General features: G+C 38.3%; 2 protein-coding genes across 4 annotated transcripts in view; both read right to left on the bottom strand.

Moving 5' to 3' along the window:
• The window catches only part of CFAP299 (cilia and flagella associated protein 299), a 601,665-nt gene extending 594,387 nt beyond the window's left edge, over positions 1-7,278 (bottom strand). The window contains exon 1 of one of the 3 annotated variants that reach the window (XM_027087438.1): positions 7,103-7,278. In XM_027087438.1, coding sequence (XP_026943239.1) covers positions 7,103-7,213 — 111 coding nt within the window. In that variant the 5' untranslated portion in view covers positions 7,214-7,278. The remainder of the gene's footprint in view (positions 1-7,102) is intronic. The other 2 variants (XM_027087437.1, XM_027087436.1) reach the window with 2 other exon arrangements.
• Positions 7,279-50,139: 42,861 nt separating this feature from the next.
• FGF5 (fibroblast growth factor 5) lies at positions 50,140-70,231 on the bottom strand. Its single transcript, XM_027087601.1, has 3 exons — positions 69,618-70,231; positions 61,764-61,867; positions 50,140-51,162 (listed from the first exon to the last, which is right to left on the bottom strand). The coding sequence occupies exons 1-3, from the start codon at positions 69,976-69,978 to the stop codon at positions 50,815-50,817; spliced, it is 813 nt and encodes a 270-aa protein (XP_026943402.1). The 5' UTR covers positions 69,979-70,231; the 3' UTR covers positions 50,140-50,814.
• Positions 70,232-72,089: the final 1,858 nt, after the last annotated feature.

Here is a 72,089-nt window from a genome sequence, read left to right as displayed (position 1 = left end):
TACCCTTGGGTTAAACATTGTAGGTATATGCTGGGGATAGGATACACCTCTGGCTTAGCTAATGCAGAATTAACTTCTTTAATCAATTATAGGTTCTCTCTTGCTCTTTGTATTATTGTTACCTCTGACTTTTCTCTAAATCTCCTTTACCTTCCCAACACTGTTCTTATTTATTAATTTTGGGCTATGGTTTCCTCTATCTTGTCAATCTCTAACTTATCAGAAATAAGCACAATTTCTGATCCTGTAGAGTAGCATCCTTTCATGTCTCCTAGTGCTATTATAGATTTATTCTATTTCATATTTACCAGGAAAATGGATAGACAGATGACGGGTAGGAAGGAAAGGAAGGAGGGAGGAAGGGGGGAGGGTGAGAGGGAGGGAAGGAAAGAAGCAAGCAAGGAAGGAAGGAAGCAAGCTTGATTATATCCAGGGCTCTACAATCCACAGTGTCTACTTCAGCCACAACTTCTTCTTTTTTTAATATACCTAAAAAGCTTCAGAAAAACTCTCTTGCCTCTAGTTGTAAAACAATCCAATCCATCCTTCCAATGGAAGACTGAATGATTAAACCAGAAAGTGTCCATTGGATTTAGTGACACATCCCTCACTTGTCACCATGGCAAGAACAATTTCTATTGAATGTGAAGATGTGAGCCAGCTAGCGGTGGGTTGAAAAACGGAAGATGGAGGAAATGAAGATTAAGGATTTTACAATTCATTCAAAAAGGATAACTGTAAAAAAGGAAGAAAAGACAGATATGGAGGGGAGAATGGGAGATACCTCACTGAGCACAGAAGGGACTGTTGGAATTAAAGGTGAGAGGAGCTAATCAATAGAGGTAGTTCCCTAAATATATGAAAGGAAAGGGTAGAGAATGCAAGTGACCATCATCAATCAAGCCTATTAGTTGTAAACAGCAGGGTTTACTGTATAAGCGTAAAAAGGAATTATTAAAATACAATAGCTCAAAAGATTCCTGGGAAAGTGAAATTTGAAGCCTACACAGCCAGAAACAATACTCTAAGCCATACAAACTATTTCAGCAAATATCCCTCACTGCCACCACTGAAAACATATACTGCAACTCATCATGTTGACCTAGGACATTACACGCCTGAATTTCTGCCACTGCATCAACTGAAAGTCGAGAGCCTCAACCACCTCAGTCAATACAAAATGGATTCTACATGGTGCTTTCTTCCTCATGTCACTCTTTTCCTATACAGCAGTCTCATGTAGGTGTATATGATTAGCAGTGCCTAAGTCACACAAGGATACACTAGCAGCAAGGAAAACCGAGAAGATGAATTTCTGCCTCTACCTTAGGGAGGTGGGACTCAGAGTTGGGAAAATTCCCAAAACATTATAATGATAATGGGTGTTCAAATGCCAGATTCAGTATATTCAGATAGGCACCATGCATGGTAGACACCATTAACACAGGTGGGAAGGAAGAGAGGATGGGCAGACATTAAGGTGGTTTTATAAGTTTCATGGTAGAAAACTGAAGAGGGTTCCAGCCTGATTGACTCTTTTTGTTGATTTGGAAGATGAAGTCATCCACTAAGAGCCTGAAGAGAGGAAAGAAAGTTTGAAAAACAAGCTGGAGGTGGGGGGCGGTGGAATCAAGGAAGAGCAATAGGCAATTCGCAAAAGAAATGCAAATGGCCAGGAAAAATTTAAAAGATGGTCAACCTCACTAATAATCAGAGAAATTAAAATTAAAACAACGAGTTTTTTTTCACATATGATTTGACAAAAAATAAAAGGGTCGACAATATCAAGTGCTGGTGACTGTCTGAGAGAAAAGGTGTCTCATACATGCTGGTGGGAGAGTCAATGACTACTCTGGAGGGCACTTTGACCATGTTTATTATGACCCATCAATTCTACTTTTTGATTCATTTACAACTGCACACAAAGAGGATGTACAAAAGACGCTCATTTCACTGTTGTTTGAGGTATTGCAATAAGGAAAATGAAATTCCAAAGGACCAACCTAAGTAAACAGTGGATTCAATGTAGCAACTTATAAAGAATAGGAAGACCTATATAGAGTGACATTAAATGGCCTCCAAGATTTAATGTCGATTTTTTTTGTTACAGAAAGATATAAATATTACTTTTTGTGTGGAAAATATAAATGAAGAATAATATATATATTTACATATAATGAAAATATTTATGTAGTATAATACTGAAGCCCACGTGCCCTGGAGCCTGTGCTCTGCAACAGGAGAAGCCACGGCAATGAGAAGCCCCCGCCCTCCGCAACTAGAGGAAGCCCGTGTGCAGCAACGAAGACCCAACGCAGCCATAAATAAATAAAATTTATTAAAAATATATATATTTTTGAAGACTACTCAGATGTATGCAAGAAGAAGAAAGATACTGGGGTAAACTTCAGCCCTTGTTGCTGCAGCTTGACTCAGAACCACACAAATACCATCTCCTACCTCTGCCACCTAGTCTAGATTCTCCTCACCCTCAGCTAACACCTCTGCTGGTCTTGGTAGCATATCAAGTGGTGTGAGCCAGACCCTCATTCCTGAGGGCTCTGAAGCCCTTTTCAAGTCTGGGTTGCTGCCCTTGTACATTTACCACCACAACTGAGAGAGAGATTACCAAGAGGCGTCCAAGGGAGTCATCAGAATTCCAAACACATTCCTTCATGACTGATTTTATAAGTCCTAACTTTTCCTGACAGTAAAGCTCAATTATGCTTGCCGAGATGGTGACTCTATTCTTGCTTCCTGATTCCTAGACAAGGAGCCTGAAGATTCCAGGCAAGAGTTATAACTTCTAATTCAACTGACTCTCACCAAGTCACCTGAAGGCATGTTCCCCCATTTAGTACCAGGACAATTAACCCGCAGAGCCCCCAGTGAGGAAAGAAAGTCCAGATTCTTTAGGTTAGGTGCTTTAACCTCTTAGTTCCCAGAAAAAGGGAACAAAGCTCAGTGCAAAGATCTTGGATGCTAAGTATATGCTGTATCATGGTGGACGGCACCCATTCTCTGAAACTATCATCTCCAAATTGGCACTTATTTATGCTTTTAGCAACCCATTCCAATGATCTATCTGCTGGCAGCTCTGAATGTTTCTGAATATATCATTAAAAGTGAACCACATGCTCAGGTCCTTATTCCCACAGCTCCTCTGTTGTAGCCTAGGTCCCTAGTCTGACACAGTGGTAAATGGGACCCTGTGCCTGTGGATGAAATAGTTATTCCATAAGACCCCATCTATAGATGCTATGCAATTCCCATCAAGATTTTAATGACAATTTTTTACAGAAGTAGAAAAAAAATCCTAAAATTTATATGGAACTACAAAAGACCCCAAACAGTCAAAGTAATCTTGGAAAAGAACAACAAACTGGGAGGCATCACAATTCCTGATTTCAAGCTATATTAGGAAATTATAGTAATCAAAATAGTATGGTAATGGCATAAAACAGACACATAGACCAATGGAACATAATTGAGAGCCCAGAAATAAACCCATGCATATGGTCAACTAACATTTGACAAGTGAACCAAGAATATTCAATAGAGAAAAGACAGTCTTTTCCATAAGTGATGCCAGGAAAATTTGATAGTCACATGTAAAATAACGAAACTAGACCCAAATCTTACATGACTCACAAAAATTAACTTGAAATGGATTAAAGACTTAAATGTAAAACCTGAAACCGTAAAACTCATAGAAGAAAACAGGAAAAAAGCTCATTGAAGGGTCTAGGCAATGATTTTTTGGATTTGACGCCAAAAGCATAAGCAACAAAATCAAAAGTAAATAAGTGGGACTACATCAAACTAAAAAGTTTCTGCACAGCAAAATGATCAACAAAATGAAAAGGCCACATATGGAATGGAAATCATATATCTGATAAGGAGTTAAAATCCAAAATATAAAAAAAAGAAAAACTCATATAACTGAATAGCAGAAAAATAAACAATCTAATTTAAAAATGGACAAAGAACCTGAATAGACATATTGTCCCAAGAAGATATTCAAATGGCCAACAGGTACATGACAAGGTGCTCAACATCACTAATCAGTAGGGTGAAAATCAAAATCACAATGAGATACTACCACAGCCTGTTAGAATGGCTATCATCAAAAAGACAAGTGATAACAAATGCTAGTGAGGATATGGAGAAAAGGAAATGCTTGCAGCCACTATGGAAAACAATATGAAGTTCCTCAAAAAATTACAAATAGAACTACCACACAAGCCAGCAATTCCACTTCTGGGAATACATCCATAGGAAACAGAAACACTATGTTGAAGAGATATCTGCACCCGCATGTTCATTATAGCATTATTTACAACTGCCAAGACATGGAAACAACAACATAAGAGTCCATCAACAGATCAATGGATAAAGAAAAGTGGTGTACCATTCAGCCATACTGAATACTATTCAGCCATGAAAAAGAAGGAAATTCTGCCATCATCAACGACATGGATGGACCTTGAGGACATTATGCTAAGTGAAATAAGTCAGACTAAGAAAGACAAATACTGTATCTCACTTATATGTGGAATCTAAAAACAAACAAACAAACACACAAAAAAACAAACTCAAAGAGATCAGATATGTGGTTACCAGATGAAGGGATTGGATGCCCGTGGTCAAAAGGTACAAACTTCCAGGTATAAATTAGGCCTGGAGATGTAATGCACAACCTGATGACTATGGCTACCATTGCTGGGTGGTAGAGCTGAACGTTGCCAAGACAGTAAATCCTAAAAGTTCTCATCACAAGGAAAACACCATTTTTTCTTTTTTTCTCTTTCATCTACATGAGATGACAGATGTTAACTAAACTTATTGTGGTAATCATTTTGCAAAATATGTAAGTTAAGTCATTATGCTCTATACCTTAAACTTAGGCAGTGCTATATGTCAATGAGATCTCAATAAAGCCAAGAGAAAAAAATATTCCATTAGGTAGCAGAGCAGTGTTATGACTACAGCCAGAAGAGCAAACCCATTACTACCAAATGTGGCTGTTCCTATCACACTGAATTGCTGACCCTTCCAAAGTTGAAGGGGCCCAATGCTTTTAGTTGCCACCAAGTGGCTAGTTGGTTCCCTTGAAAAATGGTGCTGTATCGGAGGCATTCGACTTGCTTGCTGACAGTCGAATGCCTGTCATCCAAGTTGGACATTCTGAGGTAGCCAGTAGCTACATCAGCCTGGACAAGTGGAAGCCCACCCTACTGGGCCCATGTGTAGCCTCCATCTTCCTTCCTGTGCCCATCATGCCAGCGCTAAGGTGGCCAATGAAAGAGGCTGGTTGACAGCAACTGTCTTAACCAATGCCAAATTTAAAAGTAAATTTCTTTACCTTTCGCCTAAACATGGTCACCATTTCCCATTTTGCAGAACTTTAAAATTCTGATTGATGAAACAAAGTATTAATTTCTCACTCCTAATCAACGTTAATGCTCTTAGTTTCTAATTCACGTGAAAAAAAAAAACACCTCTGCCTTTAAAAAAGTTGAAACCCTTCTTAAGGATATCAAGCTTAAGCTTGGCAATTTTCCACAAGTGCTACAAAGATGATTATAGCCTATTGGGATATTTATTGTCTATATTTCATTCTTCTTTATTTAGATATTCAAAACCTTAGATGCAAACATTGTTTGGCACCACTACTATTTCCCCTTCATTGCAGTGACTTCCATGCAAGGCATAAAACGGAACCTTCATGATTTTAAACACGTTATCTGTATAAAATATTCAAAAGCTTGTTTTTGAAATCAGAAGATATGTTGGAAATACCACCTGGCTTTTTTTAACAGTTGATTCCAGAAAGATCAAATTATCCGTCCAAGGTCACACAACTTGTTCTTAGCAGAGATAGGACTAAAATTAGATGATTCTAGCTCCTTAAAATTATGTTCCTATCTAGAACATGAATGTGTTTTGGAGGATAAGCACTTTTCAGACCTTGGAACCTACACTGAAGTAAAATCTCACTTTGAACACGATCACTGAAGTCCAAAAATTTCAGTCCCCTAAACGGCTGAATCACGTTGTTGCGCATAAGGAGTTTGGGGATTGGCTGCAGGATACAAATCCTTCTCAGACTCAGGTATGGTGTGACCCCAAACAGAGGCCCTTGTTCTTTCTGGCCTAAATAGAGAGGGGCAATTGGCGGCTCTGTGGCATGGGTCCAGGGCAGGAGAATCCAAGTCAGTGCCCATTTAGTCGGCCTAGTCTGGGAATACGCCACGGCTCTAGGGACCACTGTCCACCTCCTGCTTCCCAGGACCCGTAGTCTATTATTTTCCCCGCTCAACTTGGTTCTCCCCAAAGAGCACAAGAACTCCATCCCTCCGCGCCGCCCCCCCCCCCCCGCCCCCTATCAGCTTCCTGCCCATCCCCACACCTTTAAGAGGCAGGTCGGAGGATGGCTGCTGAGAGGAAGACAGTAGCCAATCCCAATTACGTCGAATTTGCTGTGTTGCAGGATTTTTTTTTTTTTTAACTATCAACTATAGTTGTGAACAATCAACTCGATAAAAATGAATCAGCTCATGCCTGCAATGCCAGGGAGCTGTAACGTGTATCCGTAATTAAAGGGCTTTCTGAGTCAACTAGCTTGGCGTGGAAGTTCATGGAACCAAATGCCTAGTATATACTAGATACACCTGGGAGGATACTGTCTTCTGTTCTTTAGTACAAACTGGCAAAGGCGAGAGAAACAGTGTCAGACCTGAATTGCAGACCCCGGAAGGGTCTCAGTGGGCCTCGGAATCCAGCCCGGTTCCTCAAAGGAGCAGGACTTTGGAAAGGGTACGGACCAGGAGCGGGGCGACGGAGGCCACCGTACAGACATTCCAGGCCCCGCAGCGAGTGTACGTGCGTGCGCGCGCGTGCGCGCGGTTCTGTGCCGGTCACGGACGCCAGGGCCCCGAATTCTGTACGGACCCAGGCCCCGCCGTACAGCAGTCGGGAAACTGCGGAGTCGGCCGTTCCCGCGGTCCACCGCCAGGCGGCGAACACCCCACGACGCGGGGGCTCGGGAGGCACCGAGGAACGCGAAGCTGTGGCCACCCTGCGGGGCTGCCGCCCTTACCTCCAGGTAGTACAAGTCCAGTGTAGTAATCTGCGAATCCAGGAAATCTTCATAGGTGTTGAACTGAGTGACTATATTGTCCACGGTGGTCCACCCCTCTTCCTGATCCATTGCGGTTGCCTTGATCGGAGCGTCCCCAGCAACGGAGGCGGCGGGGGGGGGGGGGGGGGCAGGGTCAGAAGGTTCCACCCACTTCGTCCCTTCCAATCAGTTGGGAACCGGTGCGGAGCTGTGGACGTTAATCCCACCCCCGTGTCTTGCTAGCGTTTCAGGCTTCCTTCTAACTCCTAGGAACGCCGTCTCAAATTACCCAGTCCAAGTTCAGGTCTGACACCATCAACTGACCGGACTTCGGCGAAACATGCAGCCACGGGAGAGATGCAAATTGCAATCCAAAATTTAAAAGAATATGTAGACAAAATACTATACATCAACGCTCCTAATCTTGTTCTAAAACAGTGCTGTGAAGGACAAAAATTTCATGGTTAGTTCTCAAGTAACTGAAGATCCACTTTTGCAGGGAGAGTATCTCAAAACAAGTTTCTGGAAATGGTCTTGTGAACAAATCCGATAACAAAATACATTAATGATTGTGTTATTTCAAAAATTTTGGTTACAAGGAAGAATTTGTGAATTTCCTAAAGGAAAGAAACTCAACGAAATGTCTTTGAAGACCTTTTTTGGCCCCAAGTGCTTGGGTTTTCTTTTTGTTTTTTGTTTGTTTGTTTGTTTGTTTGTTTTCCAAGTGCTTGTTTTTAATTTTTTTTTTTCTTTTTACTTTTTAAGTTTCAGTAAGCACACAATGAAAGACCTTGGCTTGTTGAAGCTGTCTTTTTCAAAGGGTACAATATCTGTGGAAACTTAGACAGTAAAGGTTTTTACTAAAGACTTTTCCTTTAGAACAGTTTTGCATTTTTAAAACATGGATTTAAAGTAATCCAACCTGGCAGCTGGCAAAACTTTTCAGAATCCATTTTTGGATTTTAACGTTCTACAAATGGTCCTTAGGAATTAACACATAATACAACACTTGAGCCTGAGGTAGTTGCTCTCTAAGTACTTATTGAATTGATTCTGAAGATTTTCACAGAAGTGCAAAAACATTTTTTAATGAAAACATCTGGTAAGATACTTCACCTTGAGTTAGCTTTCTTAGTTTAAAAAGTCATCTCAAAATTAGGATGTCATGAATGTACAAAGTTTAAGTGATGTAAACAATAATCTCTAGGATATTACTGACTTGTCTTTTAAATAATATATTCTGAAATGTTTTAAAAGGCACTTTGGACATTATTTTTAAATGCAATGTAATCATTTAATTTAGGAGAACAGAAAGAAAGGAGAGAGAAACCCTGGACACATAATAACAACAACATTAATAATAATAATACCATTTATTGAGTGCACCCTGCATACCAGGCACTGTCCTAAGTGTCAACAAAGAATTACATCTTTAACTAGTATTTATGCTAAAATTAACAACCACCAACACTTTGATATCATCTAATCTAAAAAGATTTTCATGTCTAAAAAGACTTGAAAATTCAAACAGCCCAAGGATGAGAAGAAATCCATGTGACTTAAGACATTCTAATTGATAAGGGACACAGGTCTCAGTATTCTCAATTATCCAGAGAGTTCTATAGATGCCTCCTGAAAGAGGCATTATTCTGGATGAACTGAGCATAAGGAAAGGCTTAGAAAAGTTCTAGCCACTTACTATGTATGGAAAATATATATTTGTTTCAGTATGATAATATTTATTAAAACTTTACCATGTGCCAGCCCTGTTCTAAATACATACTTTACATTCATTATCTTGTTTAATCATGACCTCAAATCCACCAGGAAAGTAACACTAGCGTTATCCATAATATAGAGACAGAATGAATTTTAGTGGATTGGCCAAAGTCCTAAAGATAAAAATAGCCACACAACAAATTACTCCTGATTTCCCAGAAAGAGAAAGCAGAGGTGAATAGAGGTTTGAAGGGCCACATGGAATTAACTAGGAAAGTTGGTTTTTTTGTGTTTATTAGAAAAATAAGTCCAATTGTGAGAGGGAATACAGGTCAGTGCAAATAAAGGAGCAAAAGGTGATGGCATATTCCGAGACATGGAGGCAAGGAAGATTGTGTAGGGAAGAGCTGCACATCGATCCGGCAGCTGTGAGGGATCCAGTAAGGAGAGCAGAGGAAAGGAAGCTGACTAAGGAGGAAAACTGGTAGGAAGGTTTTGAGTGCTTGGATGAATCGCTTGCAGAGATAGTAATCGTGGAAGAAGAGAGGGTAAAATGAAAATGACTGTGAGTGATGATCACGTACTACTGAACAAAACGTGTCTTACTCTTAAAGCCTCCAGAGTGCTTATATTTATTATATTAGCTTTGAAGTCCTCCTCCATCACAATCTCATCGCTTTCAAGAAACTGTAAAGCATCTAGGGAATCTTTGGGTTCATTAAACTATGGCAGTTTGATTACAAGGACCTATATGTTAGTAAAATGTGAGGTTATTGTTTGCCTGTATATCATTCTATTATCTATTATCCATTGTGACTATGCATTTTCAATGGAAACCTCATTAAATCAACAGCTCTTTGATGAAGTAATCTCTGAAACATCTAAATTTAAACAATCATGAAAGTATTTTCAGTCAATGAATCTAGTAATGTGTTCCAACTCAAAACACTGAGGATGATTTTCAACAAATTAGTTTTTCTATGAATAGTGAAAGAAAAAATGAAAATGTGTAAACATAGGCTTGGTTCGCACAGAAAGGCTTGCATGATAATAGGCCTAATTCAATTGTATTTTGCTTAACTTTCAATTTAAGTTCAAAAGCAGTTTCAAACCTGTGCCTGAGAAATTGCATGAAAGAAATTGCGTGACATAGCACAGAGAGATCAGCTCGGTGCTTTGTGACCACCTAGAGGGGTGGGATAGGGAGGGTGGGAGGGAGGGAGATGCAAGAGGGAAGAGATATGGGGACATATGTATATATATATAACTGATTCACTTTGTTATAAAGCAGAAACGGACACACCATTGTAAAGCAATTATACTCTAATAAAGATGTTTTTAAAAAAATTGCGTGAAAGAAATTAACAAGCTTCAGCAGGTTTCTATTTCCTATTGCAAAGTCTTTGTTATGATCGGGAAATACTTTATTTTGGATAACATGAATTCTTACATAAAGTTGAGGATTTTTAAAGATTGAAATCTGAATTTAGCACCCAATCCCAGATATTCCATTTTTTTGCAAGAGGACCAGCAAGGATTATATATATTCACAACAAAACTCTAAAAGATAAAAGAAACACGTGCTATGTAAGAGTAACAAAATATATACCATATTTAGCTTAGTTTACTGAGTTTAAAAAACTGACACAATATCAAAATAAAAATCATAGGACTGTAAGCAAAATCTAAGCATCATTATCTCTTTGAAATAAAAAGGCTCTGGTATTGTACTTACTTGGTGAAAGTATATGAAAGAATTTCAAATTAAAGTCTATGCTTTTCTGTGTCCAAATATCTAGCAATATACCATGAAATCTGGGAAAGTGAATAGAAAACATACTTTTGATATTTTGACGTGCTAAGAAGGGGAATGCCCTGCTTATTATGTTAATAAGATGCTAAACACTCTAAGAACTTGAAGCTCTATTAAAATGGACTTAATACATTACCATATTGTAAGAAAGAAAAACATATGCTCACGCTAAAAAGATAAGAGATTTGTGTCTGATGTTACCCAATTGCTTGTAAAGCTTCTGTGGATTACAGATGAGGACTATTGCTTAATCATCAGCTGAAGAGAGCTCTTTTGTGCTTTATAATAATGACGACACTGAATTTAAGATATTTGTTGTGATGAGATCACTGGACTTCCACACCATCTTATTTATCAAAGGTCCTGGAGTTCTGGTTCCACAGCTTCTCGGTCATGGAGACATGATGGGTTCGTGTGTCATAACTCCAGAGTTCTCTCCTTGCCTATATCTGACAGTGTAAAAGGAAGGATCCAGAAGAGAGAAAGACAAGTATAAGAGGGAACTGCTCCCAGGAGTGGAGATGACAGGTGTCAGAAGCTAATAAAAGTTTGAAAGTTACAGTGCTGTGGGATAGATGATGGATATGGTAGCCTCAACCATCTCCTTGGAACAGAATAAAACTTGGGCTCTCAGTGACTCTATAGGATTTTCCTAACAATTTCACTGAAAATTCCCTCACCCTCCTTGCCTATATGGAAATCAGGCTCTACCCTGAAACACCACTTCCCTTGAGTGACCAAACACTCTCAAAAGACACCACCCGTGAATAGACTGTCACCACAATCAATGCAGAGCTGCCAGTTTCAAATGGCTGCTCAGCACTGCCCCCGATCTTTACTATGTTTTTTCCCTTCAATTCTCTCTTATTTCCTACAATGACTTTTCCTACTCTCTCTTCTCTCTTTACTCCTATATCCTCCGGTCTCAAAGCAGACAATCTTAACTCCTACATCACAAGGGAAGAAAAGGTCTTCAGATTAGATATCCTGTAGTCAAATATACAAGCTAACTCACATCTCAATCCTTTACTTCTTCCCTTTTGTTTCAAAGGAAGATATTCATGTTCTCTTAGACCTTCATTCTACATTGGTTCTCTCCTTCTGCCTTCTCGGGATTTCTTACTTTCATTATCCCTTCTCACTACTGTATCACTATCTCTCTCGTACTTCCTTTCCCATTTTTAAAACAAGAAAATGAACCCCAAAACAACCCCCCATCAACCCCACAGCCTGCTTCAGCTATAGGCTCTCTCATCTTTCACAGCAAGGCTTCTTGAAAGAGTTAGCAACAATCCCTATCCCCATTTTCTTACCTTCCACTTTTGGCCCAGCACATTCCAATCTAGTGTTACACACTGTTCCATGAAACTATCTTCACCAATATGATCTCCTACGCATTTTTTCTGTCCTCATAGTACTTGACTCTCAGGGGCATTTGCGTCTGTGACCACTCCCTTCTCTTCAAAACTCTCCCATAGCTTCCATCACATTACTTTGCCCTAAGCCTAGTTGGTTGGTTGACTGGTTGGTTGGTTTTCCATTAGCTGGGTTTTTTTCTGTCTCCTTTGTTGGCTCCTCTTCCCCTTAACTAACTTTTAAAAACTGGAGAGTCTCAGGGTTCTCTCAGGCCTGTTTCTGCTTCTATACTCTCTGACTTTGAGATTAAATCCACATCCATAACTTATAACCTACATGTGTACAGTTCCGAGATTTATACAACTAGCCCAGTCACTCTCCTGAGCTCCAGCCCAAATAACCAACTGACTACAATACATCACCAGATGATAACATGTATAAAATTGAATTTTTTTCTCTTCCCATGCTTCCTAAACTTGCTGCTCCCCATGTGTTCCCTCCTTCAGTATACATCTTTCTTTCTCCTCTCTGTGGTTCATGGAAGAAACCTGGAAGACAGCTGTGATCCTTGCCTCTCCTTTACCCTTGAAATATATGACCTGTTATTTCAGTCTCCCAAATACATCACTTGAAGGCTTCAATTTCTGTCCAATCTCATTGCCTTTGCTTTCTTGCCTAAGCCAGAGACTGACATCTAGACTCCAAAGATAGCCCCTTTTCTGGTTTCCTTAGATCCCATAGGCACCCTTTCCATTCCACTCTTCGCAACGGAGTCGAAGTGTTTATTTAAAAACACTGATCTGATTTCAGCACACTCCTCTGAAAACCTCCACGGGTTTCCCATTGTCCTCAAGAGTAAATTTTCTTTCCTTTTTTTAAACATGGCTGACAAGGCCATCCACATTCTTTCATCTGACAATCTCTATCCTCCGTCTCACACATTACACCTAGGAGAGATGGATTCTAGAAACCTTTGGGGAAGAAACTGTATAGAGGAACAACTGATTTCAAGTTCAACACATACTTTTACCCTCAAATAAGATTCAGAAAATTTTCATTTCAGATCAAACTTTTGCCTGCTCAAAATAAGAAATACAGTGATGTGGTTGGTTTTTAATGAAAGCTTGCAACTACTTAATAAACTCAAATAATGAAGCACTGATGTGAATGTAAAAAGAAAATTCAGATGAAATTTCTGGAGGAAAAAGAAAGTGACACTTTTAAAACTCCAGAGACAAGGTGGAAACAAGCTGCTTCCCTGAGGAGTATATTTAGCACCTCTAAAATACGCACTGACCTCTATAGAATTCATCAGAGGAGAAGCTTAATCTATTTTAAACCAACATCTTCTTTCTAGCCTCTGAGTACAGTGTCAGGGCTCATCAGGTACTAAAGTGTTTTTGCAGCCATGGTAATAATACAACTCCAGTCACAACTAAGCCAATACAAAACAGGGAGAAAGATCACTAGACTTCTTTAATCGCTCTAGAAGAAGCATTAAAGGAAGGGACGCCAATTCCATTAAGAGGAAATTCACTCATTGAACTTGGCTCTAATTCTCCAGGATATCAAACATTCTCTGACTACAAAAAAATTAATCACAGTAATTATAATAAAAGATGTTTTGTCCCATCTTTCCCACTGACGCTTACTTATCACAGCAATAAACTTAATCACTCGGCAAAATTTAACATAACCAGATCAGGCACTGTGCTAGGCCCTGAAAGTGCAACAAAAAATAAAACCTGGTCCTTTATAGCTTCAAGGATATTATAATTTAGGCATGAGAGATAGCCTGAACTGGTAGTTGGTTGAGTAAAGGAAAAGAAGAAGATGAACTAAGCAGAATTGGGAAACACATTTTAAATTTATAGGAGTTATGATAAAAATATTTACAATGTACAGAGTGGGATATAGGTGAGAAAAATTGCTTCTATGTGTGAAGGACATACTTAATAGAAAGAATGCAAGAATGTTGTATTTTAAGAAGTCAGAAAATAATTTTGTCTTCTCTAAGAGAACTAGATGATCTGTGAGATCACATCTAGCTTCAAAATTCTGTGATACTCTAACGTAACATAATGTTTATTAAGTGTTTGGATTTAACCTAAAGAAAGTCTCTGAAAAGAGGGGGAAATAGTAGAATTGCTCCCCTATAATGGGTTTTGCCTTAAGAAAAACATATATTGTACTAAATTATTTTATGACCAAAAATCCCAGCACGCTTGGCAAGACTATCATATTGTCTTAGTGTGTCCAAAAAATGTGAATTTACAATCTTCTCTCTTATTCAAAATTGTCTCTTTCCTTCTCCCTCCCTCCACCACTACTACCCACCCAATACTGACATCTACACAGCAATTTAATTTTTGAATGTTAAAACAGATCAGATGAATATTATTTTTAGGAAAATTCAGACTGATAAAGCTAACCCTAGCCAAATAATCTGAACACAAAATATATTAATATCTTAGAATGTATTTATGAAAAAAATGAAAAGCTTATATAAATAGATACTGTTACCACTTGCCAAAATGATGTGGTTAACTTTAGCTAAGGCACACAAAAATATTAATTTCAATAACCAAGAGTGAATATTTCTAGCAACTACAGTGTTTCAGCAATACGCACATTAAATGTGAAGTTATTTTAATGAACATAACACAAATGTGTTATTGTGTGACCGTGTTAAAAGATCCCCAACTGCCACCTTTTCTATCTGGACCTCATTAACACTTTTATTTCTCAGTCCTTTTACCTTTCTCCTCAGACTTCTCCTTTTCCATGTCCATTCAGAATATCTACTGTCATATATAATGCCCACATTTTCTTTTTCAAAATTGTTGCTATTCTCAGAATTTCAAATTTCTTTAAAACTTGTTTGCTTCCAGGACACATTAGTGTTAGTATCTCTGATTTGCATTATAGAACATTGAGACAGATGAGGTGATGGCAACAACACAACTGAAATGGCTGTGAGTGAGTCTGTGGTAAAGTTTTATCACATAAAGTGTAGCTCTATATGCATACCTATCAATAACCAAATGCATTAATAATGATAACTTAGGCGTCTGTTTACGATACCATGTGTAATGCACTATGCTTCTAATTTTTTCCCTTTCCATTTACTATTTAGTTTACGAGTCAGTTACTGGATTTTGAGGGATTTTGTAAAGGGGCTGATAATAAAAATTGATTGCAAAGTACTCTGAGAGCCTTTCATGGTAACCACTCCAGGGAGCAGAACACTGTTTTTACTTTGTGTTCTTTCATAATGTTTCCCAGTAGATTACATATTCCAGAAAGAGTGTACATGTAGTATAAATTCCTGAATTTTAAAAAAATGTAGTTTAAGAATATTGTCCCTTACTTTAATTAAAAATCTAGTTATTTGCCTTAAAGTATTACTGCAATGGCAGCTATCAAGAACATGTGACTCTACAAAGCTATAGTAATCAAGATAGTATGGTACTGGCAGAAAAACAGAAATATAGACCAGTGGAACAGGATAGAAAGCCCAGAGATAAACCCATGCACCTATGGTCACCTAATCTCTGACAAAGGAGGCTAAAAAAAATACACAATGAAGAAAAGACAGCCTCTTGAATAAGTTGTGCTGGGAAAACTGGACAGCTACATGTAAAAGAATAAAATTAGAACCCTCCCTAACACCATACACAAAAATAGATTCAAAATGGATTAAAGACCTAAACGTAAGGCCAGACACTATAAAACTCTTAGAGGAAAACATAGGAAGAACACTCTATGACATAAATCACAGCAAGATCTTTTTTGACCGACCCACCTCCTAGAGTAATGAAAGTAAAAACAAAAATAAACAAATGGGACCTAATGAAACTTAAAAACTTTTGCACAACAAAGGAAACCATAAAAAAAGATGAAAAGACAACCCTCAGAATGGGAGAAAATAATTGCAAACAAAGCAACTGACAAAGGATTAATCTCCAAAATATACAAGCAGCACATGCAGCTCAATAGCAAAAAAACAAACAACCCAATCCAAAAATGGTCAGAAGACCTAAACAGACATTTCTCCAAAGAAGACATACAGATTGCCAGCAAACACATGAAAAGATGCTCAACATCACTAATCATTAGAGAAATGCAAATCAAAACTACAATGAGGTATCACCTCACACCAGTCAGAATGGCCATCTTCAAAAAACCTAGAAACAATAAATGCTGGAGAGGGTGTGGAGAAAAGGGAACCCTCATGCACTGTTGGTGAGAATGTAAATCTATACAGCCACTATGGAGAACAGTATGGCGGTTCCTTAGAAAGCTAAAAATAGAACCACCATATGACCCAGCCATCCCACTACTGGGCATGTACCCAGAGAAAACCATAATTCAAAAAGACACATGGGGCTTCCCTGGTGGCGCAGTGGTTGAGAATCTGCCTGCTGGTGCAGGGGACACGGGTTCGAGCCCTGGTCTGGGAAGATCCCACATGCTGCAGAGCAGCTAGGCCCATGAGCCACAACTACTGAGCCTGCGCGTCTGGAGCCTGTGCTCCGCAACAAGAAAGGCCACGACAGTGAGAGGCCCACGCACTGCGATGAAGAGTGGCCCCCGCTTGCCACAACTAGAGAAAGCCCTCCCACAGAAACAAAGACCCAACACAGCCAAAAATAAATAAATTAAAAAAAAAAAAAAAAAAAGACACATGTACCCCAATGTTCATTGCCACACAGTTTTCAATAGCCAGGACATGGAAGCAACCTAAATGTCCGTCAACAGAGGAATGGATAAAGAAGATGTGGCACATATATACAATGGAACATTACTCAGCCATAAAAAGGACCGAAGTTGGGTTACTTGTAGAGACATGGATAGACCTAGAGAGTGTCATACAGAGTGAAGTAAGAAAGAGAAAAACAAAATATCATATATTAATGGATATATGTGGAATCTAGAAAAATGGTATAGATGATCTTATCTGCAAAGCAGAAATAGAGACACAGACATAGAGAACAAAGGTATGGATACCAAGGGGAGAAGTGGGCAGGAGGAACTGGGAGATTGAGATTGACACATATACACTATTGATGCTATGTATAAAACAGACAACAAATGAGAGCATACTGTATAACACAGGGAACTCTATTTAATGCACTGTGGTGACCTAAATGGGAAGGAAATCCAAAAAGGGAGGATATATGTATACGTATAGCTGATTCATTTTTCTGTACAGTAGAAACTAACACAACATTGTAAAGCAACTATACTCCAATAAAAATTAATTTTAAAAAAGAAAAAAGATGTCTTTTGCCAATCATTCTGATTAAACTAAGTCACTCAATGTTTCCAAATAATTATTAATACAAAGGAGGAAATCTAATTTTTAAGTTAAAACAAACTAAAAATATGCTAAGTAATTTTAAAATGGAATTAACGCTTCTACTGATTTCTGAAAGTTTGGCCTGCATAATTATTCAAGAGTAAAGAATGATATTATTTTTATGAAATACTTGCACACTTTCTATTATAGGTCTATATAATTTATTGACCAATATACATGATTACATAACGAATTTGTTCCTCCACATGCTAATCAATCTTAATCAATAGCTTTCTTAGGCTAATGTAATTTTTATGTAGGTCTTTGGATACTAACAGAAAAAAAGTAATTAAACGTTGTGTTGGGTCAAGAAAAAACTATTTAAGACAGTTTTCCTGAGAAGCCAGCATTTAACATATCGTGTTGGTTTAGGTTCGAAAAAAATCAAGGCCCAATTATGTTTATTTAGCTGGGAACCATAGTCAAATCCTATAAATCCTTTATATCTTACTTTATTGAGAGACAGTGATAATTACAGCTTCAAGTCATAGTTAAACAGTGAAGTTAATTAAGAGAAATGAGCTACATAAAACAGAGACCATGTTTTCTTCCTTTTTTTTGAAGTCATGAGCTCTTCAATCCATAAACTCTGAACCCAAGACATTAGATGACAGCTGGCTTCTAATCACTATTCAAAGTCTTTGGTCCAGAACCAATTGCCCTAATTTATACACTGTGCTCCAACTAGTTTCTGACCTCTCTATTACTGATTAAGTTTGTTACTCTTCCATTTACAATCCGACTTTGCCTTTCCACCCCATATTTTACCCTACTTCCCCAGTTATGACCTTGGCCATTGCTTCTGGCCTGGAGATGGATTTTTCTTCCACGTTGCTTCCTCTTTCCCTGAGTAATGCATTTATCCCAACTTCCTGTGGGTGACGCTCCTGCCTGAGTCTCCCCAATCTGAAAGCATGATCCAATGGTTACTTCTGTGTCTGCCAATGGTGCCCTTCAGGAACAGCTTTACCTACAGGTGAAAGCTGTAATACGGGGTGGTTTGAAGGGCATCGGGCCTGTCAGCCAAAAACTCCGCGGGAAGCCTACCTGAAATTCCAGCCGAGGATCATTAGTGTTGCTCCTTAAAATAACTTCGTTGTTTTGACTCTGAATCCTTCTTGCACCCCTCCTACCTTTTCCTCTTTGAAATAATTGTTTCCCTACATGATTATTGAGAACTCAAGGTTTCCTGAGATTTCAACAATTGCGCTTTAGCAGGACGGATGGTGCTTGGCAAGCAAGATTTTTACGTTTCTTGTAATCCTTTTATTCTACTTTAGTATTTAGAAAGGAAAAAAAAAAAGTGTTAAAAATAAGTTTGCCTAAAGACAAGAGATTGTATGCACATAAGAAGAGAGTGGCCCAGGGGTGATGGTAACAGAAGTAATGGAAACTGTAACCAGAATGAGAAAAATCCAAGCAAACACAGGTACTCAGGGAACATTCCTCACCAGATGATTCTACTTCCTAAAACACAAGATGTTCTGAGTTTTCCTTTCCCTGTGGATGTTATTTTCCTTATAAATGCCTTCTGAGGGCTTCCCTGGTGGCGCAGTGGTTGAGAGTCCGCCTGCCGATGTAGGGGACACGGGTTCGTGCCCGGTCCGGGAAGATCCCACATGCCGCGGAGCGGCTGGGCCCGTGAGCTATGGCCGCTGAGCCTGCGCGTCCGGAGCCTGTGCTCCGCGGCGGGAGAAGCCACAACAGTGAGGCCCGCGTACCGCAAAAAAAAAAAAAAAAAAAAAGAACACGTTAATTAGTAAATGGATCATTAAAGATACATTTAATTAATTAATTAAGCTGCTTACAACAGCACAGTACTTCCTGGAACAAATGGAGACCTAGCCATGTTGATTTGGGGTAGGGAGGGATGAGGAATCAAAGGAGTGAGCTTGGTCCAGGTGAGGTAACCTGTTTGGTAGAGATTTAAGAGCAGCCAGTGATAAACGTGTGGGAATACAAGGTGATGGGGTGTTGGGAAGGAATCACCAACATGACTGAGAGATGCATAAAGGAGGGGCAGAGGAAACCGAAGGATCTTTTTAATCTAAAGCTTTAAAAAATATTTCTTTATTGAAAATTGTAACACACCAAGAGAAAAATACCCAGAATGATTTATATCAAAGTGATTACCCATATGAATTCCCCCAAGCACAAGAAGTATTTCCAGTACCCTCCCAAATCCTTTTTTCTCCTTCTACTTGCTATTTTCTCTCTCCCCTACCAAAATGTTACAGTTATACTGATTTTTGCACCAATCTCTCCTCCCTCAAAGGGAGATCTTAACCAAGTTTACCATTCTGCCCAGGGTTTAGAGTTAAATTGCTCTGAAAATGTGTGCTCCTTGCAGAAAAGAGGAGTGACCATGGAAACATACACATAGGAGGATGTCTTAGAAAGAGTAGTTAATATCTACTCTCAGGCCCAGCCCCAGTATTTACATGGCCTGGAGCCCAATTCTCCCCTCTCCTCTCATCCCTGATGCACATGCAAAGGTTTATTCTGGGTCCATGCCTAGCCTGACCACCCTTCAGGCAGGGTCCATACACCTGCAATGTGGAGGCCCTGTTAACAGAGAATTCTGGAATCCCAGTACCAAAAGCCCAGTCTAAAAGGAAAGGATCCAGATGTGAGTGGAGTTGTTCTTTTCACCACTTAACTCTTCAAATTGGGAGAGGCATGGCAGGAAAAGGAGGGTACACTTAAAAATACAGAGCCCAGGTCTTCCCTGGTGGCGCAGTGGTTGAGAGTCCGCCTGCCGATGCAGGGGACGCGGATTCGTGCCCCGGCCCGGGAAGATTCCACATGCCGCGGAGCGGCTGGACCCGTGAGCCATGGTCGCTGAGCCTGTGCGTCCGGAGCCTGTGCTCCACAACAGGAGAGGCCACAACAGTGAGAGGCCCGTGTACCGCAAATAAAAAATAAAAAAAAAAAAAAACAAATACAGAGCCCAGGCTTCAGTGTCCTCCTCCCCATCCCCCATCATGAGGAAGCAGATTGATTGTGAGCAGGGCTGAAGGACCAAAGGGCAGTTTATAAAGTGGCCCGTATCCCATAATGTGACTGCGACTAAGAACACGTGCTAGCCCCTACTGGGCTACAGCTACACTGGTCCTCATTGCATTTGGTCATTTTTTTTTTTTCTTGAAAAGGGGGAGAAGAATAAAGGAGCAAGTGGACTAGAATCCAGCAGTTTTTTAAGACTAACAAAATATCTTGTCATTCCTCCCTGTTCAGACTGGAGGGAATCTCAAGTCATTTAAAATTGTGACGCCATACCATAAGTTGCCCAATGTCACATTTCCACTGCTGACTTTCCTGTCAGGTTGTATGCACACACACAATTTTCATTTAAAGTGACTTTCAAAATTTAGTTTAAGGCATGTACAAGACTTTATTAACATCACTTAGAATAGAGGGTGCTTCCCTATGAGTGAGAAATCATGGTGTACAATATGGGTAAAATTTCTGATTTCTCTAGAATAAAGGTCAAATGTGTTAACCTCTGCTCTCTGGGTCATAGGAGACTAATCTACTTTACAGCTTAAAAATCATGTTTCATTTTACAGATGAGGAAACCGAAATCCTATGAGTTTAGACATCTAGACCGTACTTTGCGCATTCACACTATGTGCTTATAAATATCTGTTGGATGATGGAAATATTACCCAAAGGCAGAGTTAGTGACAGAGCCAGTGTTAGAAGCCAGAAGGACTCCTAGTTCCTGGTCAGTCGTTCTGGCACTATTCATCCTCACATTTTCCCTAGCCATAGTCAGCAATGCAATAAGACATAATTGTAGTCACGTAGGTCTGAAATCCAGTAAGGAAAAGAATGCACTCCCAATCACAGAAATGCATCTTTGTACACTTCTAGTTAAATGAAACATAATGCCTATCCTTTTAAAGGGCAGAACAAAATGTCTTTGCCTGATGCTCCATGGGCACAAGACCCTGGCAAAAAGGAAGCTATTCTAACCTTCTGCTCAAATGAGGTTTGAAGAAGTGTTTTAACTTCTTTAGCCCAGATGCACCAAAAAAAAAAAAAAAAAAAAAGTTTTGAAGTATATCCAAATGTACCTAAAACTCTTTCTTCTGAAGAATTACTAGACAAAAATCTGGCCTACAATAACTTCCTAGGTACCTTAGCAAAGGGCCAGTGCTGATTTTATTTTACAGTATTAAATATTTTAACACAATAGTTACTTGAGACAGAGAACCGGATTCAGTGAGTCCTTTATTAATAGTCTATTGTTTTTTAAAATACTACTACTACAGGGGACTTTCCTGGCGGTCCAGTGGTTAAGACTCCATGCTTCCACTGCAGAGGGCATGGGTTTGATCCCTGGTCAGGGAACTAAAATCCCCACATGCCACAGCGAGGCTAAAAAAATAAATAAGTAAAAATACTACAATTACAGATCTGCTGAAAGCATGGAGTCATTCCCTACTAAACCCATGTTCCAAATGTAATTCCATCTGCTTGATACTTTGACATTTTAGGAAAGGAAAAGCACAGAGTGAAAGATGGCAAAGAGCGGGGAAATTTTAATTCAGAAGCGCAACAACTCACTTAGAAGAGAGCTTTAGGAAAGCAGAATCCAAAACCACTGTGACTAATACATTTTTCAGATTTATTAAGTAGAAAGGCTCAGAGGCAAAAGAGAGACAAGAGGCAAACAGAATTGGCTCTTGCGCCAGCTCTTCAGGATTCTGGTGCGATGCCCTAAGATTATTTTTGTAGCTGGGCAAGAATGACAGGTTGTAAACGTATAACTCGTTGGCAAGACAATACTTTCTGAAAATAGTCTTTTCTACTGAGATATCAACAAAAAAGATGGATATAGGGGTTACACCAACTGTTTCTCTGGATATGGTGCACCTGTTAAAAAAGAAAAAAGTCTAAAGAATTTGTTCTCCTATTTCACATCCCTTGACCTTTTCAACTATAACTTCACAATGCTAGTAAGCATTGTGACATACCAAAGCTTAAATGAATCTGTATTTTCGAAGTATAGTGGATGTTTCTTCATCCAGAACAAATAAAGTTCTCTTCAGAAATGTTTCCTTATTTTGCACAGGTATAACTGGAAAACCCATGTTGAAAGGACTGGATACTTAAAAGTGTGTGTTTGTTGCCTCAGAAATAATGCTTTCCTTGGCCACAGCTGTATTTAAATATAATTCACATACCATATAATTCACAAATTTAGAGTGTATAACTCAATGGTTTTTAGTCTATTCAAAGAGTTGTGCAACCATTAACACAATTAGTTTTACAACATTCTATCACTCCCCAAAGAAACCCTGTACACTTTAGTTATTCCCAGCCAGCCAGACTCCCACCCCCAGTCCTAGGCAATCACTAGTTTACTTTCTGTCTCTGTAGATTTGCTTATCCTGAATAATTTATGTAAATGAAATCTCAAAATACATGGTATTTTGTGTTTGACTTCTTTCTCTTAGCATCTGGTTCATCTATGTTATAGCATGTATACACACTTCATACCTATTTTTAGCCAAATAATATTCCATTTCATGGATATACCACATTTTGTTTATCCATTCATTAGTTGATGGACATTTGGGTTGTTTCTACCCTTTGACTATTATGAATAATGCTGCTATGAAAATTAATGTACATGTCTTTGTATGTATATGTTTTCATATCTGTTGAATATATACCTGGAATTTGAATTCTTGGGCCATGTAGTAACTCCATGTGTGACTTTTTGAGGAACTGCCACACTGCTTTGCAAAGTGGCTGTACCGTTTTACATTCCCACCAGCAGTGTATAAGGATTCCAATTTCTTCACATTCTCATCAACCCTTGTTATCTGACTTTTTGATTATAGCCACCCTAGTGGATGGAAATATGGTATCTCATTGTGGCTTTGATTTGCACTTCTCTGATTAAAAAAACCTTTTCATGAACCTATTGACCATTTGTATATCTTCTTGAGAGAAATGTCTGTACATATCCTTTGCCCATTTTTTAACTGGGTTACTTGTCCTTTCAGTATTGAATCATAGGAATCCTTTCTATATTCTAGATACAATCCCCTTATCAGACATATGATTTGCAAATAATTTCTCTCATTCTGACAGTTATCTTTTTTTTTAACATCTTTATTGGAGAATAATTGCTTTACAATAGTGTGTTAGTTTCTGCTTTATAACAAAGTGAATCAGTTATACATATACATATGTTCCCATATCTCTTCCTCTTGTGTCTCCCTCCCTCCCACTCTCTCTATCCCACCCCTCTAGGTGGTCACAAAGCACCTAGCTGATCTCCCTGTGCTATGCGGCTGCTTCCCACTAGGTATCTATTTTACGTTTGGTAGTGCATATATGTCCACGCCACTTTCTCACTTTGTTATAGCTTACACTTCCCCCTCCCCATATCCTCAAGTCCATTCTCTAGTAGGGCTGTGTCTTTATTCCCGTCTTACTCCTAGGTTCTTCATGACCTTTTCTTTTTATTCTTTCTTAGATTTCATACATATGTGTTAGCATACGGTATTTGTTTTTCTCTTTCTGACTTACTTCACTCTGTATGACAGACCCTAGTTCTATCCACCTCACTACAAATAACTCAATTTCGTTTCTTTTTATGGCTGAGTAATATTCCATTGTATATATGTGCCACATCTTCTTTATCCATTCATTTGTTGATGGACACTTAGGTTGCTTCTGTGTCCTGGCTATTGTAAATAGAGCTGCAATGAACATTTTGATACATAACTCTTTTTGAATTATGGTTTTCTCAGGGTATATGCCCAGTAGTGGGATTGCTGGGTCATATGGTAGTTCTAGTTTTAGTTTTTTAAGGAACCTCCATACTGTTCTCCATAGTGACTGTATAGATTTACATTCCCACCAACAATGCAAGAGTGTTCCCTTTTCTCCACACCCTCTCCAGCACTTATTATTTCTAGAATTTTTCATGATGGCCATTCTGACCGGTGTGAGATGGTATCTCATTGTAGTTTTGATTTGCATTTCTCTAATGATTAATGATGTTGAGCATTCTTTCATGTGTTTGTAGGCAATCTGTATATCTTCTTTGGAAAAATGTTTATTTAGGTCTTCTGCCCATTTTTGGATTGGGTTGTTTGTATTTTTGTTATTGAGCTGCATGAGCTGCTCGTACATTTTGGAGATTAATCCTTTGTCAGTTGCTTTGTTTGCAAATATTTTCTCCCATTCTGAGGGTTGTCTTTAGGTCTTGTTTACGGTTTCCTTTGCTGTGCAAAAGATTTTAATTTTCATTAGGTCCCATTTGTTTATTTTTGTTCTTATTTCCATTTCTCTAGGAGGTGGGTCAAAAAGGATCTTGCTGTGATTTATGTCATAGAGTGTTCTGTTATGTTTTCCTCTAAGAGTTTTATAGTGTCTGGCCTTACATTTAGGTCTCTGATCCATTTTTAGTTTATTTTTGTGTATGGTGTTAGGGAGTGTTCTAATTTCATACTTTTACATGTATCTGTCCAGTTTTCCCAGCACCACTTATTGAAGAGGCTGTCTCTTCTCCACTGTATATTCTTGCTTCCTTTATCAAAGATAAGGTGACCATATGTGAGTGGGTTTATCTCTGGGCTTTGTATCCTGTTCCATTGATCTATATTTCTGTTTTTGTGCCAGTACCATACTGTCTTGATTACTGTAGCTTTGTAGTATAGTCTAAAGTCACGAAGCCTGATTCCTCCAGCCCCATTTTTCGTTCTCAAGATTGCTTTGGCTATTCGAGATGACAGTTGTCTTTTCACTCTTTTGGTAGTGTCCTTGGAAGCACAAAAGTTGTAAATTTTTATAAAGTCCATTTAATCTTTTTCTTTTGTTGCTCATGTCTTTGGTATTGTATCTAAGAAATCATTGCTAAATCCAAGGTCATGATGATTTATCCCTATGTTTTCTTTTAAGAATTTTATAGTTTTAGAGATTCCATTTAACAAATTTCAAGTTAATTTTCACATGGAGTATGCAGTAGTAGTCCAACTTTTTTTTTCAAGGTGAATATTCAGTTATCCTATTGACATTTGTTGAAAAGACTCTACTTTCCTCATTGAATGGTCTTGGCACCCTTATTGAAAATCAACTGACGATAGAGATGTTGATTCTTTTCTATAGATCTATATGTCTATCCTTATGCCAATACTATGCTGTCTTAATTACTGTTGCTTTGTAGTAGTGAGCTTTGAAATTGGGAAATTCGATTTCTCCAACTTTGTTCTTTTTCAGAATTGCTTTGGTTATTTTGGGTGTTCTGAATTTCTATATACATTTTAGGATCAGCATGTCAGTTTCTACAAAGAAGCCAGTTGGGATTCTGATAGGGATTTCTAATCCATGAGCACAGGATGTCTTTCTATTTATTTAGATGATTGGTTTCTTTCAACAATATTTTGTAGTTTTCAGAGTATTCGTTTCACACTCTTTTGTTAAATTTACTCCTAAGTGTTTTATTCTTTTTGATGCTATTATATGAATTAAATTGTTTTAGGTTTCATTTTTGGATTGTTCACTGCAAGAGTATACAATATATACTCATATATATATATATATATATATATATATACACAATATAGATTTTTTAAAATTTTATTTTATTTTATTTATTTTTTGCGGTACGCGCGCCTCTCACTGTTGTGGCCTCTCCCGTTGAGGAGCACAGGCTCCGGATGCACAGGCTCAGTGGCCATGGCTCACGGGCCCAGCTGCTCCGTGGCATGTGGGATCTTCCCGGACCAGGGCACGAACCCACGTCCCCTGCATCGGCAGGCGGACTCTCAACAACTGTGCCACCAGGGAAGCCCCTACAATATAGATTTTTATATATTTATCTTACATGCTGCAACCTGGCTGAATTTGTCCATTACTTCTAATGGTTTTTTAGTTGATTCCTTAGTTTCTTCTATATACAAGTTCATGTCATCTCAAATAGAGATAGTTTTACTTCTTAGTAATGTCTTTAAAATAATAATTTACCACATTTTAGCCTTAAATGAAATCATTGAGTATACTAAGTCCAAATGTAAGAATTTATACATGGATTTTTCATTTTTGTCAAATCTACTTTTCACTAATATATGATTCTCTGATAAATATTCCTTTTCTTCCCTTTTTTTTCTTTTCTTAAATATATGCTTGGACCATTGTTTCCTCTGACCACTTTACTTCCCCAGAGTAAAACTGTTACCTTTCTGCCAAAAAATAAAGATGTTATTACCATTTATTTTGAAAGGATTATGTTATCTAACCAATTGCAGGGTCAGTAGTATCTGATTCAACAAAATAAGACAAATTTCTTTAGAATAGAGTTTTACACAGCAATCAAAAGTACAGAAGAGCAATGTCACATCACTATGGCAGTGAATTTGTAGTAATATAAATAAGACAATAGAACATCTGCCCACAAGAGGTCAATTAAAATTTTGATGTATGTGTCCCCCACATCACAAAACATAAATACCTGCCACTTATGGCTAATTTCTCCTCTACAGAAGAAAAATGCCCCTGTAGTCACTTTGTAACATATTGAATTAAAAAACAAATCTACCAGCATTTGGCACAAGACTAATAGCAAAGCAATAAAAATTAGTCAAGAATTATATAATTGATTCTGGGAACACTGTGAAGCTTTCAACATGTCTCTCTGTCTCTGTCCAAACTCCATCTATCAGCCACATATGGCTGTCTTCATTAGAATTATGTTTCTGAGGCACTCATTAAGGAGCTCAGCTGATGGGTTACTGTGTTACCAAAGAGGGTACCGAGTTCAGGAGCAACCTCCTGACCCCAGGTTGTGGAGTGATCCCAGAACCAATGTATATTATAAGGAATATGTCCATGAAATTTCTGAGAAAATATCTCTTTTAAGGAGTTTTATCTAGAAGTTAGGAGAGTGACACACAGAAAAAGATGCTGCATTTAGAATGAGGTTAAAATCCTTAATCAGAAGGAAATAGATTAATCTGTGATAGAACTTCAGCTCTGTTCTGGGATATTTTGTATTACATGCTTCTAGAAGTGAAATATATATAATCACAGGAAAGGTTTAAGTAATTAGTCTTCTAGTCTGGCTGGTTATATTTCATATTTTTAACCACTGCCACTCATACATTTTTTTAAGACCAAGGTTTAACTGTTATAAAAACAGTTATTGAACATATATTAAAATTTGGCAGAGTTGATAGCCTCCGTTATCATTAATTCATAACAAAACAAACCGCGAGAATGCTTACTTACAAGTGACTTATCCGAACATGCCTCCACAAACTGTACTTAAATGCTGTTGATTTCAATCTCAGTGAAAACACTGGAGCATCCCTATTAGTAAAGAGGTAGGAAAGTCAGTCTAGAATTGACTCCAGAGCCTTAGCTGTTAACCAGAATAATCTGAATTGTAGTCTTGGATGTACCCTTTTGTGGCTGTGTCATATTGGGTAAATCACAAAATCTCTCCTAAGCCTGCTCTCTTCTTTGTAAACTGAAAGTAATGGAACTACTTAGCTTAAGAGTTATCTTAAAAGATGAAATGAGAATATGTACATTGAAAAATTTAGCACAATGCTTGGCACATGGTAAGTTCTCATATAGACTTTGAATTCTATTCCTTTCTTTGCCTACTAATCTGAAAATCTTAACTAATAATTTGTCTTACACTCATGTTTATTTTAATTATAATTGAGAGCTAATAAGAATACACTATAATTTCCTCTTATAACATATATATTGATACTGTCTACTATTAGTATTACTGAAACACTTTAAATTTAAAAGATAAATATATAACATATCATATATATACCATATATGCTGTATATAAAGCATATATATTTATGTATAAAGTATATATATGCTATATATATTATATATATAATTTTCCAACTTTTGTACCTTAGCATTCACTTTATTATCTCCTTTACTTCCAGGAAGGCAGTACTACCTGTATGGAGGACTAGCAGATAACAAACCACAGCCTGCATTGAACCATATGCCCTCATTAATTCAACAGCTGCTATGATGTCTAGGGTGTATATGTTTCAGAGGCACTAGGCACACAATAGATGAGATATGACAACCCTATTTCCTCTATGTATCACCTAGAGGTCTTAGTATTGTACCTAGGAAATAGTAGGAGTTCAAAAAGTGTTCAATGAACAAAAACTACATCCTGTACCTGGTGAAAGATAGGGGGGAGATGATAAGGTAGATTAAAAACTCAATAATACAAAAAAAGTCCCCTTGGATATGCTATAAAGCAATATAAAAATATTTACTCTGTTTTGATACATATTACTGATAATTATATATTGGTACAATAGAACTTTATGCAATTTATAAATAAAGATATAAAATTTGGGGTTTGGGTTCAAATAATCTTTTATTAATAGGGTTAATTTTAAAAGGTATGGAGACTTTGGTGGGGGGTGCTGAAATAGCTTTCACTCATCTACCTATACATCTATCTACCTATTGATTCATCCATTTTTTTTTTTCAGCTTGAAATTTCTCTCACCTGAAATCCTTGTTTAAATCCAGATATGATGGAAGAGAAAACAGGAGGTACAATTGATCACCAGTGGTTATAAAATGGATTGTGAAAAGTCTCTTAACATCTAATTCCCCAAGCCTCACACACATCATAGCATCCAAGAAACTCTACTTGTCAAACTCTTAATATGTATTAGAAATATTTCACAACTCATAGTTGGAGAACTTGTCTTGATATACAGCTTGCATCTCTCTTGCTGAATTAAAACAATCACCTTCTTATAAGTCCTCAATAAGATTTGTAGGAGTTTTGGATTGTTATTTTTGGTTTGTCTGTTTATTTTCATAAAAGAACTATAATTGCCTTTGTTTGTGGATGAACCCAATACTCTAATTCACCCACTTAGTGGTCTTTTTTCTTACAATTTTCTGTTATAGATTGTCCCCTATATAGGTGACCTTCCCTTATAAACATGAAAAATGTAATACATATTTATATCATGTTTGTGTTATAAATATATATGAAATTGAAAAGGATGAGATAAAATGTAATTCATAAAGTTTTAAATAATTTTTGTTATTTACCAATAGTTCAAATAATTTTTGTCTCACTAATATTAATATTTTAATTAAGAGCAAAATGATTGAGTGTCTTGTAATGTTTTTAACTTGATTTAACCCTTTGTGGTACAGCAATTCAAAGCTATGGATCTAAATTCAGTATGTTTCGATACACGATTTTAAATAGCTGTTGTAACTGAAAAATATTCTTCCTAAGCTTCATAGACCCATATGGGAGAGGTGCAACATAGGCGCTGCTTGTTGAATCACAATAGCATTTTTCAATCTCATCTGCCAATTAGGTAAAAGAGTTTTGTTGAAATCCAGCAAATATATCTCTGTCTTCCCTGATAACAATCTTTCATGCTAGTTAGAAAGTACTGTGCATCTTTAACTAGAAGAGGTCTCATTTCCTCCAGTTCAGTACTTCCTGGTTCAACCTCTAGTCCTGGCCCATGTGACTGCCTCCAAGACCATGTTTTGGTTAAAGAGAAGGGAATAGTTTTGCTATTAAGGCTGCAAATGTGTGTGTGTGTGTGTGTGTGTGTGTGTGCGTGCGCGCATGCGCACACACGCATGCGGATGTGCACGCACTCACACATGCACACACGTGTATCCATAGGCACATACGTATTTTGAGATTTGTTAAAAGCATGTAAATGAAAACTGGCATTTATCAATTGACCTATGCCTCAACAAAAATGAAAGTTTATATGAACCTCTTAAGTGAACTTTTCTGACTTAATAATACTTGGAGATACGTTAGAGTAAGAGGGCAAAAGGGAAGGTAGGGAGAGAGAGAGAGATGGGAAAAGAGTCCTTTTATGCTACAGCAGAACGAATATTTACAATATTAATATGTAAGAAGGATAGAGTGCAGGAGCAATAAAGCCAGAGGCCATATCTGTCTCCTTCCTAAGTACTCCATTTAGAATCTGATCTTTGCACGGTTTCCAAATCCAGTGGTTGAAACCAACCATGATGAATGGACCGTAATAATTATATGATACGCTTCATATGGTACCTGTCAGAATCACATACTATCTGGAACATACTATCTGGACCATCATTTATGAGAGGACGGGAATGTGCTTCTCAGCTTATAAGTTGACTTGATAATAAAAAGGAATCATGAAATCAAATTTAAGCACATCTAATCGCAGCTTGTTAAAAAAGGCAGCCAGAGAAACTTATTTTCTATAGCCAATTCCATTCCTTTCATGAAAACTTGATTTTACAGGTACCTGAATGGATTGCTTTCAACTGATTTTACAGTTGAAAGAGGTAAAGTGGACACTCTCAGTTCATAGTGTGAACTCAATTTCAGGAATTTCTGTGTTTGCCTTAGAGCATCAATCTTATTTATCAAAAGGGGAAAGGTTAACTCTAACAAATGAAAGAGCCAAAGGAATAAGACTCAAGGATTGAGATCTGTGATGCATCAGACCATGTTGTCTCTTAATAAGTAAATGTACAAATATCTGCTTTGCATGAAACTAAAGAAGGTGGAGGAAGGGTATTGAGTAGCACAGACAAGGAAACAGGTGCAGGGTACTTAAGTTATTTGACCTCATTGTAGAGCTTGTTAGTGGTGAGGCAGGTGCTCCAGTGTAGATTTTCTCCCTCTGAGACCAAGTTCTTTCCATGAGCCTCCCTACTTTCCCCTCACACAGAGCACAGTTGCAAAAGGGGCAGTGGGCTCTGTTCAAGGGTATACAACTCTACTTGTGCATGTGTCCAGCAGCCTGCAAAGGCTGTTGACAGGTCAGACTAGGAACAATGGCAGTGGCCTTGCAATCTAGACAGTCTCCTAATTGTGACAGGAGCTCTGATAACTCAGCTAACTGATGGCTGTTATCATCCCGTACTTAAATTGTGTTTTTAAGGAAATATCACTAACTTTCTCTTATGGTATCTTAAGTTCCAAACTTCAGGTCTCTACAACAGTGATTCTCAACCCAGGCCACCACACTAGTCACCTGAGCGAGCCTTAAAATTATGGAAACCTGGGACCCCACCTCAAGGAAAATGCAATTGCTAGGATGTAGCCCAGAGTGGAGTTTTTTTCATTTGGTTGGTTGTTTTTTTGGTGGTTGGTAGTATTTTTTAAAGTGCCCCCAAGTGATGCTGATGTGCAGCCACGAGTTGAGAATCACCTTTATACTGCTCCACTGTTAAGCTGTCCGTATGAAAGACTCTACGGTGAGTGATAGACCAAAGTCATAGCTAATATCCCAGGTCTTTTGAGCCTTTCTTTAGGAAAATTGTTCTAAGACTGTGTTCTCAAACTTTCCTATTCATGAGGATCCTCTGGAGAGCTTGCTAGAACACAGATTTCCATGCCCTCGCCCAAGGTTTCTACTTCAGTAGGTCTAGGATGAGACCAGAGAATTTGTATTTCACAGGGGATGCTGTTGCTGCTGGTCTAGGGACCACACTTTAAGAACCACTACTCTGAGCAGTTGATAAAAGCCCACCAGGTTTCTTCTTCCTTAATGATCTTTCCCCACAGAAGGCAAGATTCTTTGACAACTAACTGCCAAGTCCCCTTCTGATCAGTACCTAACCTCTCGCAAATGTACATCCCTCTGAGTAGCTTTAGTGAGCGTCTAGCAGATTTTATCAGCTAGACTCTGCCATTTACTTTTAGTTCTTAAAGAACAGCTCTCGTTCCCTCAAAATATTTCTGATGCATTTGAAGAGTAACCTTCTAAAGACATGATCTTTTTCCACAGATGCAGCACAACTGCGATTACACTACACTGTCTCTTGTCCGTGCCAGGTAGATTTTGCTTCTTCGTGCAGTACAAATAAGTGGGTAAAAATGCCCCTGATTTTCCTTCTAAATGCATTAATTCAAGAAACCTGCTGTTGGTTAATAGGAAACTGATATTCAAAGCCTGGGGGACACCAAGGTAAACATAAATCGGGAAGATATGAGGATCATTTAAAATGTAGACTAAAAAAGGAACTAACATTTATTGAGTGCCTACCAGGAGCCAGAGCATTACACATTTTTAATTCACAAGATGGCCATCTGTGTTTTAGCAAGTGCTCCAGGTAATTCTTATGCAGACTAACGTTGGAGAACCATTAATCTAAAGAAATAAATATTTGAATGTTGGTATTTTAGAAAAAAAAAAACACTTTGGCATTTTTAACGGGTCTGGTAAGGTTTCCCCTGAAAGAGAAACATTTAATGAGAAAAAATAGCTGGGAACTTGGGGAGATTACTGGGGGCGGACAGGAGCAATGTATAGAGAAGAAACAGAGCTGTCATCTGTTTCAAGCAATCCATGTGTGTGCCCTACTGCCTTACTATGGGGTACTCGCAGAATATGCTAGGGGACCCCTTTTGGAGAGGTGGAAGAAGGAGCTTTTATTTTATTTTAAACTATAGTTGATTTACAGTGTTGTGTTAATTTCTGCTGTACAGCAAAGTGATTCCAAGATATATATATACACACATATATATATTTTTTTCAGATTCTTTTCCATCATAGGTTATTACAAGGTAGTGCATATAGTTCCCTGTGCTATACAGTAGGTTCTTGTTGTTTATCCATTCTCTATATTATAGTCTACATCTGCTAACCCCAAACTCCCAATCCTTCTCTCCCCCTTGGCAACCACAAGTCTGTTCCAAGAGTGATGTTTTAGACATAGCCTGACTCAGTGACTTTCAGGGATTACACCATTCTGAATGTTCATAGGACGGCCTCACAAGTATGTCAAAAATAGAGATGGAGTTCAGAAAGAAATCGGACTTGTGGGGAAGGATGGGTGATACAAAGCAGGGGAAGGAGGGAAAATGCTGCCAGAGTCAGACAGATTCAGACTTAATTCCAAAAGTCACTTCCTAGCTGGTGATCTCAGGCAAATTACTTAATCTAACTCAGGTTTTGTCCTTATCTGTAAAAGGGGATAATCATACCTACCTCAGAGAATTGTTGAGAGGATTACAAGAGATAATGACATGCTTGGTACCCAGTAGGAACTCAATTGTCCAAAGGCAGCTGGCAGACCCACTCTCCCTCTGGCATAATGGAAGTAGTCCTACCTTTTTTCTTAAGCTGAAGCTTTTCTAGGTGGGTTTTTGCTTTTCATTATCTGCTTTGTCTTGTATGAATAGAAATGACCAAAGAGAAAGAGCTCCATCTTCCCCTGCGAGCAGGTGGGAACTGGTTAGTAGCAGCTTGTTCTCTCATCCGGCTCTCAACATTTCCAGTTATTCCCTCCTGGGGGGTGGGGGTGGGAAGGATGCCACCACAGGTGTGTCTATGTACTCTTCCAACACAGCCAGCTCTGCTCAGAGACTCAGCCTTAATTAGTCATTTACCTAGCATAACTCAGCAAATCTGTGTTCTCAATAGAACTATCCTATATAAAACTTAATTTATCTATTTCCCATTTTGCCTCAGAAAGGAGGAGGAGAATGGAGAAGGAGAAGCAGAATGGAGGAGACTTAGGTCTTATTTTTTCTTCAATGTGCCTGGTTTGGATTGGGGAATTTTTAAAGTAAATACTTATGATTCATAGATGAATTCTGCATGCCAGCTACCTGTCAAGTGTAGCAAGTACTCAGCCAGCTACTGCATTAGGTTTTGGTTTAAAGCCACTCTAAATGATTTATTGTTTTTAAATTATTTACATGGTATTGTTCCTTTCTTGTAAAATGCAATAGTGCTGTCAGGAACAGCACAGCAGCAAGGTTATGAATGGAACTACAAGTAAATCAAGGTAATTAGAAGCTACCAGTTGCAAATACATACAAGTTCTCCACCAGCCAGCCATCAATTCACTGACGATAATAAAATTTGCATGATTTCCTGACATTATACTCACCACATATTTTCATTGCATGCTTACTGTAATTACTTAGGTCATGATCTCATGCTCATGGCAAGCAGAACTTTCACTGAACCCAGCCGTGACTATTACAGATGCTTAGAAATGAAGCAGGTGGAATTAAGGGAAGAGTTCCCTACATAGTTTTAGGGATCTGTGATGTATCAACTGAATTTTGACAGCTAAGAAAAAGGGAAATATTCTCAACTACTCCCCAGCTACAATCAGGTCAAATTTTAACGAGACAAACGTATCTCAAAGACAGGATTTGGGTCCTGAGTTTTGTGATGATTGATTCCTACCATTTGTTTTCTGGTTCTTTGATGTAACAATTTTTTAAATTGAAGGTGATATTAATCCCTGATATGCAGGTGTAACAACGGAAAGAAAAATTGTATGTTATTCATCAAAAATCAGAATGGACAAGTAAAAAGGATTCAATACCTTAAAAGATCAGTGGGCATCTCCAGATGTATAGGCTGACGTACATGTCATTCAGTACCCATAATCCTTATCCAACCAGTCATTTTGTTATTTCTCAGAGCTTGGTACATCTCTCCTGTATACCAACACACAGATTCATAAATTCTCCACGTGCAGGCTCAGAAAACCGAATTTACATCTGACCATTTGCTCTTCTTTTCTAAACCCTATATGCCTCCTGCACCCTACCCCCCATAGCTGTCTCAATAGAGAAGGTAACATTTAGGTTTTGAACGGTGTAATATATAACAGAGTTTCAAGGATGAACACACTGCTTTTAAGCTAAAACTTGGGGAACACAGGGGCAAAAAACAAACCTGATTTGATTCTCAGTTTTGCCCTGTGATCCTAGAAGACTTAATCCCTCAGCCTCAGTTTCATCAGCCTGAGAAGGGAGAAATTACTCATTCACCTACAGTGGTTGTGAGGGCTAAAGATATAGGATGAAAGCACTGAGCACTGTACCTGGCCTATTAGAAGTAATGGTCGATTATGAAATGAAAAAATAGAGCTAATTATCTGTAAACGACCTTATTTCATAAGTCTTTTAGCAAGTCCACATAGAATGGAAAGCTTTACTATGGAAAGTTTGTGTCTGAGTCAAGAGAAAACTATGAGAGCTTTCTAGAATTCAATAACACTCCACCAGACCTGAACAAAAAAGGAGAATTTTATAAATGAGTCCTCTCTCCCCTCACCATGGAAAGCAGCTTGTGGCATAGCAATAAAAGCAACTTAACGTTGAGACAATCATATCTTAGGAAGTTAATACCCCAAATCACAGTACTCCCAAACACAGAGGTATGTACTGGTAAATCTCTGAAGCAGTGAAATTCATGAAGGATCCCCAGATCTTAGCCAGGCTCTGGTCAAAGTGACAACCATAGTTACTGGATTTACCTCCTCTAGAACTGTTTTTTTATTTTATTTTTTTTACACCTTTATTGGAGTATAATTGCTTTACAATGGTGTGTTAGTTTCTGCTTTATAACAAAGTGAATCAGTTATACATATACATATGTTCCCATATCTCTTCCCTCTTGCATCTCCCTCCCTCCCACCCTCCCTATCCCACCCCTCCAGGTGGTCACAAAACACCTAGCTGATCTCCCTGTGCTATGTGGCTGCTTCCCACTAGCTATCTACCTTATGTTTGGTAGTGTATATATGTCCATGCCTCTCTCCCTTTGTCACAGCTTACCCTTCCCCCTCCCCATATCCTCAAGTCCATTCTCTAGTAGGTCTGTGTCTGTATTCCTGTCTTACCCCTAGGTTCTTCCTGACATTTTTTTTTCCTTAAATTCCATATATATGTGTTAGCATACGGTATTTGTCTTTCTCTTTCTCACTTACTTCACTCTGTATGACAGACTCTAGGTCTGTTACAATGCAGATATCTCTTTGCTTTGTGTGAATATGTTGGGGGAGGGGTTGCTTTTGTAATGGTAAGGTATATGAACTTGTAGTAACATACATGCAATCTTTAGAAAAGTGGAATAAAAGTCCATTGTAAATAGTTTGTGTTAATTACCGTTAAAGATTACATCAAGCTCTGCGGTAGGTTTACTCATCTTTAATTATATCCATTTTTAGACCAGTAGTAATTTATGAGATTTCTGGAATGTGTTTAGTAATCCACTGAGGAGACTGACTCAGTCACAGAAGAAAGATTTTCAGAGTGTCCAATTGCCATGACTGTTGACTTCTATCACTTGCTACCCACACTTTTACATGAATAGAGAATGCATCAAAAGTACAGAGTTCAATTAACACAATAGTAAGCATGATGCTATTATGTAGATGGAACATATTTTTTATTGGATCATATGAGTGGTCATAACTTCTGCTAAAAATATGTGTGTCATTTTCCTTAAAGTGCCCTTTCCTTTGCCCCCTACTGTATTCTGAAGACAAAACAGACTATCTTTTGTAGAACACAGCCGGCCGTTCATTTTCTTGTTGTTGTTGAGAACAAGAGTGTTCTCATTTCTCCCACTCAAGATATGTGGAAAATGAACCTTAACTCTCTCAGAGACAAGATCAGAAGCTTGGTTTAAAGCCACTCTAAATGATTTATTGTTTTTATATTATTTACATGGTATTGTTCCTTTCTTGTAAAATGAGTACCTCACTACTAGAATGTATGGCTTATCACTGAAATATTCAAGCACATCTTAAGGTCAGTTCCTATGAGGGCTATTACCATGGTTTTCTACTTCAGTGAGATTTTCAAAAAATGGCTTAAATTATAATTAATGTAGCAGCTGGTCAATCAACATATCTAAAACTAGTGAGTTTTATGTAATTTTAAAAGCTTAAATTTGGATAGTGCCTTAGAAGCAATTTAAGATGCAACTTCCTACATCTTACTATAAACATTTCTATCTTTGTCTTGTTTTTTGTCACATTTGTGTTTATAACTGTAAGATTTTCTCTCTCTCTCTCTTTAATTTGGAAAATATTCACTGTAAGAAAGGAAAACAAGTCTTAAAAGAGAATTGAGTTTCTATATCAATAGGTTAATGGGAGCTACATTAGGAAGTGTGATTTATTTGGGGAAAGTCAAGTTGAAAACAAGATTTAAATCTAGTAGGAGAGTTTAAAAGTTTTGACTACCTCTAAATTGAAATAATCTCAACTCCTTCTACCCCAGAGTGGAATGTTATTAAAAGACTTTTCGAGAGTTGACCTACATCAGAAAAGAAAGTAATCTTTGTTAATTCTTTCATTCATTCAATTAACTGTACTGATTAAACTAACTATCTTATTGATATCCTCTCCCCCTTCTCGCCCTGTAGTCTGTAATTATTAAGTAGATCATTTCTGAGTGCACCATGTTCCAAAGTTAGAAGGACTCTGTGTCCTTGCAGAAGACTTTGTCTTATTCCTATTCATCCACTAAGGTCTTCCTAAAGGAAGCTTACAGAGGTCTGTGGAGTTTTGGTGGAAGAACAAAGAGTTCTCCACAATATCATTTACAGCCTAAACAGAGGTTCAACCCTAAATGTAGCCAATTTGGAAGCTGGACTAGAGGGAAAACAGCAGAAAACCCAGCTGTGATGGTGAATTTTATGTGTCAACTTGACTGGACTAAGGGATGCCCAGATAACTGGCAAAACATTATTTCTAAATGTGTTTGGGAGAGTGTTTCCAGGAGAGATTACCATTTGAATGGGTAGACTGAGTAAAGAAGATCACCCTCCCCAGTGTGCTTGGGCATCCTTCAATCCACTGAGGGCTTATATAGAATAAAAGATGGAGGGAGGGTAAATTTATTTTCTCTGGTTGAGCTGGGGCATCCATCTTTTCCTGCCCTCAGACATCAGTGTTCCTGGTTCTAGGCCTTTGGACTCAGACTGAATTATACCATTGGCTTTCCTCGTTCTCCAGCTTGTAGATGACAGATGGGGGGACTCTCAGACTCCATAATCATACAAATCAATTCCTATATAAATTGCCTCTTTAGATAGATAGATAGATGATAGTTACATAGACAGATAGATAGATTGATCCTATTGGTTCTGTTTCTCTAGAGAACCCTGACTAATTCACCAGCTCATGCTGCTGGGGAACTTTACAAATCATCAACTTAATCCCCATTAAGATGTCCAACCCCTTCCAGTTAATTCATGGCAGGGCCAAGGTCAGGACACTGACTCACATCTGCCAATTGCAGCTCTTTCTATTACAAGCAGTTCACCCAATGGCTCCCCACCTTGGAGAATGCACCCAGTAAATGGAACAACTAACAGAAGAAGTCTTCTTTAGTCATTTTTACAGATTTGTACAATGTTTGTGTTTGATAAATATTATCTGGTAATAAAATGCATAGCTTCTTAAAACTGTAATAACCCAACATATGCATTTCTAAAAAATCACGCAATACACAAAGTTATGCAATAAAAACCATAGGAGAAAATTGGAGGGGTGTTAGGAATACAACACTCAAAACTTCCTCAGGTGACCCATTAAAAAAGGGATAGAAACCTAATAAAAATGGCAGATTATACATGTTAAATGGTTAAGAAATATATACATATGTATGTATATCTATACATATCTATATATAGAGATATAATATATGTATAGATATATACATATGTATAGATATAAATATAAATATGCCATTTTACCTTTTCAAAAGTCTTAAGTTTGCTTATACTTAAGTTTCCAGTATAAGTAACAGAGAAAGAAAGCGATAGAAAAAAAGTGAGACAATACTTTTATAATAAAAGAGCGCTAAAGAGAGGAAAAGAACACAGATGAAAAAAATACCAAAAAGGCTAAGAGGAGAAAGGGGGAAATTAAAAGGAGGGAGGGTGCCAGACTGTGTGACCAGGGTGGCTGTAGGGAGGGGTGTGGCTTGTGAGTTATTGCCAAGTGGGTTGTACCAGTCTGCTGCGGCTGCTGTCACCAAAACCTACAGAACGGATGGCTTGAACAACAGAGAGGGTAGAGGGAGCTCTCTGCTGCCTCTTACTCTTCTTATAAGGACACCAATCCCAACCAATCCATCAAATTAGGGCCCCACTCTTATACGCTTGGCTAACTTAATTATCTCCTTAAAGGTCCTATTCTCAAATACATGGGGGATAGAACTTGGACATATGAATTTGTGGGAGACACAATTCAGTCCATAAAATGGTTGAAGGAGGGTTGTCTAAATCAAGTGGAAAGTTGTAAAACCAGATGTGGACAGGTGTGACTCACTGACTTCATGAGAAGTGTGCAGTATATGTTGTGTATGTCTATGCAGTTTGGTTATCTGAAATGCATAATATTTCTCATGGATGAAATTTCATATAAGCAAACACAAATTCTCATTTTGTTCAAGTTGTTCCTTTACATATCAATCAAGTTGGAACAAATTAGCGTTCTCAAAAGAAGCATCGCAACAAAACTGACCATATTCATTCATTCAATCAATAAATATTGGGTGCCTCCTACATGCCAGGCGCATTGCTTGGTGCCTGAGATACTGCAATGAATAAACCAAACAAGGTGGCTTCCCTCAAGGAGCTTACATTCTACTGGGAAGAGACAGACTACTTACATTCCCCTGGGGAAACCAGTAAACACAGAAGGATGTAAGATAATTAAGGAGTGTGTAAGATGCACTAAAGAAAATAAAGAGAGGATGATATGAACTTGGGGAAGAGGCTTTAAACAGAGCTATCAGAGAAGGCATCTCTGAGGAAAGAGAGAGAGTGCAGTTGGTGGAGAACTGGAGGGAAGGCATTCCAGGCCATTGTGTTTGGAGCAGAGGGAGTGAGGCTGCTGGAGAGTGGGAGATGTGATGGGAGAGTGAAGGAAGGACCAGGTCCATTCTAGTGGGCAGAGAAGGAAATAAAGTGTTCTGAGCAGGACTTTGACATGATTTAAGTTTTGAAAATTTTACTCTGATTTCTCTTGTAAAATCCACTCTTGCGAGAAGAGAGACCAGTTGGGAGGCTGTAGCAAAAAATGGAGCGAGAAGTGAGGGTGGCTTGGACTGAGGTATGGAGTAGAGAGAGAGGATTCAGGATTTATTTCAAAGGTTTGGGCAAAAGGAGTTTCTGGTAGGTTGGATGAGGGTTATGAAAGAAAGAGGAGGCACAAGAATGATTCCTATTAGATTTTTGGCTCATGTCACTAAATATATCATCATGCTGTTTATTAACTGTGGCAGTCTGGACGCTTCAGCTGTTTGGGAACAAGGGTTGAGTTTTGGATAGTCTAGAGCTCAAATTCCTGTTAGAAATCCAAGGAGCAACGTCGAATAGGCAGCTGATTATGTGAGCCTGGAGCTCTGGGAGAGGTTGAGGCTGGAGATTTAAATTGGAGAGTCATCAGCAGACAAATCACACAGAGAGTGAGTTTTGAGAGAGAGAATTGAAAGGAGCCGAAAACTGAGCCCTGGGGTCCTGCAAGATTTAGAGGTCAGCTGCAAGAGGGGTAGCCCAAGAGATGAGGAAGGAACGGCTCATGAGTGTCACAGCAGTGAAGAGGGAATCTGCACGGAGCTAGCCACTGAGCTGGCAGGAAGACCAAGGGCGTGTGGCACTTTGGAAAATAACTAAAACATGCGGTTCGCAAAGACGGGAGTGACCAACTTTTTAAGAGACTTTCAGAAATGGTGGTGGTAAGTCTCAAAATGATTACATTCCTTGCATAATTTTAGGAAATACAGTCCAAATGGTTTGGTATAACACATACAAACACATAGACAGATGGCCAATATCTTGGTGGAGTGAAGGGTTGATGCTTTAAGATCACACTTCGGATAAAAAATAATTTAGGGGTTGTATAGCCACTGAAACTTCTGAATTTGGCATTGCTTATGAGTATAACGGTCTTTATGCCCATGAAAATGTTGAAATACGTCCCCCCAAATGTGGAAGGTGAAACTTCTAGATCCTATTCTTGTTCCTCTCTGAGTTTTCATTGGCAATCCAAGGTAACCCTTGGTGTTTAGTGCCCATAGTACATTTTCCTGGAGAATGGATTCCCTGGAAACAATCTGTGGCTGACAGTAGCACACAGAAGGTTTATTGGGGAGTACGCTCGAGAGCAACTTCCCTAAGTATGGTTGCCAAACTTAGCAAATAAAAATATAGGGAGCCCATGCAACATCTGAATACACTAATACTAAAACATTATCTGGTTTATACCTGGAATTTTAATTAAACTGAAAATGTTGTATTTTATCTGCATCCTTACCTGTAAGGAGGTGAAGAAGGCAAGTTAGAAGGAGGTGATCCTTTGTATGATTACAACAAAGGCCTCAGATGATCCTGGGGGCTCTTTGAAGCTAGCGTGGTCCTCCTTATTTATTGCAAATTGTGGCAAGTGGGCTAGGCCATTGAATCTCTGAATCAGCCAATCACTGGCCTCATGGTGCCCCTGGGAGTGGGTATAATCTTGGACAGGACTGTTCTCTAAGGGCCAAGGGCCACAGCCTTGAGTAGGTGCATTTCTGGCAGCTGGGGAATGAGTGTCACAGCACTGAAGAAGGAATCTGCACGGAGCACCACAGGGTTCAAGGTTCAAATGCCAACACTTTAGAAACTATTCATTTCCTTCAAAGTGTTTTAACTATACATCTAATTAGGTAAGGTAGCTAAATATATTCTGAAAACCAGAAGTGCTAAGTTAAGACCAAAAAGCACTGTTCCAATATAAGGTAGTAGTAGTAATTAGAGTAGTCAAGTTCTGATACTAATATTATTGCCTACCTGGCCCAGCCCCTCCACTATAGCATGTATAGGGCTTATTTGCTGAATTGTCCATCTTCCCATCTAGACTAGAAGCTTCTTGACAGAAGAAGCCATGTCTTATTTATCTCTGTGTACCCAACACTTGGTACTGTATTAGGTATACAGTAGGTACTCAACCAGTGTCAATGGAAAATAAAGAGGCAGGAGATGAATAAGTAAGCCATCCAAATGATGGTTTACAACAACTAGACCCACCCTCCATTAGGGTGCAAGGAAGGTAATATATTAGGTCCCAAATCAATGTGAGACTTCATTTTCATTTTTCCTTATATTTTCTTCAGCGATACAAAACTGGTAATACCCTCTCTGGCCTGTGAGTTTCTTTATTAGGCAATCAGAACCTTGACCATATCTTAAATCATTTGGTTTATTAGATATTCACTTAGTGCATTACTGTTTCAATGCACCATTCATGACAGGTTTTAAAGAGTTAAGGAGACAAGAACCCTTTCCCATTTGTGTGCCTGCCTTTGGGAAATTTTGAGAGTTTCCTTCCTAAATGGAAGGTGACATTGTACATTACCTTAACAGTGAAAGCCCTGGTGAGAAGTCCGAGAGGCCTCTATTTCTCTCTTAACCTGCAACCTCACCTCTTATGAATGCTTCCTTCCATTACCCCTTGAGTGAGTCACACTGATGCTTGATGATAATCCTCTGGTGGACATACTTCTCCTCCCAGAATGAGTGTTGACATGAAGAAGTCTCCAGATTCCCTACAGCCAGATCAGTGATCCCAAATTTTAACCACATCGGATCTTGCCTGCACATCCTGCCTCTGGCTCGACACCCACCTTTCCTCCCACAGCATGACCATGACCACAGAGGCAGACACTTGCAGGGTGGTCCTCTGAGCACACCCTGGGGGCAAGAGACACGACATACTTATTGACTGTGGGCCAACGTTACAGGAACACTGCCTGAAAGAACTGCAAGGGTGCCTCTGGAACACTCAAGGTAGACACTATAACATTTGCCAACCCCCTCACATGTCCTGGGGGAGGTTGGTTTGCAGTAATCTTAGCAGCCCCCGAAGCAACAGCTGTTCTCAAAGGGAGTCTGATATAATCCTTTGTTTAAGACCAATAGTGGGAGGTAGTTTTGTTTTTAAGTTCTAAATTGTTAACAATTTTTCCAGCTTCCTGCAAACAGGTAGAATAGAGCTGAACATTTAGGCAAGACTCAGGGCCACGTTCACGTTTTGATTTTTTACCCACACACTTGTTCCTATCCCATGGACATCTTCGTCGTGGGAAAAATATTAGACTCTGGGAAGCACAAGTCAGTTTTTCCCATTTCTAAGCAATACTGAAATCAGTTGGCCATTGATCTTCCAATCCCAGCGATCAGGTCAGTGTTACAATAGATAGAATTAGAGGTCTCCATAGAAAAATGTACGTCCCATTTTCCTAAGTTCTATTGTCTTCCTAATTGTCTTTCAATGAGTGTAGAATAATCTTCCATCTTTTTCAATAACCATTAGAAAACATGCTTTCCAAAGGGAGCACCAAAGAATGTTCTGAAGTACTTCCAAAGTTATAATGTAACCTGCAGCTTAACCTTTGGGGTCTATTGTGGTAAATAGTATCCTAACATATTACATTCTTTTGGCAAGAATAAGTGTCATTTTTAACTAACTGAGAACTGGATAAAACACTCAAAAGAAATAATCCACTACCCTGACAATAGAAGCAAGAATGTAAGTTTCCTCCCAAACAGGTGCTATGTTTAGTTCTATCCCTAGAACCCCAGCGCTATGCCAGTGTCTTGTAAGGGGTTAAATGAACATTGAATATTTTTATTAGAAATTTATTAGAGATTTCTGCCATAAATTATTAGCAACCAAGAAATCATTACCCCTTTTAGTTTGAGTGGGTTCCTTTGGACCTTGGAGTTTGCTGGACAGAGTTGATTTCTCATCATTAAATGTTAAACTCTCTTAACTAGTAGAGAGATCTTGTGGTTTGTGCTCTGTACCAGCACATCGGGCTCTGTCTTTTTCTCATTTGCTCTCTTGCTCTCCAGACAGTAAAGGCTGAGAATCTCAGGTAGCATGATTTCCAAGGTGAAAGCAAACTCTCACTCAGAGCTGACTCAGTTTTATAACCCAGTGATATATAAATGTGGCAACATAACATTTACAGGAATTGCAGGTCTCAGAGGATATTTATAGTAGTCATTGCCATGACTGTTATTCTTTCATTACCCAAACAGAAAACATGTTTTCGCCCCTTTGTAATGCATCTTATATGCGAAGAGAGAGAAAGAGAATAGACAGAAAACATACAACTTTTGACTGCTTTTCGCTTCTAGACTTTAAACTCGTCCTGTCCCATTCTCCATTAGGATGTTGACTATTAGGGAGGTCTTTGTATCTTCTTCTGGTGCATTTAATATTCTAGTATATTTCCACTTGCTCTCAGGAGCCTTTTACAGAGAAGAATGTAGAACAGCTAGCAAACTTTTAAAAATGTAAATATATAACCTGTGTCAAAGTATGGAAACAGGTTATGGAATGCATGCATCCCACAAAGAGAGCCCTATGGAAGACGAAGCAGGGCTGTGGCAGCAGAATGATAATTGCACTCCGGAGAATAAAAGACATTGTGTTGCCTCCTCAGCAGAAATTCACCTCCCTGTATGAAAATCTGTTAAATTTTCCAGTTTCCCACAGAGGGAATGATAGAGAATTTAATGAGAAACACATTGGAACGGGACCTGTCACTGTGTGATTATGCATTCACTAATCTCTCTGTAGGGTACAGAAAAAGGCGGTCTTCTCTGAGAGAGTTTATCTGACAAAAGGGAAAAAAACATGTCTAGAAACAAATTACCAAAAAGTAATGTCTTCACCCTCCCACTGATACCTACTGACACCCCACTGGACTGCTTATTTGGCCTGCAAACAGCAAAATCATCAGGATTTGCACAGTCACCTGTTTTTCTGATTGTCAATGAAACTGAAGTTTCATACGATGACTAATTTATTGATATTTAAAAGCAGCTTGCAAGTGCCTGATATTTCTAGTCTGGACTTGGGATTTGTGTGTGGGAAATCCAAGTAGAGTGAGGGAAGCAGCCAGTGTTCTTACTCTTGTTGTTGGAGCCATTTTGTATCTCACAGGAATTCTCTTAACCATCATCAACCTCTTCATCAAGTAAATCTTATTCAGTGCTAATATCCATCCTACAAGCTTTTTTTGAGCACCTAACATATTCCATATAGGGACCTGTAGATATAATTATATAGCCAGTACTTTGAATAAATAGAATGTCCAATAGCCTCCATGAAGTGTTTAATTCAGAGGAACACATCATTCAAAATTGCTATATCAGCTAAGAACATTTCTTAAGTTCCTTTTATTAGCCTGAACTTGGGTTGGGCAACGTGCAAGGAGAGAGCAGCTATATTCCCTGCAGGAGTTCAAAATCTAAGACTATGTTGATGTCAACCTCTACAAGGAACATACTGAACAAGTACTGAGCAAAGGAAGAAATGTTTCACTAGCTGAGTGTCTTGGCGAAGCAGGATCTCAGAAAATACTGAATTATCGGGATAGTAAGGGAATGGTGGTGGAATGTCATGAGTTATACATATTTGAAGGAGTGGTGTCAAGATGAGATTATTCATATTTCTTCTTGAATTTCTAGAAGGCTTCATGGAGAAAGTGTGATTTTGCTCAAAACAGAGATGTTCAATAATTACATGTTTAGTTAAGGTCATGAACTATGTATTATCAACAGTGATGTTACTCTGACCGTTCCTATCTGGATTAATAGGAAATTTGATTTAATTAATAGGAAATTACTGCAAATTTGCAAAGTCCCTTATGAAAAGGTAAGCCCAGGGGAATTCCCTGGTGGTCGGTTGGTTAGGACTCACTGTCAAGGGCCCGGGTTCAATCCCTGGTCGGGGAACTAAGATCCCACAAGCTTCTTGGCAGTGCAAAAAAAAAAAAAAAAAGAAAAAGTAAGCCCAGAATTGATTCCCATTTTTTAAACGTCTTGATCCAATCTCACACTCAGTTTATTTTTCTTCTTAATCTAAGACAAGGCCTTTTTAAAATATCTGTTTATTATTTCTTTCACAATTCTTTTCATGTGGTTGTGCAATTTCAACTGGACATAGACTTTTAGTTTTGCCTGAAGAGGGACTATGTCCTCTTTGTGGTACGTCAACATTTTAAGACTCAAACAATCACTGATGACAAAGCTGAAAATGACGCTTGAGATAGCATGGGTGAAAAAAGGCCTAGAGATTGACCTCTGATAATCACACATCAGAGTCAGGAAAAAGACAACTTAATAAAATTAGAAGTATGTAAGAGCTATTGCTTCCTAATCTAGTATTTTTATTACATAAAATTGTTTAAATACTGATGGATGATTTGTAGCTCAGTTGTCTGATGGTATCTCTGAATGTTGTATGTGATTCTTTTTTTTTTTTCTTTACATCTTTATTGGAGTATAATTGCTTTACAATGGTGTGTTAGTTTCTGCTTTGTATGTGATTCTTGGATGTAAAAAATGCCTCCACTGACTCAGGCTGGGTTCTCCTCCCTTCTCTCCTGTGGAATGACATAGAGGAGGTAATGCTTTTCTTGGACTCATGCCTAATCATATGATAATCTTATTTCAAAAACCGACTAGTACAATTAGATGACTTACAAAAGAAAAATAGAGGAGTCATGTTCACTTACCTAAAAGTCTCTTTTGGGCTTTCCTGGTGGCGCAGTGGTTAAGAAGCCACCTGCCAATGCAGGAGACATGGGTTCGAACCCTGGTCCGGGAAGATCCCACATGCCACGGAGCAGCTAAGCCCATGTGCCACAACTACTAAGCCTGTGCTCTAGAGCCCACAAACCACTACTGAGCCCGCGTGCCACAACTACTGAAGCCCGCGTGCCTAGAGCCCATGCTCCACAACAAGAGAAGCCACTGAAATGAGAAGCCCGTGCACCTCAACGAAGAGTGACCCCCACTCCTGCAACTAGAGAAAGCCCGTGTGCAGCAACAAAGACCCAACACAGCCAAAAATAAATAAATTTTAAATAAAGAAAGAAAAGTTTCTTTCAAAATGTGCAAAAAGATGATTGGCTTAAAAAAAGATTTTAAGTGATCAAAATTTAGTTGTAGCAATGAAATAAATCTTGAAGAAGGTGTAGAATTCCTTGGACAAGATATTTTTGTTTTCTTCCCATTGCAGCATTGTCTACAATACTGTTTTTATTTTTAAAATTAACTGTACAAGAAATTTTCTGCAGCTGTAAAAATCGTGCCAGAATTCAAGTTTTTGGTTAGTGCAGTACTTTCATTTTGTGATTGAAAATGTGGGAAGTTATAGCTTAATTCTGCTGTCCTTTGGAAGGGTAAAAATGTTAATGTAAGACAATTGTTCAGTTTTCTATTTCAAGATCAACTTTATAGAAAATTTACCTACTAGATTTATGGTGTTTTATTTTCAGGTACAAGAAATAAAAGCATCTAAGATGATATAACTCTTTAATTTAGAAATAACTTTTGTCAGCGTCCTTTATCACCATCACACAGTTTTATACAGCTGAGTCACTATAACTCAGCTAAAAGAACTAAAAGATAATTTATATATACCCACACTCTCAAATTAGTTTCTTGAGAAAGAAGTGACAGTATATTTTGCGAAATAAAAACCATGATATTATTACATCTTATTGAAAACCTCTATTTACCTCTACTGATGCTCCAAATAAAGATTATCTTAAATTAAATTAACGTAATTAATAAAGCTGAAATGTCGTTCTGAAGGTATTTGTCATCTCTCTTCTAGACAAATGAGGTTCCAAAATTGTAATGTAAAATTCATTGACATTTTTAGGTGAACACAATCTCAAACAATTTTATTTAATATGAGATAGGTCTAGTTACTTCAAAATTACCAAAGCTACATAAGCAAAGACCCCTTTTAAAAACGCTAGGGGGCTTCCCTGGTGGCGCAGTGGTTGAGAGTCCGCCTGCCGATGCAGGGGACACGGGTTCGTGCCCCGGTCCGGGAAGATCCCACATGCCCGCGGAGTGGCTGGGCCCGTGAGCCATGGCTGCTGAGCCTGTGCGTCCGGAGCCTGTGCTCCGCAGCGGGAGAGACCACAACAGTGGGAGGGAGGCCTGGGTACCGCAAAGAAAAAAAAAAAAAGTGCTAGGTATTGGTAAGGAATTATATTTATACATATTTTCTCTACATGAGTTCTTTCAATTAATTAATTTAGGTAACTTTTTGCTTCAGTGAGCTTTAATTAAATATAATTGTCTATGGCCAGTAAACTAAAGAGAAGTGTAATTTAAAGTTATTTCTTTTTAATTTTAGCTTGGCTTTAAATTTTGAAATTAATGAATCCTGACTTGCATAATATATATTTGGTAGCTATTCTACTTGAACTTCCAAATGCTAATCAAATCAAACTAGGAGTACAAGATAAGGTAATTTTTTTCGTTTAACATAAATTACCAGCAACATTTGTCCAATACAATATATACATTAACTTAGTTTGTTGTTAATCATCATTAAAGTCATCTTTTCCTTGCCCATTTAGGGACATATGTCTACTGTTCTCCTGTTCTGCAATTTTATTTCTCATGTGTAGTAAGAACTTGATATAGAGTGTACAATTTTTAACGATATATTAAAATAAACTAGAGGATTATTTTTAGCTTTATACCATGTATATATGTGATATACCAATTAGATGAGAGTAAGACATATCTGTGTTGGCAAAATTTCATTTCATTTAATCCAGGAGATTTTTAATGTATAAATTAGTTAAAACTATTGTAGCATTGTATTTTGTTTTTAAAAAATCATGTATTAAGGGATGTCCCTGGTGGCCCAGTGGTTAAGACTCCATGCTTCCACTGCAGGGGGCACGGGTTCCATCCCTGGTCGGGGAACTAGGATCCGGCATGCCTCGTGGTGCGACAAAAATAATAATAATAATAGATATTAAAAATAAAAAATTATGCATTAAATGCAAACAATGTTTAATCATATTATTAGTTTTATAATAAAACACCATACTAGAGTATACGTGTGATGTTTTAGTTGATGGATGGATTTTATATATATTGTATAAAATATATATGTGTATAGTTTCCATTAAAACAAAGCAGTCTGCTTAAATGGTAGTAAGTTCAATTTTGCTGAGTTTCTATTTTGCATTTGTGCATCAAAATAAAACATACTTTGTTTTTAAAAGAAGTTTAGCAATATTCTCTAAAAGAAAAGAAACATGCTTAAATACAAACCATAAACTTTCTGTGAATGCTTTTGTTCTTCCTATGAGACGTACTTTTAAACATTAGCTTTACCGTTTTTATTGCCACATTTCTGAAGATAAACACTTATGTTTCATAGAACTCCATAAAAATGATTACCCAAGAAAATAAATTATATAAATTCTTTTAAGTTAAATTTTCTGTGATTTATGCCCAATATCCAGTATTTGGGTTGACAATTAAGTGCCATTTTCAACTCATCAAATTCCCAAATTAAGTTTCCCATATCGCACAGCTAACTTTTTAAAAACATACATCAGAAATTTTCCTTATAAAAGGGCAGATCTATTCACTGGGATGGTTACCTTTAGGATAGGAAACTCAAAGTGTGTTTAACTGAGTAATAAGAATATTTTTGACAATGGGACTTGACATGGGTAACTGTTACATGATTCATCTCCTTCGGTTCTCTGTGTGTGTTTCCACTAAGTGGGTTGCTCCCTGTGGATCTATACAGTGGAGATAGCAGAGGGTCATAAAAGAGGTATTTTAAGCACTCTGGTTTCATAGTGTATGCTTGATGGACAGAATAAAATGTATTCCTCCAGCAGTTAAAGAATGAGGGCAGGGTAGATAAAAGGAGAAGTGAAGGCAAGGCAGAATTAGATATCAGTAAATGCTGCAAACTCAGTGTACTTGTACCTCTAATCCTCTTCCTTATCTCCAACTTTTAATTCCACCAAAAAAGTCCTTATATTTTCTCCTTACTTCCAATTCATTGTAGCCCAGCCACCAAAAAGACAGGATTCCATATAATAGCACGAATTTATACACACACACACACACGCACACATACAAACCCAAGCTCAACATTTGGTGCTGTTGAAGAGAATTTGAACATTTTAAGATGCAAGACTAACTTACATTATCTGAGGTATGGTAAAAAAAAATAATCACAATAAAAATTAAAAGTGCAATGAATAAGAAAAATGAAAAATAAATCCACATGTTATAAACAGGCTATAAACACATTTATAATTCATAAATTGCATTAAAATGGCTGTTTTATGTCTTATTAATTAAAAATAACAAAAGTAAGAAAATATGCTCAATGCAAGGTACTTTAAAAAAAACCAAAACCCAAAAAACAAACGTTAATAAAATATTTTTATCTGCATCAAAATAGTCTTTGGAAACCAAAAATAAAAATGTATCGTATGCTTTTTCAGGTTGATCTGTAAAAGTCAGAAAAATACATAATCCCCACCATTTAACTTTCTGGAAACAGAGTCCCAGTATGCACCAAGTATAAAGCAAAAGGCTTTATGTCATACTGAACTAAAGCAGTGAGCTCCCTGTATTGGTACAAAGAATTCCAGTTTAGTTCCTATCAGGAGACATTTTTGTTTCAGCCAAACTGAAACAAATGTCCTGACTTCAGTACAGTGTAGTGTAACTGAAGCTGTGTCCAAAAAGTTGTCTTCAGAGCACAAAGACACCTACAGAAACTCCTGAAGGGAAGGCATGGTTTCTCACAAGGCCAAGATGAGTATTATCCAAAGCGAAACTTGAGTCTGTATTTCACTGTGTTGGGACTTCTCCGAGGTGCGGAGAGGGGAACCTTTGGCTTGATGGGATTAGGTGGCTTTTTCTTTTCAGGAACAGTAACTGTGAAAGAAAGTTCTGGCTGCTCTGATTGCTTGAATCTTGGCAGAAAGTGGGTAGAGATGTGCTGAGGTTTAACACGGGGGCTGCAGCCCCGTTTAGCTTTCCCTCTCTTGTTCAGGGCCACGTACCACTCCCGCCCCGTTTTTTCAGTTCGGTGTATTGCTGAGGCATAGGTATTATAGCTGTTTTCTTGAAATCGCTCCCTGAACTTGCAGTCATCTGTAAATTTGGCCTAGGGAATAAAAGAAGAAGAGGAAATTCAAGTAGTGATAATATTTTCAGCATGTAATAAAATGAGGTCTTTTACTGTAAAGAAAAAACAAGAGTTCCGTTGACCCCTGCCCTCCTACTCCATTCTCTTTTATAAAGACACATTTGCTTCTTTTAGAGTTGCTTTAAAATTACTATTTTCGTTTCTATATTCCTACTTTCTTCATCTTTGTAATGCTGATTTCTGTTTATTATGTACAATCGTGAAATAATATCAATGTATATAAAAGTGATAACAGGAACTCGTATATTTAAATTCTATTACTCTTTCTAATTACTTTGAAATTTTTAGTTAAAAAATTAACTTATAAGATTTTTCCCCCTCTTAAGCCATCAAGAAAATAAATAGTACTATATTATTCAGAGGAATGGGGTCATATTATCCTTTGAAACAAGAATACATTTTTCAATCTTATCAGCATGCTTCATGGTGCTGAGAAAGGGGTAGCATATGGCCCTATTAATATTGCATATGTTACAGTTCTTTAGGAAAGAATGTATCTTCACACAGTGATACAGGAGAGTATATTTGATGGCAGGAAGAAAAAAATTACCTTTGGAGTCACTAACAATACTTCAGCCAGATCTCTCTCTCTCTCCACACACACACACACACACACACACACACACACACAACTCTGCCCTTGAAATGCTCACAGAAACAGTGGATTAAGCAAAGGAGTAGACATCCATCACGATGCAGCTTGATAAATGGAATTATGACAGCGGTATGCAGAGGATACAATGATAGCATAGAGGAAGGGCATCTGAGAGGATGGAGGTAGCAGGGAAGAGGGCAGGAAGTCTTCCTAGAAAAGCTGACTTCTGAGCTGAGTCTTCAAGTCCAACAAGGTGTGAGCAAGGCAGGTGACGTGAGAAAGGATTTCAGGGAGCAGAACTGGTGTGTTCACAGGTCAGCAGGACAGCACTATAAGTAGTTCAGTGTGATTTCCACTTAGGACGCATGGAGAAAGGAAGAAGAGATGAGGACGACAAAGCAGGCCACAACAAGCTCTGAAAAGGCTGAGTTTGCCGTATTGAGGAAATTGAATGACCGCAGTATAGGGGAAGCAAGTGAGAATGTGTCAGACAGACATGCAATCAAATGCCAATCCTGCCAGTTGAGTTCTCAGCTTTAGGCTCTTTATCCACAATCCTTGCAACTGTAGGGCTATTGTGAGAATCAAAATATTTTTCTAAGGAAAGGATCTGGAGCTTTTATCAAATACAAGATTCCATAGCCCCCAAAGAATTCAAATCCCTAACCTGGACTAGACCAGCATGTTTCACAATTTCAGGGAACACCATTTGTATAAACGTCCTGGGCTTAGAAATACCAAATATCTTGACTCCTATATAAGAACACTACACACACACACACACACACACACACACACACACACACACACACAGATATGATTCTTTCTATATCAAACCAAGAGGTTCTAACATGGAATTAAAAGTCCTTTAATTCCCTTGCTTTTCTAATAATGCCAAACTTTCTTCTGCAATACAGATCCCAACGCTGTAATATAGAAGTCTGAACATTGCAAGGCAGTTTACACAGAACTACTGTTGATGGCCACATGGAATTTTTGAGTTGTGCAGGGTACTGACAATATCAGAAGACAACCAGTTTCAGAGTATTTCCAGCAGCACATTTATCTTATGTACAATAGTCTATCCAGGTTATTTACATTCGAGTGTAGTTCAATCAATAAAGCTCTTTATTTGGAGGCTATGAAGCTATATATAAGCACTTGCCTACTGACATACCCTGGACTGGGTCTCTAGCAGGCTGTAAGCCGCTATTTTAAAGAACCACTGCCAATGGCTTTCTCTCATCCCATCATAACCTACAAGCCCCTGACCAGGACAAGGGTGCTATGTTGCCATTCCTTTAGAAGAGCACACATTTATTGTTCCTTATTTTTTTTTAATTAAAGTCTTTCTTACAAGTCAAACATAGATTTGTCTGCTTAGCTCTTGAAAGGACTTCAATGCTCTCCCATTCAATTAGATAATCCCAAAGTTTTACTTTAAAATAAAAGCTATAACCATCTGGAATATTTTCTGCTACAGAAAAGACCAAGCATTTTAGAAAGGTGTGGGAGATTTCACTAAAAACGGTAGCAGGTATATTTATCCCGCCTCAGATTTTTTTCTTAAAATTTATTTGAATAACATTTTTAATGTATAATACATTATAGACCTGACTTCTACCCTTGTTTCACACACAAAAAATCGTTTTCCTGAAATAAAGATAGCAGTGATTCAATTTTGACAGTTAGATTTTTTTAAGTGTACTGCATAATTTAACCTTATTTTTTCCTTAATGGTGTCAAAAAAAAATAAAGAAGGAACATGTCTTTTTAAATTGATGTGGCCAACAGACACACATTCGTGTGCATACACACATACACACACACACACGGTATATTAACCTATAGCAATACCATCTTACTGTCTCTCATGGGGTGAAAACCTACCGATGCCACCCCCGAAAATTATTCCATCTGAAAACTTTCTCTTTCCCCCTCAAGGTTCATGTTCTAAGTTCTTTCTTAAGAGAAGACTTAAAGAGGATGGCTGTTCAGGCTCTAGATTTTTCGAGGGTCACCTAACTGTCACATGGGGTAGGGATGTTCAGAATTCTGAGGACCCACACTACTTGCTGGCCCTCAGCCATTCCAAACCCCACATTAAAACAGGAGTGAAGGCAGTCAGACTGTTTTGGATTTCTTAATTGACTTCTAATTTAATATTTTGTCTGAAAAATTCTTCCAGCTATGATGGAACAAAACCATTTGAAACAAACATAGTGAGTTTTTCATCAGGAGATCTGGTTTCTTCTGGAGGGATGGACTGTCCCTGTCAGTATTCCCGGCCCTGTTCAGACAACACGGCGACGTTAAGCAGTTCATCTCTGTCCCTAATGTTACGTATGAGGCATCTTCACAACAGAGTCACCAAGCAGCAGAGCCATTTAAATATATTTACCATTTACCATTACACAATTTTAGATAATAAACTTTCCAGGTTACTCTTAATTTTTGAAATCTCCTTTGAATTATAAAAAGTGCTTTAGCAATATATATACTTTTAAAACAATAGAACTGGATTATTTCCCTAGAAAATGGGAAGGGGATGTAAAGACTTTATCTACAGTTCAGCTGTGAAGTAGAGAGGTAAATCTAATTTCAAATAAGCTATTGAAATCAGGACCCCCATAACCTCCACCCTACCACCATCAGCCACTACAACAAACGCATTCATTAAAATGTTCGTGAAGAGCCCCTATCTTTGTTTCAAACTCAGCTTTTTGTGGATTCATTCCACAGATATTTATCGACTGTATATCACATGCCAGACACTGTGCTGGTTGTCACTTTTACAATGAAAAACAATATAGCCATGGTCCTGCTCATGTTCTTTGTTGATTTAAATTATCTATGTTTTTCTCTGTAATTTCTCCTTGATCTTGCAAGTATAAAAATAAGTTATAGTCAACAAGCCATAATTGCAAAACTAACAAGTTTAAACTGGCTGATTTCTACGTAATTTAAAGAAGTCTTAACTGAAAAAAACAGATGAAAATTAAATTAAACTACTTTTGCCTGAATATGCAAATGCAAATTATTCAGAGGTGGGGCAATATAGTACTATTAAATAAAACAAGAATTTTGGGCTTAGGAGGATACTTTACCTTGATTCTACTCATCTCCTCGTGTGATGAGGACACACAGTGAATATTTAAAAGAAAGGTCAAATTCAGTTCAAAGAAAGTAAAACTTTGACTGTGATATTCCAGAAAAGACCAATTCTGCTTAATTAAAATCTGAAGGTCAATTAAACCAGAGAATTCTTTCTGAAACAATATTTTTAAAAACTTTCTAAAACCTCTTAACATAGATTTGTTCCTTAGTAAACGTGCTCTATGATGATTGAGAATATTGTAGCAAATGCGTTGAGGCTATGCCTACAAGTCCCGATTCTCATTACGTGTGACTGAAGAAGTAAATACGCATTGTATGAAAGAGGTATATAAAGAGGATTGAACTTGGACTAACAGTAGTACAAACCCTGGAGTCTGCAGATTATTTAATCATTTAATCAATTTTACTTCTTTATTTCATTTTGTTTTCTTTGATTTGCCTCTTTCTCTTGAAAAGCTTTATAAAGTTAAGAAATAATTGAATATAAGTAACTAAAATGCTATTATAGACTATATAATATTATTAAATAATTAAACTATTATTATAGACTGTAATGAAAACAATTAAAGACCAGATTGTGCTCTAAGCAAAGTTTTCTTGCTGCCTGCATCCCTACACTTCTTGTTCCCCTGCCTCCTTTCAATGCATTTTGGTTCCCACCCCTAGTCTCACCAATGGGACTGCCCGGGTCAGGTCCCCTAAGCCCAGGCTGTTTTGTATGGCTGTGTAGGATGTGCCCAGCACAAAAGCACCCACCTTTGGTGGTGAGTGAGGCTGAAAGCTAGACCCTGCTCCAACTGCTCCCAAGCAGAGAACCCCAGAACAGGGCAGCATGCATGTACAGGAGCTGTCTCTTTCTCTTTACTTCACAAGTCTCATATGGGTCAGTTGATGTATGACCATCTCCAGAGCATGGTCATACTTCCTGCTTGGCACTAGGTATCTGGCCATTCTGTGTCTCAGTTCTTCATGCAACCAAGGGAATATACAAGTTGGATTTAAATCAACCTGAGGTAAGGTAGTGAAGAATGCTAGCCACATGATTTCTCCTCCTCTGAACCTCTTGAATTTGACTTCAAATTACTCAGGGAGTCAGGTCAAAATGCAGATTCCCAAGGCCCTATCTCCAGAGATTGTTTTAGTAAGTCTGAGCTGAGACCCTGGAATCACATCATTAACCAGCATCCTGTGTGATGTTGATGCAGGTGAGGTGAGAACCACACTTGTAGAAACATGGTATAAGATAGTTCACTGTCTGATACTCTTAATAGCTCAAAAAAGCTGGGCTATTGAGGGCTACCATGTGCCAGGTGTTTTACATATATTATTTCATTCTTGATATAATTCTATGACTATTAGGATGCTATTACGTGATTTTCCAGACAGAAGAGTAAAGAAAAGAATACGTCTAAATCCCCACATTTATCACGTGCCAGGGTAGGCCTGTGACTTAAATCTCATCTACTGATTCCTAGATTCAAACTCTTTCAGTAACACTGTACAAACCTAAGGCATCTCCTAGGTTTCTATATAGTCCTACCTGCCCTGCAGTTGCTCCATATTAAAATACTGATGAAAAACAAGTGCCATTCCCCCAACCATCTAAGACGTAGAACACCATCTCTCACTTTAGGCTGAAATGGATCTCTGAAATTACAAGTCGATTCATCACAGGCAGATTTCCTCAATAAAATAAGCCCTCTAACCAGATTTACATAGTGTGAAATTAAGAGAAAACTGACATTTACTGCAAAGGTAGAACACTGAACTCATTTTTTAGCCTGAATTACTAGCTATTCAGTTTTACTATGTAAATTGAAAGCTCTTAGAGGGCAAGGCGAGTTTCTATTCAATGCCTTTATAGAGCTCAGGGTCTTGACTGCACGAGTGGAGTGCTTAATAACTTATTTTTTTAATGATGATGATAACCGTTACTCAAGATTCCGTTTCCCGTTTCAATAAACATGCCCAGCTTTAGGGGCTGCGGACTCATCCTCACTCTGCCCCCAGCTCAGGAAGTCTAGTCCAGACTCTCATCCCGGGCAAGCCAGCTGGCGCCCTCTGAAACCAGGAAAGGAGGCTGTTCTAGTCCTTGCTTAGGACTGATCAAGCACACATTCCATGCCTATTTCGTAAACTCTGCAATTAGCTTTCCTTCCAAACATGATTCCCTAAAACCCTGAGAAACAAAAATAATTCCACCACGTGCTTCTTTCTGTATCTTTAAAATGAGCTAAAATGTTTTTCCCCCAACAGGCAATAAGTGAACATGCATACTTAATGAAAAGACTGAAGAATTCATGATAACCACCTTTTTCAAGATTGAGATTTTTTAAGGGGAAAACCACAATGCACAAGAAGGATCTTAAAAAATTATGAGATTATGACCATTGGAAATCCTTGCCTCTTTAAGATCTTGAACCTGGGAATTTTGCTTTCAAATTAGGTTCCTTGGAAAAAGGAAAACCCAGGAGAAAAGGGGCTACTGTATGCAAGACGAGTTTGGACCTAAAGAAAAAAGGGGCAAATAATAAATGGGATTTGTGGCTGGTCTAAATATCTGAGGGGGTCACAGCTGCTTGACCCCAAAATCAGAAAGTATTCTGAGAGGAGATAGAGGATCATCAAACAGCTGCCTGAGAGCAAATTCAGGAAGATCTGTTCTAACATTAAATGCTGAATACTTTCCAGGAACTATTCTAAGTGTTTTATGCATATTATCTCATTTAAAATGCTCAACTATCACCATGTATTTTTACTTTAATTTTCTTCCATGTATAGCTGATAAAACCAAGGAATAGAAAGATTAAGTAAAATGACACAGTGTATCTCAAGTAGAATGACACAATTGAACTGTGCTCTTCACCACCACACTCAAGACCTTCTACACTTACATCTGGACACACCTCAGATAAATCCAGAAAGGCTGCCTATGCAACTTTGGATAAAGACAGTAAACCTGAGGAGAGAGCACAAACAGACAGGCAGGCAGAGGTAGAGACCAAAAGAGAAGGGTGCTCAGCCCCACAAAGCACCGCAGTCTGGGAATAAGTCGAGAAAGAGGATACAGGCCACAGTGAAGGCTCTGACTAACCCTCATGGCTCTTGGGGAAGCAATTACCTGCTCTTACTCTCAGTGATTCCCAAGGCATCTCGAGAAGAAGACCAGACACCTTCATCCTTGTAAAGAATGCTGAAAAAACCCTGCACACTAGGAATTGAAATGCATTGTCTACTTAGGGTCTATCAGTCAAGGTCTTAAGGAAAGCTGCATGGAGATTACTATGAGTATATAGGTGGACTGAGTGCATGAGCATAGCACACCGAGATGGCTGAAGTTCAATGAAAACTTCTCTTACCAAATTAACAAACTTAGCACACAAAGGAAATCAGCATATATGTTGCCTAAGTTTAAACTTTCTGGCCTGATAATAGTGTTTACCATCTTCCTGTCCACTGACAATGAAGCATTTCCTAAATGAAGAGTTTCTGTGAACAAAACAGATCTCTTTTCTGTTCTGAAAGTACATCCTAAAAGGGGTTCCCTATGCAACTCATCTTCACACTGAATAACCAACATTTATAAAACTGTGTGACAAGTTTTGTGGTGCACACATCCCCTCCTTTCTAGACTTTAAAATCAAGTAGGAGACACAGAAGTAGAAGGGGAAAAAAGATCCTCCAAAAGGGTTTGGAATGAGAGAGAGTGAGAGAGAGAGAGAGAAGCAACCAAAAATATTCTAAGGATGAACCACAGTATTCATTCTTTAAAACGTAATACAAAAATATTATTAAAACATACAATTAATAATTCCTATAAAATAATAGCTGAAAACAGTGTAAATAGTTCCAAATGAAACAAAATGCCTTCTTTCAAGCTAACTTTTCCCTACCAAGTATTATAGCATTTAAAAGGAGAGAGAATTTTTGAATTATGTAATTCTGGTTCAATCAATTGTTACCTGTGGTAACTTAGGAAAATATTTAACATCTCTGAGACTATTTCCTCACCTAACTATGTAATGAGATAATGTGAATGAAAGAGATTTTAAAGAAATATGCAAATCTTTTACCTCTGCCAAGTAGCTAATTTTTAATAGTCTCATTGTTACTATAAACACGAAGTTGAAAATCTCCTATTATCCATGAGTATTTCTCAATACGCTATAGGTTTACTTTCCCCAGAATTATATGACTACTTTAGATTTATAGTTTATATTTACTTTGTAAATAAAACCCTAAAGTTACTCTTTATTTATTTACATTTTTTTCTAGTTTTATTGAGATATAATTGACATACGACATTGTTTAAGTTTAAGATGCACAACATGGTTTTATATACATATATTTTTGAAATGATTATAAAGGTATTCTTTAAATGCCTCTGCACAATTATTAATTTAAAGCAACTCACTAATCCTAAGCAACATTTAATCCTAAAAGTATAAGGGGTTTTAGCATTTTTAGTGGTGATGAAATTTTGTAAAAACCAAAACTAAATCAAATAATTATATTTAAAGCTAGCTATAAGAACAATTTTTCAACATGTTTAACTAGAAACTGAAAAGAGGAAAGAAACCATCTGGCATAAAACTAATAATGGTTAGAATTAATACTATTTCAAAATTCAACTTCCTTAAAAATAAATCACTTTATAATTTAATTAGGTTTCCATCTAGAGAAAAAGTGCTAATAAATGCTAAGAGAAAGTGGGCTTGGACAAATGGTTTAGAAAGAATCCACATAATCGTAGGGCTTAATTTTTTATCTACAATTCAGCTCAAAGTCATCAGAATGACTTTTATATCAAAGGGCTTCAGTGAGTGACAAGAGCAAGGCTTGCTTTGTACTGTTTAAAAGTCATTATTCCATGAAATAACTTTAGCCTGCCAAGATGAGAAAGAATAACAGATGCTGTTTTTGCATTATCTGCATTATTTCGGCCAGCCATCCTTAGACATTTGGGTCAAGTTTCTGGAAATTTGTTACTTGCATTTGACAGAGGAATCATGTAACCTAACCTTTCAGTTTGACCTTTCTAATTGGCATCCATTTGTAGTACTTCGCTTTCTGTTGCAATTATCCTTAAGCTGCCCCAAGGTAGTCTATTTTTTTGCATGTACTAAAGCATGAATCAGAATATTTAAAAAATTAAGATTTTCACCCAAAACAAGCAAACCAATAAAAGACAATTTCTTTTTAGGCATTGCATATTGTTATGATGCTTAGATTTTGAAGGTGTTTCAATCTTTTACCACCTTAAAGTAGATCGAGGAAAAGTTATTCAGTGTAGATGCATTTGATCATTGTTTTTTATTTTGTATGTGGATTTTTAAAAATCAAATATTTTTTAAAAAATAAAATGGCATGTCCTACTTTTCCACAGCAATGAAGAACGTTTTCCCTTAAGATATGTAATAAATCAAAGAGCAATTATTTTATGAACACTGTATTGTGGTTTACTAGAATATAGTAACCAGCTCAGAAGATGAAATAAGTAAATCTGGTTATAATGCTTGTAATGGATGATCAGAGAGGTTACCAAAGATTTCCCATCTATCTTAATAAACTGAGATTTTAGTAGTTTATTATATTTAGAATATATTTAAATTATCATTCAATAATAGGTAATATTTATTGGGTACTTACAAGGTATTTAATATTGTTCTAACAAGCTTTATATACATTATCTCATTTAATCCTCAAATAACTGTAGAAATAGCTTGAATTCTACTGTCTCCTCCAAGAGATATTAACAAACCACATTTAGATGCTAGAGAAAGGAAAATTGAAAGCCTTAAACATTAAACCAAGTGAAATTCTCATTCAATTTTTTAAAGGTCTGTAAAGAAGAAATCATAATTAGCAAGTTCCAATTGATTGCACTCAGTTAAAACTTCCTATATACTTTGAAAACTGGAAAAGTGATATTTCTCCAATTTGTTTAATAAGAATTAAAGTGAATAAGGATTAAAGGAGTAGCTTTAAAGAAGAATTGCTTTTTAAAATAATTTAACATGACAAAACTCAGTACACTACAAAAAAAGCATAAATCACTTTTAAGGGCTGTGCATACTACTAATACTAATAAACAGAACCTGTGAGCGGGAAAACTAAGCTAAATATATTTTATTATCTTTAAAACATTTTAATGCTTCCCAAGTAATGAACATTTTCAGAACAAAGCATAGAAATCTATAATTTGTAAATTGATTACAAACTGTGTTAAGTGGGCTGAAGAAATTTTTAAGAGTGCAAAACTAGTCTTCATAGTTTTAAGAAGTGTTTTTGATGCAACAAAAAAACAAGATGAAAATTTCTCAATGAGTCAAATTAAATTTCTCTATTAAAGGTCAAAGTCTTCTCACTATTTGTTTCTTCCCTCCATACTTATTAATATGAATATACGTTACATTACTTAGACTCCATTTTTGACATCATAAGTAGCTTTTAAAATTAAGAACATGATCTACCGAACACACACACACAACCACCATAAACATGTAAATTAAAAACATAGTATTTCCATAATATTTCTCCTCACTTGGACCACTTTTAAGAAATAAATAATGGCGATCACTTAGAAAATGCTGTTTTCAAATACACTTACCCTTAAAACTTTTTGTGGATTCTATATTATCTTCTCAAGTAAATAAAATATTTAAACGATTACTTACAAAAACACATACATTTCTCTTGGTTTAATGTACATATAATTTTACAAAAACAAAAAAACATTAAGTTCTCTGGGCAAATTGTCCTATCAATTTGGAAAATCACTTCATTCCACTTTACAAATGTAAAATCTCTATAACACCTTTAACAAATACAAAGTGGTTCTACTTACACTTGCATGGAGTTTTCCTTTTTTTGACATCGCTAAAAATTTGTTGCTGAAAACTCCTCGTATTCCTACAATCCCCTGAGACACAGCAAATATTTCCAAAATACCTAGGATGACAGAAATCCCAAAATAAAACACAGACTCTTCTATATACCATTGTGAAGAATTAAATTTCTATGTAGATTGTCTCCATTCTTTATCACTGTGATTTTTAAAAAAGTATTTAACATCTTTATTTTTTGTGATGTTTATTATGTAAAAGAAATAAAAAGGTCTAGCACTCAAGTATTCATTTAAAATAATAAATTTCAAGGTTCAAAAATTTGTGCTTCATTAGTAATTCTTTTTCTCCTTACAAATGATAAGTCACTTTTAGTAATCAATGTTTGACAGTAGAATCTTTTCAAGTTCTAAAGGAATGGCAAAGACTTTTTAAAATGTTTTACAAAACAGTTCTCATGCATTGTTTTTCTGTCAGAGATAATACAGTACTTTTAATATTAAAGCACAGAAGATGGTACTCAAGATTAGTATAAATCATTGGAAGCCTTGAAAATAATACTTATTTACATAAAAGAAATCCCTCTTCTCAAATGATCATAATACAAATCGATAAATCAATATATATCACACTCTATCATTTAGTGACTTGCTCATTTAAAGAGTATACATAAGATACTGAAAGCAATATAAATAATCTGAGACTATTGGCTCAGTGAAGTGTTTGATGGATTATGGTTTGAGACATCTTGCATTTTGAGTGACTTTTCTGGAAAAAATTTAATGAGGTATTTATTACGTTATTGTTTATATTTGGCATTTAGTAGTCAGAATTATCAAGTCGATGTACCTCTGTCTCCTTTAATAATTTGAAAGTCCACATCCACTGGGTCAAGAGAGTCACACACCACAGTTTAGAGTATTTTAAGAAGATGAAACTCATAGTTTGTATATAATTGGGATTCCTGCTTGTTTACCATAAACTTGTATTAATGTTATATGAACAGAAGAAAAGCATAGAGCTTTTTGTTAATTGCCTACAACAAAATGCAAAAAAAAAAGGACAAAATAATATGGTTCACTAAAGCTGAAAAAGGACTTGTCCTGGAAGAAAGGAAGGAAGCAAGCAAGGATGGGAGGGAGGAGGGAAAAACCATCTCAACATTTCAATCTGTAATATTTTGAGTACATATTCTAATTAGAATATGTCAATAGGACTATGACAAATAGAGAAAATCACCAGGTTTTCTTAAAATAGCAGTCTCCCCCTGCAGTATTTGAAGTACATATAAAATTATTCAACTTACCAAATGCAGTGTATTGTGGATACACATATATATAATACATGTAAACACATATATGAATATCGTTATAGAGCACTTATGTTGAATAATGCAACCTAATACCTATAATTGTAGCAAATACTGTCGCTTATTTATTTAACCTGATTTCTTAAAAATAATTAATCAGAAAGTTTGTGAAGGAACTATTGATCTTGTGATAAGCATTCTTAGCCTAGAGTAAATAAAACACATCTCAAGAAAACTGCAGCTACCACTTTATTAGTGGATATTTCTTTAAAACAAACCCAAAAAAATCTAAAAACTTGGAAAGGAACTACTTCTGCTTCTAGGAAGAAACTCCTAAAAAAAACTGTCTCAAAAAATTCTTTCCTTCAAAATGTTTTCAAAATGCTATTTACAATAGATTTTGCTATGCAAATTATTTGACTGTGATGCATACCCAAAAAAGATTTAAAAGCATTATCATTTTATGAAATAGTAGCAAAACACACAGAATCCTTTGTAAAGATAAATTTACTACACAATGTAGTGCTGTAATAATATTATTAATAAAACATGAATAGAACATCTGATACAAAGTTATATTTCTATCAAAATTACAGAATGATATTGAAAAACAGCATTAATGATTTTGGATATTTCAGAGATGGGAGATGTGATTGTGAATACTGTGTAAATGTCTGTTAAAAAATGAGACAGGGAGAACATGAGAAATCATCTATGTGTAGAATGACAGCCACAAAAGAGACAATGTGGAGTTGGTAGAAAAGGAGACTTGACCATATGTTTCCCCCAATTTACTTCTGGTTCTGCTCTGTTAAAGGTTTTTTATACCATTGTCTGGAAAATTACCTGGTTTTGTAAATGAAAATCTATTTTGTATTAGTGGGAAAAAAAATACATGGTAGCATAAAAGATAAAATTCTCATTAAGCATATATGTTTGCAGGCTATCATTTAAGAGGTCAAGACAAAAGGACTCTGTACATACTTCTTTAATGGGAGCATTGCTTTGCTTATGTAAACTATTGGTTTCTGACAACATATTCTATTTTTAAGAAAGACCCATTTTGACTCAACTTGTTTCCCAACACACTGTACATTCTGCATGTATCTGTTATATAAATTTGCATTGTAATAAATTTTAAATATGGGGAAGATGAAATAATATATGTGAAAGTGTTATTTTATTACATACTATGTGGTTTCTTTTCTTGTAAGTTCCAGTATAAAAAATGATATAGTGCCTGAGAATGAAAAGATTTTATAATATTAAGAAAATTATACTTAATTGAAAGCTTAAAAACATACTTTTACATACATCATTCTATTTAAAATTATGAAGAATGCAGGAAAGAAAAAAGATGAGATTAGATGAAATAATTGTTTTTTTTCAAATAGGCAACTTTGGTATGATGTTCTAAATAATGTAATTATGGTGTAATATTAGGAACCTTGTTAAGATCATAGTTTCCAAAGTAATTTCAACAGCAATTTCATGATGTCTTTTTTCCTAGAATATAGGACCAGATTCTACAAGCTCCACAATTTAACCTCCTGCCCCCGCTCCCCAAAAAGATTGATTTTTCATGCCAAGTCTCAGTAACTCATTAAAGAATTCTAAGTATTTTAAACCCATGTGCATTAAATCACACGTATATAAATTCCAGAAAATATTTCTCTAAAACTGATTTATTTTTTCAATTTCAGTAATTTCCTCAGTAATAATAAATTTGATGGGAATTTACAATTCACGTGGAAGCCCAGATGGTATCCCTAAGCAAAATTGTGGAAGGCCAACTGTGTCTCACAGATCATAGATAGTCAGTGAATGTTTGCTAAATTGGATTGTTTCTTTGACCTTCTCACTACCTCTCTTCCTTTTCAGGACACCCCATGTGTACACATGTATGGACACATGTCTTAGTACTCTCCTGCTATTTTGGCCCTCTACTGCTGGCGGAGTGGGGCAGGGAGAGAGTTAAAGTGCAAGTGACAATGTGTTATCTTTCCTAGGGTGTTCACATTTAAGAGGATCAAAAGAAAAAAACAGTGCTTAACTGAAGGAGTTATTCTCTCTTGGTGGAATTTTGTGATTGACATGTAGGTTGAAGGATGCAAGAACTCAGTGTCTCTCAGATTATACACTGTTTAATCCACTTACTTACAAGCATAAGTATGCGTTACAAAGTAAAATTATTCTGGATATAGATTTTCTTACTTAGTCCCCTCTAGAGTTTTTAATACATTAGGACTCTATCAATGATGGTTGATACAATTATGTAGACTTCTCCTTTTTCTCTCTTTTCTCAGTGAATGAGAAAGATATACAGATATTCCATGTATTCAGAAGCTATCAACAGCCCATCTGAAAAATCCTCAAAGAAAAATGATTTTTTTTTTAGATGTTGGGGGTAGGAGTTTATTAATTAATTTATTTATTTTTGCTGTGTTGGGTCTTCGTTTCTATGCGAGGGCTTTCTCTAGTTGTGGCAAGCGGGGGCCACTCTTCATCACGGTGCGTGGACCTCTCACTATCGCGGCCTCTCTTGTTGCGGAGCACAAGCTCCAGACGCGCAGGCTCAGTAGTTGTGGCTCACAGGCCTAGTTGCTCCACGGCATGTGGGATCCTCCCAGACCAGGGCTCGAACCCGTGTCCTCTGCATTAGCAGACAGATTCTCAACCACTGTGCCACCAGGGAAGCCCCAAGAAAAACCATTAAAAACTGAAGTTTCTCTACTTGTGCTCACACAGCAACAAATATGCCATGTCTTTATCAAATCTGAGTCTTGAAATATCCAGTTTAGTAGTCTTCATTGATTAAGTTAGCAACATAGAAATTTCCTACTTGAGTTTTTCCATACAGAAGATAGAGATTCTGGTTTATTTAGGCTTTGGGGACTATATAAAGTTTGACTGTACATTAACATCAAAATTGATAGTGAATTCAGATTTTTTAAAGTTAGTAAAACTGAGGGTTTGGTTTAGCCAAAATACATAATTGGAATTTCTATATTTTATGTAAACAATTTGGCTTTGTGTAGCTATAGCCTTAAGCTTTTGCTCCCTAAATTGACAATTACTTGATTGCCTATTCTTCAATGGCCCAAGATAAGCCAACAGAAGCATTGTTTTGGAATTAAACTTGAAAGCATAGAAATTAAAACAAAGTCTTTGTTTCTATTCAGTAGTGGGATTTTATCACCTATCTTGTCTTGCCCATCTTTCTTCACTCTTCCCTAGTATTTCCTTATAATAAGAGTTTATGTGCAATGAGCTTGATTCTTTTTCCTGTCTTCAAAACCTGAGATAACTACTGTACAAGAGAAGCTAGGAATATGTTAAGTGGTATTCCTTAACTAAACAAATTATGTTTCAAATCTATGGTCAGTGTACTTCTGATAGCCAAACTAGAAAATATTCACAGTTTGCAAAAATTTTAATGTCAAAAGATAGTTGTGAAACATATATTCCAACATATATTTATTTCTTCTGACAAACATTACAGAAAATTATTAAGTTTAAAAGAACCTGTTAGAATGTTTGGCATGGCAAAGTTTTGACTCTTTACAGAAGTAGTAAGCTGTGACAAAATAATGTAAGTTTTCTATCACTGTTAACTCACAGACCGTAGAATTAGATGATGAGATAAAACTCTGATGTATTCTCCATGATCCTCATGGTCCGAGCTCGCTCAGTTTCTCTTGAGAGACTTGGACAAATGGTTCCTCATCTACTCTAACCAACATTCCATAAACAACTCCTGAGTTTACACTATGTATCAGGAAACCATCAAGTGCTATCTACAAAGAGGTATATGACCAACTGCAATTAGCAGGTCCTGTTTCTCTTTCACAGCTACTTAAAGACAGAGATTCATTTTAAACTTCCAAATGACTTGCTATCCTTTTAAACATGACGTATTTCATAAATTCTTCATGGATCTATGGTAGCGAAATCTTATGATATATTATTGGACATTCCAGACATCACAAAGCTGAAAATCACCATGATTTAAACACTTAAATTATACTTTCCTCTGTGAGAAAAACCTATGGAAGGCAAAGGAAAAAAAAAATCCCAACTAACCCCAAAGTAATCAAAATAACAAGCTTGGTGAGCTAGGTATCCTATGTTGGGTACATGAATAAATGGATGAATGAATAAGTGAATGATTGCAAGCCAAGTGAAAGGCACAGACTAAACTCTGAAAGGCTGTTATAAACTGAAATGAATTAGGAAAGTGTTCGTTAAATTAAGAAAGTTTTATTTAGGCACTTCAGTTTTGTTTAAAAAACAAAGCAGTGTTTTGTGTCTGTTCTTTGTTAGATATCTTTCAAAGTGGATGTTAAAATAAAATGTACCTTGGAAATAAATACTGGCCAATGTCTTCTTTAGCTGAGTGTGTTCTTTGTTGATCTGTTCTCATTTTCCTTTCTATCCTTTTCTACAATTTCCCCTCCACAAGGCCTAAGCTGCAAAAATCTTTGTCTCTTATGGTTTCTTCCAAGAGAAGAGGGTGAATATCTTGGGAGTAATTCTGGTTTTCAGAGATCCCTAGCACACCGAAACCCACCTCCCATGCATCCTTTTACCCCCTGGGGTCCAATCTGCCCTCCTTACAGGCTAACTTTGGATGTTCCCTTGGGAACACAGAAGTTATCCTCTGTTGAGGCTGATTTTTTGGATAAACTGCAAGAAGAACAGAATAGAAACAGTGTTCATGTAAGTGAAAGGGGAAAATACTACTAGAAGTGGGGAATAGAGCTCTGATGGCTGGTGGAGGAAAAGAGTTTGGTGGGACAAAATGAGGACAAATGGAAATACTGAACTAGACACAACTCTTGCTTACCCTTAAATCTCAGGACATTCCCCTTCACCCTAACTGACCTTGCCTTTTATCACCGAAGATGGTCAGCTGCTTAGTGAGTGTAATGAACCTTAAAACATAAAAGCAGACACCTCTAAGGAGTGTGTGGGAGGGCCTGGGACTCGCTGGGGCAGACAGGGAAGGCCCCTCTCGTGTTTGCTGCTCCAGGCCACCTCGCCACGTGCAACACAGACAGCTGGAGCGGCAGAGCCCGAAAGACCAGTCAGGGGCAGGAGGCTGGCGTGGACCCGCTCCCCTTCCGGCGCGAACCGCCAGCTCTTCCACTTCCAGCCTCCTGAATCCCCCGGAGGAAGCTTGCCGAACAGCCATCCCACAGACGTGCACACCTCCAACCCTTGTCGGGGGCGGGTGCCAGATGCCAGCCCCTCTGTGGAGCCCGCGCTCCTCCGGAGCTTGGGTAAGAAGAAACCCGTCGGGTCGTTGGTTTGAGACGGAGAAAGTTAAGTACACCTGGGAGCCACCAGGCTGACACTCCGGAGCCGGGTGACCGTGTGCGCATCGGTATCTCCTGGCCATGTTTCCGCTCTCCCTGGGTCTCTCTGAGGCCCGGGCTGTGCTTCTGTCTGTTGGACTAACCCCGGCTGGAAGACCATCTGGCCCTACGGAGGAATAGACCCGCAGAGATCTCCCCAGTCCCGCATACAACCGCAAATCATCTCTCCCCTCTGCTGCCTAGAGGGGCAGTGAGAGGAATCAGAGGAATGACAGTGATGGTCTGAAAACTCAGACGGGGTGAAAGGGAGGAGAAGATGAGAAAGGAGGGAAAGAGAGAGAGCTAAACTCCGAAAGAAAATTTAAAACTTGGCTTAAAAAAAAAAAAACCTACAAAATTTTCACCTGTACCGAATTGAACCGCCTCTGAATTTCTTCTAAAATAAAGAACTTTCCCCTAATTGTCCTTGGGGACCAAAGGCAGGCCACGCTTCCTCACAAGGTCTGGTCATAGTTTCAAGATACTAAAAGGTGCTAGACCCAACTCCGCAATTATTAATTCTAATGTCCATCACGTCTTCCTCTCTAAACGTGTACAGTTTTCTAGATCACTGTCTTCTTCCAAACAGGGAATGTCTGGTCTCCCGTATAATATACATATATATTCTATATGTATATAATGTGTAAATATGTACGTATCTACAATAGACATATCCGTATACACATATGTATATATACATTATATATAATATTAATTTAGGGTTATGGTAGCCGTTGTGAGGGTCAGTATGTGAGATTTGATTATTCTAAATAAAACTGTTCAGTTATGGGCAGGGAAAAGGGGTGCGCTTTGATGCCCAGTGAAAAATGCGAGTCTGGTAAACAGAAGCTAAACGAGGAGAAAGGAGATTTTTGGTTTTTCTCCAGGCACTGGCTGGAGCTCCTCTTTGGGACCAGGGCAAACTGGAAACAAGGTGCCTGTCTGTGCCAGCCTCCGGGTAGCCTATACCTCAGTAATCGCCATTCCTCGTACTCACGAGAGGGGAAAGTGTGTGCCCGCCACGTAGATGCATCTCCACCCAACCCGCCCGGCTGTTTCGAGGGCCGGCTGCATCCCAGTGGCCGGGGCTCCGGAAGGTGGGCTTGCAGACCAGGGAATCACCAGCTGTCCCCTCCCGAGGCTCCCGCCGCCCGCTTAGGACAGGTTTTGTAGGAGAGCAGGCAACTTACTTAACATATTGGCTTCGTGGGAGCCATTGACTTTGCCATCCGGGTAGATCTGCAGATGGAAACCGATGCCCACTCTGCAGTAGAGGCTGCCGGTCTGGCGCCCCGAGGGGGTCCACTGGAAACTGCTCTGCTCCAAGCCATTTCCTTGACTGCCCAGAGGAGCCCCGGGGGAGGAGGAGACAGAGGAAGAAGAGGAAGACTTCGTGCTACTGCTGCTCCGGCTGCTGCTGGCTCCTCCGGGGTTCCTACCGGTGGCAGCCTGTCCGGGTTGCCCTTTGGGTGCGAGGCGCTCCTCCCCTTGAGCCCAGGCGCTGAGGATCAGGTGACTGAGGAAGAGCAGGAGGAGGAAGGACAAGCTCATTCTTCCAGCCGCGGGGGTCCTAAGTGCATTTTGCAGGGCTGGTTCTGGGCTCTGTAGCCCGCGCGCGGCTGTGTGCCTCTGGCGCTGCCCCCCTCGCCGCACCGGGTGGACATAGCCTCGGGGAAGAGAGAGGGAGAGGGGGAGAGAGAGAGAGGCCACCCGAACGGATCTCGGCGCTGGCACTGGGATATTTATAACGCCAGTGATCTCACTGCTCGGTGCACGCCTGCGAGGCTTCCCCTCACCCGCCGCTTTGTGTACTCTCCGGCCGGTGCGGGGAGGAAGCCTCGCCGTCCCGGGGGCGGGGGTGTGGAGGAGGGAGGAGACGGGAGAGGGTGAGTGGGAGGAGAAGCCAGGCGGAGAGAAGCTGCGCCCCGACGCTGGGCGCGCGCACACCGAGGCCACGCACCCCAGCACTTCTCACGCGCCACACGGCCACCCTCCACTCGAGCTAACGCTGCGCGGAACTCAGCTCCCCGCGAGCCCTGGAGTCCTCCTGGGGCAGTCACGGGAATGGGAGGGTGAAACATGGGAGTGAGTTCTCGTCTCTTGCACCTCTGCCGCAGGCTTGCGTCTCAGCAATGCGCTCTCGCCTACCCAGGACACAGTTTCCAGGTTCCCTTCCCTTTGCCCAGCAGACCCGACTGTTACAACGCCTGCCCCAGGGATCTCTCGGGAACTGCGTCCCGCCGAGGGATCCCACCGCTGCTAGTGTTTGCGGCCAGGATCCCACCGCTGCAACTGTTCGCAGCGCAAGTTGGAAGGCTTTGATGTGGCGCGGTGGGGAGAAGGCTTTTGTTGCTGCTACTGATTTACTAAAGAGCTAATGAATGGATTTACTCAGCATTTAGAGAGCCGCCCTAAGCCTTTACGCCAGGGCTCGAGCTGCTTTCCTGTTGGGAAACTCTTGGTCGCGCTAAGCATAATGCCACCGAATTTGTTTTTCCTTCTGGGAAGCTCTAGGTCTGCGCCCGGGAGAGTGAGCGCACACGTGCTCGGAGCCGGGCTCGGAGCCGGGCTCGGAGCCGGGCAAGAGGGGTAGGGTCTGGGCACCAGCACATGTGACTAACTGTCCAGTTGTCCTCTCTCGCCCCAGGATCCCCGTGGCAGGAAGGATTAGCTAACGGCTCGCTTCAGCTTACTCAGAGCTGCCATTGACTGAAGGCCGACTCCAATGAATGATTAATGATGCGCGCGCTGGATTTCAGGAAACCTGAGAACGGAGAATTCCCGTGTATGCAATGCCCCTACTGTCATTTATCTGAGAAATATACCTGGCTTGCATTCTTGAAATATTTCCATCTGAAAACATATTTGAAGCTTTAAACTACACTCCGGCACATTATTCATTGCTCATTTTAATGAAAAGGCTGTGATTTGGACCGATAAGGTCAATTCATATAAGCCAAGGTTGATGCTAAGAGGTGGCTTTCTCCATTTTTGAGACCCACTTAAGGATTCCTATCTCAATAATGAAAGGCATATAAAACCTGAAAGTGGACATTGAGGACGGGTGGTCCCTCAGGACTATCCACTTGACTGGCATTGCCTCTTTCCAGGGTTAATGATTGTGGAATGCTGGGCCTGGGCACTGTGCTTTCTGCAAGTGATGTCCTTGGGTCTCTAAAAAAGCTGTCAGGGTTTAAGACCCATTGGTGGTGCTGGATGCCATCACTAAGTTCCCCTGTGTGTCACCCATTCCTCAAGTGACAAAGATTTTCCAAAGTAAATCCAGTTGCTTGTGTCTCACTGGAGACACTATCAGGCATTATCAGCCTCCTTCCCAAACCCAGGAGGTCAAAACCACTCTGGGGCTGAGCCTCTGGAACTGAGATTACGCCTTTTCTCTTCTTCTTTCTTTCAGCTCCTCAAGCCCCACCCCCAGTGAAAGAACCATTGCCGTATCCCTCTCATGTCCTGCAAGATTCCAGCTGGGGGTCAAACTCTTGTCTAGGGATGGCCCAGGAAGGCCAAGACACCTGCTCAGGTTTTAGCCCAGCTCAGCCTGGAGGGTGGCAAGGTGCACTCCGACCTCCTCTGGGGTCTGAGGTTGAAACTTTCAGAAAAGCAGAGCATTCACTAAGTGGAGAGCACTGACCAGCTCTTGTGAC

Source organism: Aethalodelphis obliquidens, unplaced genomic scaffold (genome assembly GCF_003676395.1).
Source record: "Aethalodelphis obliquidens isolate GAN/ISIS:26980383/991018 unplaced genomic scaffold, ASM367639v1 scaffold59, whole genome shotgun sequence".
Taxonomy (NCBI): Eukaryota; Metazoa; Chordata; class Mammalia; order Artiodactyla; family Delphinidae; genus Aethalodelphis; species Aethalodelphis obliquidens.
Note: the sequence above shows the minus strand (reverse complement) of the source record. Positions and strands in the feature narration are given on the sequence as shown.

Bases quoted from the DNA above. Each gene is read 5' to 3' on its own strand.
- FGF5 (XM_027087601.1), bottom strand. From the start codon at position 69,978: ATGAGCTTGTCCTTCCTCCTCCTGCTCTTCCTCAGTCACCTGATCCTC. The intron at 61,868-69,617 runs GTAAGTTGCCTG...CTGTCATCCTAG, and splicing joins CCACGAAGCCAATATGTTAA to GTATTTTGGAAATATTTGCT. The intron at 51,163-61,763 runs GTAAGTAGAACC...TTTATTCCCTAG, and splicing joins AAGGAAAACTCCATGCAAGT to GCCAAATTTACAGATGACTG.